We start from the raw sequence: 60,948 nt of genomic DNA on the forward strand, positions 1-60,948 counted from the left end.
AAGATGCTTTCCTACAGAGGTGAAGGCCAGGAGTTCTATTCCTGGCTACACCCAGTGTGTCCTTGGGCAAGGTACTTTATCATGATTGCTTTAGTCGACCCAGCTGTAAATGGATACCAGCAAATTGCTGGGGGTAGGGTATAAATGGTTTAAACTGGTCTTAAAAAGGGTCACTCAAAAAGCTCTACAGAGCTTATGTTCATTGTTTCACAAAGTGACGGTAAGTAAAATTTACCTTTACATTTTACCTTTACAAAAATGTGCATTTCATTTACCATTTGTACATTCAAGTTCCTGATAAGAATATTTACTAATCAGAACTTGATTTCCAAAGCAAGTGCAGTGATGTAAACATGGTAAAGCAAGTCAGACTTCCTTGAAAAACATTTTGTTCATAAACAGTGTGCTCTTGTTTTCTCTTTATGATTAATATGAACTGGGTTAATAATTGAGTATTACGTGCAAAGTATCCTAATTTGCTCAGTACCATAGCATGTATTGTGACATTTGTCAGATTTAATATACACATGTATGTTTAAGTCTACAGAACTTAATTACATTTAACTTTAATATAGATAGGAATATGGTCTTCAGTTTGATTTTGCGATAGTTTACCAACAAAAACATACCTTACAAGTGTGTTGACAATGCTTGACAGAAATTATGTGAACTTGGCAAACTACTGTTTTTCAATGACAGAAAAAAACAATTTAACAATGTGTTTTTGAAATTACATTACTTTAGAAATAACATGATTCTAAACTTTACTGTACCAATACTTAAAAGTTTTTCCATTATATTGAAAAATAAACTGGTGCCAACGATAATTTGAATTATGGTATGTACAGCAAATAGCCAACGCCAGTAAAGTGGTACATGATAAATACCACTACCTCTATTTAAGAATGAATTTATTCAATTATTGAATTAAATCTATTGAAGATATTTAAGTAAAATGCCTTGTAAAACAGAAATATCTTAATTTTGAATGGCTCTATGTTGTAACTGAACGGACCTGTCAGTAGTATGCATGTCGTATGATTTTTTCTTTTTGGCAGGCCGCGTTCCACCGGGAGACCTCACTTCTGTTGCCTCTTCTATTTCTACCCGGTTCAATTTAAAGTCCAGGACATCATGACTTAGGGCCTGGTATGTCCAAGTGTGATGCAGCATTGTTGCTATGTCAAGGTTTCTATCCAAGAGAACCAAGAGAGGACGTTGAAAACTGAACTGCCCTGCCTGAACACTGTCGGATGTAAAGAAACTGTTTCTAGCATCTCTAAGATTTTCACGCAACTTTTTGTCTAGCTTTTCTCCAACCATTTCAGCAGCATTTCCTCTAGGACATCGAATAATTGGCACAGTTCCTAACGTAACAAACACAGAAAATAAACTGTCAACTAATGTGTCCATAATTTGTTCCATTTCTGTATCTTTGACATCACCACGATTGATTGAATAGTATGATATACTCTCCCGATCTTGATGTCTTAATGTAAACATGTCATCTTCCAAAGAAATAAAGTTCAAATACTGATCAAAGACTTTCGAAACCTGTGGAACGCTGTTACTGTTTATGGCAGCACCGGCCAAATCTTCCAGTTTCTGTCTTGGGATAGCAGAGATGAAATTAAGGTAGTAGGACTCATACAATTGGTTCTGAAGGTCTCTACATATTCTCTGAACATTATCGTCTGTTGGCATAACGAAATACACAGCGGGAACATCTGGTATGGTGTCCCGGTCTGAGTGCAAATTCAGATGTAGTGTTACACCCATGTCGCGTAGCTCTTTCACGCCGAGCAAAGGCGATATGATGTCTTGGCCGAAGCGATCGTACACAAGAACCTTCCACTGTGGTTCAACATTGCTTGTTTTGTTTAAGGGTATATTAAAATTCAACATTCGCTTCAAAGAAGCGATTTGTTTTTCTCTCAACGAGGTCGCCATTTTGGTACAGCGACACCGGCTATGACGTGGCGATAATTACGTTGCGGAAGGGAGAACACTCATGCAAAAAAAACCTCAAGGGTATACAGTAGTAAATAATTTTGCTATATGTTCTATATAAAATTAGCAATCTTCTGAAAGCTGTAATACATAGCCAGGCCCATTTTGAAAAAGAATTACTAGCCAGCCTTATGTTCTTAAATGACCTAATATGAAATTAGGCGCTGCCTATCTGACGGGAAAACCTAGTCATACGGATTCTTTCTTTTTTCTGCATAAACAAAGAACTATAAAATACATTTATTTTATTGCTCTTTGGCATAAATTGTTCTTTCTAATATTTTCAGTTTTGACAGTAAAAAACAAAGACAAATATCAAACAGGGAATGCCACGCACCAAAAACGCAGCCTCCTCAGCCTGATGGTTTTGCTCTTGTTATAAAAATAACAAAGGAAAATGTTTTGAAATGTTTTGTTTAAATGAGCGTAGATCTAATCATTTCTTCAAATGTGTCAAGACTAGACAGACAATGGAAAATAGTGTTCATGAGTTAAAGATAATAGTGACATTTGGATGCACAGAATGTAGTCCCAAAATGCACCCATACAGGTACTGATGATAAACCCGGACAGAAAACGAGTTTTTTTCACCTGTAACTTTTTTTTTATTTCTGCAAATTATTATCAATGGTTGGTATCAAAATAATGCTTAACATCTGCTGAAAACTTTACATAATTCAAATTTATATTTAGTAAGCAAACTCACACGAAGTGAGGGCCTGAAAGGGGAATGTAAAATGGGGACTGTACAAACGTTGATAAATTCGACCACTTTGTCATTTACAAAATTTTCCTCATAGTATTATATGTGCTGCAACAGTCATTCTGGATCAAATAATGAAAAGTGACCCAATGTCAGGCCTTTATGTGTTGACAGTGAGCATGCGTAAAAAACACACTCTTCCCCAGTAGTTTTGGATAAATATTTTATTATACAGATGAATATATAAGTCATTTATTTATACAGAATGTTACCAATTTTGTTTTTGTTTACACCAGTTGGTGTTGTATTAGTGGTTGCTATTAGATGGTGTGTTCAATTGTATGAATAACCGATTGCAATCAAATAATTCCAAGGTGGTCGACTTTATCATCTGTCCGGGTTTATCATCAGTAAAAGTAGGCCACCAAATACATACGTACTTAGTTTTAAAACGACAAAAAAAAATCCCCAAAAAAAAACACAACAATTTACACATTAAGCCTGCGTAACATATCACGCTCAACCTCATGTTCTTCTGATATTCTTTTGTAGTATAGATACCGGAACTAATATAATCCTGCTATCCTAAACACTGACTATTTCAATTCTTTTAAATGTCATTATTGTCAAATGACACTATTTTATACATTTGAGAATGACAAACAACCATTTACATGTAAAATTTTTATTTCAAACTCATTCTAAAAAGTTCTTGACCAGAATTTTATCTATAACACAAACACTCTTGGTCGAAATTCAAGAAATCCAATTTAATTTACCTAACTCTTTACAGTCTGTGGCCATTTTTTGAATATAATTAAATTATAAGGTTAAATTCTTAGCTCGATAGGGATCGTAGTTGGGGCCTCTCAAGTTTATAGCCAATATTTTTCCAAGTGTAAAAATGAATTGATTTTTTGAAAGTAGTTGCAATATATGTGAAAGGCTGTGGAAGGGAGGGGAGATAAGCAATACCGACATATGCTTTTCCATGCCTTCGATTTTTTGTTCAAAATTTACAGACAGAACAGTGGTTATAAACTATACTATACACATTGTTGATTTCTGTTCCAATAATTGCAAAATAAAATGTGATAAATATCAACAACAAAAATAAAATTGGGCCTAAGCAAAAAAAAAGAAAAAAAAATATTTCAAGCATTTGACGAGATTCGAACACGGACCTCGCGCATGGAAAATATGTGCGCTAACCACTGGACCACGGTGAATTATAACACATGGAAGTGATAAAATTATGTATATAAATAAATTCTGTTAGGGCAGCGTGTCTAAATTCATTTACTTTGACATTTTTGAAATCATTGGCTTTTCTACATTAAAAAAGAATAAATAAACGATGATTTTCTTATTCAAACAGTGCTGTAATGTAGCCTACATTATTATTCAATATTGGAAACAAAAAGCGTGCCGCCATTCATAAATTCGTAACATGAAGAAACCCGAATAAACCGATTTCCACTGATACCGCGAATTTTCAACTCGTTAGAATAATTTGTTTTGATAATGCGGCGCCGGATCGTTCATATGCAATTTTATTTTATCAATGTCGTCCTGAAAATTATTTATTGCGCAAGCACGGCAGCAGTTCCGGGAATTATGGGTAAAAACAACAACAACGAAAACGGTGAAGGTATAGAACATATTCCCAAGTTGAACGGTATATAGGTTTACTTTGACATATACACGTACACATTATCTATAGACGGAAATACCTGCGGTTTTCCTGTATAAACCACAAAAGAACACCAAGAAAAGTAGAGGTCACAGGCCCGTAGCCAGAGGTAAAAAATAGGGTATTAGGGAGGCACTTTCTAGGTGGGTCCGGGGGCATGCTCCCACGGGGATGTTTTTAGGGGTTGGAAAAATGAAAAATAATGTCAGTCTATCCGTCTATAGCAAAGAGATGTGAAAAATAAATGTATTTTTCCTTGTCTATAGTTACACTGTATGCCATTTTATGTAGTAAATATGGAGGGACTGATAATGATCTTATATTGAACTATCAATTGGTGTCATCCTATGATCGGTCGTTCTGCGGCCTTTGTGTCTGGGTAGTGGACGAAGAAAATTCTTATCTCATTGTATAAGTGCACATTATACTCTACCCTACTACAAAAGCAGAGGTCAGGAATATTCAACGTATGGCGCCAATTGCACCAAAGGCCACCATTTTGATTGGGGGATCTGCACCTTGGCTGGTGGATAGAATCATGGTTCGATGTTTTTTATGCTTGATATTTGTTCAATGTTATGCTTTATATGTGCTACCCCTGTATTATGCAGCTTTTATTTTATTTATGCATGATCCTCTGTTTGTGTTGTGAGGAATCTGCTGATCAGTCCATCCCAATTTTGAACTGGGGAGATAATCATTCTTTTACAGGTTGTTATCGCACTCTTTTTCTCCTTTAATTGACCCTCAGATCTTATCCCCTTTTTATGGAAGCGTTTAGACCTATGTAAGATCAGCAGCTTTCACACAGTTTTTAATTTTTGCTTTTTATGTTGCTTAGTTCTTATGCTCTTAGAACCTAGTTCTTTTATTAGACAGATAATTGTGATATAGTAATATGTTTTTAGTTTGTGTATAGGCCTACTGATATTATTATAGTAACTATTAACTCTTCATATTCCTACCTTAGTATTATCTAACCTTTTAAAATTGTCATACATGCTACGTAATCTGTTGATGCAATGCTTTTTATGTTTATTTCATTTGCAAGTCAAAGCTCTTCAGAGCTTGTGTTTTCTGTGTAAAATGTTCCAGTGTTATTTATCCCCGACTTTTATAAATAAATATTACTTGACTTGACTTGACTTGACTTGACAACAATTTTTCATTTTTTTCCAGGGAGAGACCCCCTGACCCACTAAAGCAATGGAGGAACCCCTCCCGTACCTCAACATTTACACAAAAAAGGCATCATATGCTACAATTTCATACCTAGGCCTTTATTTGAAATTCCCCTAAAACGATAGGGGTACCCCCGCGCGTACATCGAAATTCAGACAAAAATGCATTAGAGGCAACCATAACATACCTATATTTAAAATTTTAAAATTGTTCCAGGCGGAGATACCCTTGACCCCCAACCCCATAAAATGATATGGGAATACCCCTCCCATAACTCAAAATTTAGACAAAAACTGTTATGCTACAACGATGGAGTAATAAATAGAACGGCAACGACTGTGCTCTAACTGTATTTAATGTGTAGTAGTCCCTTGCTAAAATTAAGTGAGACCTTGATAATTTAAAGCATGCGTTACATTATATAGGTGAAGGGCACACAACTCTTCCAGGCTTGCCGGATCAGGTTACTATATACATACTATTACAAAAACTACCACTTCATACCGATATTTAAAAAAAAATCCAGGAGAAACCCCCCCTGACCCCCCCCCCCCCCCCCCTCCCCACTAAAATGATGGGAGTACCGCCTCCAATACCCCACAATACAGACAAAAATGCACAAGAGGCCAACATTTCACACCAATATTTCAGACATTTCCACAGGGGTACCCCTGACCCCCTATCCCCGTTACACGAGCGGAGGGCCCCTTCCGTACCTACACCCACGCGGCGCTATGCACCTTAAATTCGTTCTAAAGTGGTATCCCCCACCCCCAATCAAATAATATTTCTGGACCCGCGTCTGATGTCGCTTCAAAAGCTCGCATGAGCTTATGTTGTACTTGTTTGCTATCTTGCTGACTTTAAATAAATCTTATCTTATCTTATTTTTGTCATAAATCAATCAAGAAATTATGACATCTTTCAAACATTTTATATGTTATACATTATCATCCCTAAAAATTGTATAATTTGGAACTTTTAAATATCAAAACTTTTTTGTAGACTATAACACAAAATTATGAAGATTTAACACATTAATTAGACAATAATAATTTACATTCGTGTTTTAATTTTGTAAGTTATGCTTTGTTAGTAAATGTTTAAAATAGTGCTTTATTAATATTAGTTTATACAGTATATTATGTCGGCCAATTGCTATACACGTAGGTATAATATTGTCTATTTAATGTTTACACATATCTAAAAAAAAATTTGTATCTGTATATATAATAAATATACAGTAAGTTTCAAAAATTAAATAACTGTTTATGGATATACTTCAAATTTGAGCGGTTTTTTTTTTATTTTTTTATTTTTTTTTTGTAAATTCTTGTTACTTTACTATGACTTTTAAAAGTGATAATATTTGTTAAAGAATTTATGGAGCATGTGATCATTGGTATGGTCGGTTGACAGTTGACTTGTTGTACCAATAAAAAGTGTGTGCCTCTCTCTCTCTATGTTTGATTTCCGTTAAACTCCCCTTTCGGTTATTATTACAGACGTACAGTCAGTGCAATAGAATTTGTTTTTTGACAAAAGAATTGAAAGTGAAATGTGAAAGTGGGAAAGTGAGACCGAAAACAGTTAAAAGTGTTAGATATACAGTCAAGTGTCTTAAAATCAAGTAAAAATCACACTCTGCTACAAATAATTGCATGTATGTTGCCATACTGCATGCCTGCTTGGAAGATTCACGCATGGACCGGGCAACAATTTTAGACTGGGGGTTGTTCCATAAGACGATCGAGAATACTTGGGAAAAAAGGAATTTATATAATTGGAAACTGTATGGATTTGTCTATAGGCGAGGGTGTGTGTGTGCACGACGAGTCAATCTCCCGGGTTTTTCAAAATAAGCTGGGAGAGGAATAGGCACTAATGAATGGAAATTTTGTAAAACATTATTAATTTTGCGTCAGTTCATCTGTTCTTCAAAGATCTTAAACCAAGAGAGTTTTGCATATCCTAGACACTGTCATATGTGGAAAAGTTGTTTTGTATCCATCTGCTTGCTCTTCTTTGTATCATTTATATTTTATTGATATTGAGGTTAGCTTGACCAGCCTGATGATGAGTAGTCTGTCTGAGACCTGACAAGAGTTTTGTATGCTTTTTATTTAAACCTTTTGTTTTTAGTTTGGATGTTACGTTTCATGAAACCAAGTGTTCTGTTTCTGTGTTCTGTTGTGCAGATTTTGTTAAATATGAGTGTTAAAAGAAAGGTCGTTTGATAGGTCGACTCAAAGATATTTTGCATTTGTTACGGTTTCAAGGATCTAGTCATGCATTATATATAATCATGTTGTATTGTATGTTTGTTTCGCGAGATGTTAAGAACCTGGCATTTTGGGTTGAAGAGCATTTCCCATTGATTTTCCCATCTCTGTAGGATGTCAAGATGATGTTGTAATCAGTAGTGTTATTAATAGGAAGATAGACAGCTTGTGTCATCACATCATATTATTTCAATTCTAACACTTTATTAAAATGTAATACTTGTTTGGCATTTTTCTTTGGGTGTTTGCTTGATTCGTAATTGATACATGCTCTTCACATTTCATTGAGCTTCTTTGGAAGCTCTTGCGTTTCCTTCCCGACTACTAGTATTTCGCAATGCTAGTAAAAATATATCATTTTGAATAAAATGTGAAGAAATTACAAATATATTTGAACGTCTGTTTACATCTTTATTTTGTTGAAGTCATATGAAAATATAGAGTGCATGTGCTTGAGTTAACACATTCAATATTACACAGTATGGTCAATGAAAGACTACGATTATCAATACAATGTATGCACATATTCTCGGAAATACATTCAATAAGACATACCTGTTATTGGTCGCAATTTTAAGAGATAATATCACTTTTAGCCTAAGCATTGGACCTTATTCAGACATTTCACTTTTAGTCTTTGCGCTAAATGAAATTGATTGCACATGCTGCAACGAGTTTAAAATAATTAAGTCCAACAGAAATTGCTTTGATATCAGCTTTATTTGCATATCAACATCAGTTATGAGTTGCTCACAGAGGTTGAAAACAAACAACATAAGTTATGTACTCTATAGATGGCGATCCAATTGACGATAATACTGAAAATTACAGTAAGATTATTGCCTCCGATTTTCTGATTCTAATAAGTCATTGATCTTTTCACCAAAGAAGTTAACACTCAAAAAAACAAAGACAAATATCAAACAGGGAATGCCACGTACCAAAATCGCAGCCTCCCCAAAACGAAACCTACAGCACGCAGACGTGCACACCACAAACACACACAAATACACATACACGTGCACACACACAAAGCCAACACACGAGGACAAAACGAACAAACAAAGGAACACACACATACACGCGCACACACACAAAGCCTACACAAGAGGACAAAACGAACAAACAAAGGAACACAGTGGGGCACCGCCTTGGAACGGTCAGTGGCAAAAACACTACTGGGGAGCTTAAACCGGTTTATGGTGCGCACCCAACCTCACTCTTACCCCCACCATGTTCCAAAGACACGGGACAGTGTAAATAAAAGTAATCCCCTCCAGGTGAATCTCTAACACACGTAATGGAAACAAAAAGGCATGGCATGTAAAACACAAAAAATGCTCGTGTATAAAATATAAAAAGCAAACCTTTAGAACCAAAAACGTATGTACTCAATGCCTTTTCAGAAGACAGAGCAACAAGAGAAACACCCTTAAGGGCCCGACGAAACAGGCCAGAAGACAGAGATCAAAACAGTTCAGTCCTGGTAGGATTTAAAAACTGCTTATCATAGAGTCCTCCCCCTCTTCCGTCAGACACAATCAAAGAGGGAAGCGTAGTGTCCAACTGTAAACGGGTTGAACACTAAACATGCGGTATGTCTCAAAACAGTTGGGTCGTAACCTCTTTTAATAAAACAACCGCGTAGTATGTTGCTTGGGTTAGTTCTATATTTTTCACTGATTTTATTTCATACTGGAGTATAAACTGGTGAACACAAGCTCTTGGGACAAAATCCCCCAGCACATTCATGCAGACGGTGGGGGACATAAAATTTTCAAACTAATTATCTTTCAAGATGTTGTTTAACAGCCTACAAATATGGATCTTGGCCGCATTGTTCCTTTCCCTTAAACTGAGGGAGAAATTATAGCAACGGAAGGCATCAACAACTCGGTTCTCTTGTTCCATACATTGTCCAAGTAGATTTAGCGCTGTTTCCCTGTGTCCAAGGTTGGGCTCATTGTCAATGGTCTTCGCAAGTTTAGAAAGAGCTCTTTGCTTGACTGCATGTGTTTCAAAGGTCTTGTATTGTAAGAAGTAGAGGTAAGGGAGCGAATCGATGGCAGCCCAGTCCATCCAGTGATTATCTTTTCCTCTGAAAGCTCTATCTTCTACTGTAGATCTAAACATTTCATATCTTAGTTCATGTGGAACACAGTTAATTTCACATGGCAAAAAGCTTAACAAAATGCTGTTGTATGCCTAATTGCTTCTTCATTATGATTAACACATATCATATTAAATGCTGCTTTTGAAGGTAGGTGTATGAATCGATGACAATCACAGATAGGTTCAACTACATCCAAATCATAATGTTGGTCAATGTTACCAAGAATATTTTCAGTTCTTTGTATATCTCTAACACAGTAGAGCATGGATGCCAATTTCAATTTGCCACAGGAAATATCAGAGTTTAAACCTAATAAGATCCAGGAAAAAGCTTTAGCGGATATACTGTTGTGCTGATAAATGTTATCGGATGCCAAAACAGAGCCTAGTGAGGTACAGAGCCGGGACAAAAGAAGACCACATGCTATTTTCTCAAATCCTTCTCTCTCATTGAATATTTTCACTAGTTTGAAACAGGTATTCTCTATTCTTTGCTTATCAATGTCACTGTTACCATATGGCAGGACTGAGAATATGTCTTGTAAAATTTTATGAAATGATAAAGCAGTATTCCTTAAAAGATTTCCGTAAATGGAGTTCTTGAAGGATTCAACATTTTGTAAAAGTCTATACGTTCCATTAAACTTCGCCCGAAGTCTAGCACCAAGAGCATCACAATCAATACAAAGTAAAGCTGCTCCATTGCTGAAAACGATATTCCCCAGCATATCAATAAGTTGATGTTTAATATCTGGTGAAATTCGGTTCAGGATTAAATTGTTTTAATGTACTATAAAATGAGGACAATTATCATTTAAAACACAGTTGTATAACCTGAACAAGCAAAATGTTAGACAAATAAGTAAATTGTTTTCTCTCCATTGATTGCTATTTGTGTTTGCAATGCAGTGAAAAAGAACTGTTTTACAAATGAAACTTGAAATGGCGTCTCCAAAATGTGGTTTAAAGTAAGTTTTCAATATCATCTTCATTAAAACGTAACATCGAATCTGGGTTATATTCATATTGTACATTAAACATCTTTCTGCTAAAGATGTTGATATTCTCCATTCCAATTCTTCATAATCACTGTCTTTGCTTCCAACACCAACAACAAAACAACCACTAGACTCACAGTATCTCTTCATGTTATCTGAAGGCCAATGACCAATACCTTGCCGGTCTAACCAATGTCTGGCTTGTTTTGGCCATGATATACAAGGAAAACCAGCAACCCTATCCAAATCAACCCATCCTGGCTGTCCTTCCTGTGAATGTGCTGGGCCATGTCTCACTTGCCCTTGTCTGGCAATGGCATGAATACAAGTATTCTTAAATAAAACTCTCTCTCTGTCTCTGAAGTAATGCTCATTAGGGACGCAGTTGTACGGAAGAGGAACATCATGTCTCAGAAGTTGGAGCCGACAATAGCCTGGTGCTACCGTCTCATCCTGAATCATCATGTAATTATTTTTAGCAGGTTCCCATTCTCTCCAGTCCTGAATTACATTGGAGTTATTTAAACTAAAAAGCCGGTCACTGTCGGAAAAAAGTCCTGGTGTCGTTGTGCCTTCTGATTGACTACCGAAGAAGTACATATCAGCATTTCTTTGTTGTAACTGAAATACTGTTCTTGCAGTAGATTCTCCTAGTAGTAATCCTCTTCTTCTCCTCAGGACAGTTTTCTCATCTACTCCAATATCTTTGAGCACTTCAGATAGTGTCAAGGACACATTGTTAACATAATTCGACATGTGAAACATTCTTTCTGAAATAAAGCAGTAGTATAAAGATAATCATGATAATGGCAGAACTTTACATCACAAGTAACAATAATAAAAATTACAAAGATATAGCATTACCCTTTCTCCATAAGTCAGAAACGCAGATTTACCAGATTGTATCTAACACTGAAATTAAATTATGCGTTAACGTATATCAACATTTACTGCCGAAAGATTTTCCATGAAAAGGAATTATAGTTTATTACTATAACGTTTTTAAGAAGTTAGAAATAAAAAGAATAGATTAGCATCAATACATAATGATCCACAATAAAAGGCATTGCTCAAGGCTGCCCTGTCATTTTTTTCACGTCTGAAACTGATAAAGAATGCGATGTCCAGCTTAATATTATAATGCTCTTCGCTTTAAGCCTTACACTGCTAAATTTCGACAATGAACTTGCCTGTCTTTCAATTTGGAGAGTACCATTAACTGTTAAAAGGGGTGCTTACAAAAAAGTTACTGACTGAATGGCGAACAGTGCAGATCATGATCAGACTGCACGGATGTGCAGGCTGATCACGATCTTCACTGGTCGCAAAGGCAGAATAAACCGTGTCCAGCATGGTAAGGGTTAAATACCATCACAGTCATACTTACCTACACATACAATCAGGCATTTTAGAGTGCATACATTACATGCTTGTCGTAATTCACTGTCGAATGTGCTCACCTTAAGTATGCATAGAAAGTTACTTACTATTAAACAGTATTTGTTTCTGATTTCATACCTGGAGCCTTTATATTGATTTATAGCTTTTATTTAATGGACTAAATTGCATGCATATTATACTGCGCAATTTATTACAGTTAAGTATCGCTCAGGCAATCATTTTTGTCTTTGATCGGCTATCCCGCCTACTGACTCGTTCGTGCATTACCTAAAGTAATGTTTGTGACCCTCTCTATGTAAAGAAAAATGTCGTCTCTGTAACTGTTTAAAGAAATCAAACATGTTCTATAAGGTATTTAACCCTTTTGACCCTTATAAAGTTCGGCTTTATTTCATTTACTTCTACATACCATTTTAACAGATTATGAACGAAATACCAATATTTTGTCTATTATAGAAGTTTTGAGCCGAAATACGGCGCCAAAGTCCTGAAAGAGGCCGAACAAAATTTAATCCCCTTTCACTTTCAACAACGTACAGTGACCAGTTAACTATTTGTTTCTATTGGCAACCTACGTATTTGCCAAACAAATGTTACGTTACCCTATATATATATTATACTATTATATATAATATTATTACCAAATATTCAAATTAACTGACTAAAGACTTTGAAATCTGTCTTTTGTATGATATGCGGACTATTGATAAGTAAAAAGAATAAACATTTTATTCATGAAGGTTTAAGCTCGAAAGGTTTTGAAGATTTATGACAATCAAAAAAGCAAATCATCTCCCTCCTCCCTGTCAAAGTTAAAATATAATGTATGTCAACGTTGGTGTAAATATAAAATGAATACACTGTTAATATTATACGAAATTAATAGTAAAATCAAGATCTTTCAAAACTTACCTTGTACAGTATGAAAAGTTTTCTTTTCTACTACAAAATAGTGACACTTATTTGCTTTCTTCGAAATTAAAGAAATGTACCATTTATTGCGTTGTTCTATATGGTATCATTTACTTAAACTATACTAAATATAACTTTGGATATCATTGATCAATTTTTCGAAAATTTTCAGTGCATTTTCTACACGAATGCGTACTGTACGTCACAAAATACCTGATGGTTCGTTATGCGTAGCAGCTATCGTTATGTACATGTTTCGATGTATTCGAATTAACAATGAAAATACTAAATTTATACGTACAAATTTTGTGTAAAATGTCACTTTGAATCAGACTACAATCAAATGCATGCATGAGGGATACGAGCTACAGAGTGCCTGAACACTTAAAAACTTAAGACATATATAAAAGTGTGCTTCTATCCTTATTTTATCTTTATACACTCGTGAAAAGGGCCATTGCGGAGGACGGTGTCCACTAAGTTGTCCTTTCTCCAACATGAGCACTTGAAAGTGGTTCAAATAAGCTTAAAGCTTTCATGGCATTCTGGCTAAAACAAATCAGTATAAATTAAACTAAGAGACGATGAATTGAATCCTTTCACAGATGCAAGGAAGCAACTTATGTGTAAAAGACAATAAAGAGAAACGTTGTTATAGAAAAACTGTTTTTGTACACGATTTATTCCTTTTTTCTAGTTTTCCTAAACTAAATACATCCAGGATATTTTGCTAAAAAGGAGTTTGTGTAATAACATGGTTGTCACAATGGAAACGGCAGTTTGTTTCAGAAAGGATATTCAGTTTTGACGGTTTACGCAATTCTGTATTTTGTGTAAAAATATAGACTTTATAAAATGGCATGCAAGAAAGGTCTCTTAGTTTAGTTAATTTTTTTTAGCCAGATTGTCATGAAAGCTTTAAGCTTATTTGAACCGCTCTTGAGTTCGCTTTCTGGAATTACCAGTACTGGTGTTATATGAGAAGGTGTTGTCCTGACCCAGTGGGGCTCGAACCCACGTCACCCGGGCTGAGCAGTTAGGTGCAGACATTATCCCCTATCATTGTTGCTCATTTCAGTAAGTTGGTAGAACATCTGCGATTATCCGAGCCTCTGCAAGTTTAATAGAGATTTTATTCAGTTTGTTTTAAAAATAAAATATGCCGATATGAAAAATTAAGCAACCAAAGACCTAGAACGGGGTCGGGTATTTCTGAACATGAAACTATTTACGAACAATTGTTTCCATCGCTTGTATCTATGACTGTTTAGTACATTGCAGAATAGTATCTTAGGTCGTCAAACCAACGTAACTTTTTTCTCCAAGTTATATTTGTTTTGGTGGGATCTACCAGTAAACACCTTTATTGTAATTTCCCCCACGTCTAAGGTAAGAACATTACGGATTTCCGTAATTTAAAGCGATTTATGGCTAATAGTTTAATGTCTTATTGTTGAAACTGTCTGTAGATTTCTCCCTGTTATATACACGTATAGACATAGGCACACATGTTGGAATATTCTAGAATGTACATATCGATCACACTTACAGACTGTACAGGTCTGTCCGGAAATGCCCCATCACAATGAACATGTGAGGACATACACGACCAAATGTATGCTAGAAGATCTATATATTATCGCTCAAAATTAATAAATCATGTCCAAGTATTCAAACAATGTAAGTCTGCATTACTTAATACGAGCGTTCATTATGTGTTAAAATAGGCCTGTATTAAGCATTTTACTCCTGTGCCTCTTACAGCTTTGGACACAAGTTGCTGCTTATAGTTACTTGATTCCTGTAATTCGTAGGTCAGTAGTGTTGTTGTAATCTGAGTTAATGAAAACTAAACAAAAGAGGTTCAGAAAAATAAGATATTGACTCCTCATCTCTTCCCAAATGACTATTGACCACTGCAATTGTTGGCCAATCATCACGCTGAATCTTGATTGATTTAGGAAACGAGCCAATAGTCCATTCTTCCGTTGTCCTGCCAACTAGTTGTCAAAACTGAAATATATTTCTCGCGTAATGTTAACACTTCTTGAAAGACTTGCAGGTCAATAGTCAAAACTACTAGCCCTCAGTCCTGAGGATCGCGGGCAAAAGTTTTGACTTCTGACCGACAAACCATTCAGTAAGCGTATATTTAAGTACTGATGATTTATTCTGCACAAATCAGTTAAAGTATATGGTATGTTCGTAACTTAGATGCAAGAAAATGGCGCAGTTAGTCATATTAAAGACTCACTACCACATACTGGTAACCACAATAAACTGGTTCAAGTGGTTGGCATTAATATGATATTGAATTGTGCTGCATTACTTTTTCGCACGTTTGTGTCATTTGTTTAGTATCAAATGAATAATGTACTAGTAATAATTTAAAGTATTCACATATGCATAATCTTTTTATCTTAAAAATATTAAATAAAAAGCTCGTTAGTATGCATAGCACTGTGATTTCAGAATGTTGGGAAATACCCAACGTTTGTGTTCGGTAGTGCCGATGCGTTCGGTAATGCCCGCAATCACACTTGCATTTCAAATTGTGGTAGGGTGACTTCGGCCGAGAACAAACACACTTTTTTCACAGCAAATAAATAAAAGCAGATTATTAGGCTAAGCATATTCCAATATTTGTTGCCTATGTCACATAATCGTCTAAGTACTTGGGTTTCCTAATTTCCCTTTTTGGTCGCGTATTCTCTAAGACAATTTCTTCAGGAACACTGTCTAATTCCGTACTACGTTTATCACTTTCATGATACTTCTTCACTTGTGACACATTCCTGTCAATAGTTACTCCAGACTTCTCAAGCGATACCTGGTTTCCTGTTTTTTCTCTTACGACATACGGTTCTTGTTCAAACCGTGGCGTGAGCTTTTTTTGTTCTTTTTGTTCAACGAGAACTTTGTCACCTTTTAAAATGTCACTTTATTTTACATTTCTGTTTGTATCTGCATACTCCTTCCCTATTTCTTTCTGGATCATGCTCTTTCTCGAAAGTCACATTTTTCAGTCTCACTGTCAACCAAATAATGTAACTTAGTATGAAGTTTCCTACGAAACATCAATTCAGCAGGACTTACTCATGTTACTGTGTTCGGCGTTGTTCTATACGCGAAAATAAACTCATTCAGGTGTTTTTTCCAATTCCCTCTTTCAGCTTGTAGAGTTTTAATTGCTTTCAATATTGTCCTATTCGTGCGTTCGACTTCCCCGTTGCTTTGAGCCCAATACGGTGTAATTGTTAAGTGCTCAATTGCATGTTCACGTAAGTAATCCTCTAATTCCTCAGACTTGCAATTTTGTGCATTATCAGACATTATTGATATTGGTAATCCATGCGTTACGAACATTTTGCCCAAACTTTAAATTATTTTACTTGAAGTTATGCTTTTCATAATATCCACCTCGAACCATCTACTGAAATAATCAACAACAACAAACACATAATCACCACTATTTGAAAATGGTCCCATAAGATCTATCGATAAGTGTTGCCAAGGTCCCTCTGACAGTTTTGTTCTCGGCACCGGTTCTGGCTTCTCCGGCTGACCTACTAATGACAACTATGACACTTTCACTTACGGATCTCTCTTCGCAGTTGCGTAGTCTCAGGATCACATAACGATACTTGTTCAATTTCTCGTGCAGTTAATGCTTCTGGTACGTCATTCAGAGCTATGAATTTGACATATTCCTCAGCAATGTCTGATACTTTCGACTTAGTGACGTTTTGCTGCGTCAGTCTACTCAAAGGATCAGCGATGTTGAATTTTCCCGGCTTATATTTCACATTGAAGTTGAAAGCCTGTAGTCTCAAAACCAAACGTTCTGTCCTTGGGGGCGGTTTAGATTTTGGACCGTATATAACCTCCAATGCACGAGATCGAACTCAAGACCTATTAGCCAAATACGAAACTTTCCACAACTCCAAACTAAACTCAGAGCTTCTTTTTCTGTCTGTGAATATTTTTGTTCAGTCTTTGTGAGTGTACAACTTGCGTATTGGATAATTCTTTGCTGACCATTCTGTTCCTGTATAAGCACAGCTCCAAGTGCCTTGGGTCCAGCATCTGCTATAACAGTTGTTTTCGCTTTGGGATCAAAGTACGCCAGTGTTTTTGCACTAGCTAATCTTCTTTTTAGCTTTTCAAAAGATTCCGTTCGCTCATTTGTCCATTGAAACCGTACTCCTTTCTTAGTCAACCTACGTAAGGGTTCTACAACGGAAGCTAAGTCAGGTATGAATCTGTGATTCCAATTAGCTAATCCAAGTAGACTTCTTACTTCTTGAACGTTTTGAGGTCTCCTTGCATTCAGAATAGCTTCTACTTTTGACTATTCTGGTCCTATTCCGTGTTTTGATAATACATGTCAGTGAAATACTAACTTATCTATACAAAACTTGCATTTCTCACAGTTCACAGTGAGCCCACGTTCACGTAACCTTTCAAAAACTGCGTTCAATCTTCGATCATGCGTAGCTTTGTCTGATGCATAAACTATGATGTCATCTGCAATATGTTTTACCCCTGCTAAGCCTTCCAGGACTTGTGAAATGATAAACTGGTAAATTTCCGGTGCTGAATTTATCCCAGACACGAGTCTTTTATAACGATATAGTCCCTTCGAAGTTACAAACGTTGTAATATATCTTGAACTTTCCTCTAACTCTACTTGATGGAACCCGTCTTTCAAATCAATTTTTGAGAAAATTGTCGCAGAGTTTATGTCAAGTATCACTTCATCAACGGCAGGTATAGGGTGTCTCTCTCTCTCTCTCTCAAGATTGCATGGTTCGCTTGACGCATATCAACGCATATCCTTACGTCATTGTTTCCCTTGGGCACGACAACTAATGGCGACACAAATGGTATAGGACCTGTTGTTTTTTCAATTATGTCCTTTGACTCTAAATCCTTAATTTTCTGTTCAACTTTTTCTCTTAAGCAGAATGGCAGTCTTCTTACTGGCTGAGCAACCGGCTCAACAATCTTATCAATATGTAATTTCAACTGAAAATTTTTCAATTTCCCAGTTCCTTGAAAGCGTTTTGGGTGTTTCCTTTTGAATTCTTCATTGCTTTCCACCGTATTTATATATTTATATTTGCACCGTTTTTTAACACTTTCAGCGCAGTCGCTGTACGATATCCTAACAAAGATCCACAAACAGTATCTGTCACCAGAAATTCTGCAGTTTTCCCGTCAACACATATTTCTGATTCAAATTTCCCTATCAAATTCAGAGGTGTACTTGCTCCGTACGCATAAACCTTCTTTCTACACTCCAGTAATTTAACTTTTATTCTAAGTTTCTTCCATGTTATCTTATAAATAACACTGCAGCTTGCCCCACTGTCGATAAGAAAATCTATCTGTGTCCCTTTAATTGTTCAAGGCAAGTATTCGAACTTATTTCCAAGTATGAACACATTTTCTTCTAAATCCGAACCTGATGACTCATCGAGGCTTTTTACTCTTTGTGTGATATTTTTAGATTTACTAGTTTTGCACATTTTTGCAAAATGTCCCATGTTTCCGCACTTGTGACAAACTTGATTTTTCCAACGTCACATTTCCGCGCCATGTGTCCTGTTCTTCCACAGCGATGACATTTTACACCTGTGTTACTCCTGTGCTGCTCAGAACGCGGCTTTTGGTCTCGAACCACATTTTTGTTTGGCCGCAACTTTATTTACCACGGGCGTAGATGATGGGTTTTCAATCTTCTCTGCGCGAGCACAAGCACCTTCATATGCCCTTGCCATGTCAAGCAATTTCGGCAACTTTAAATCTTCCACTGTTAAAAACTTACGACGCAACTCATGTGATCGACATTTGTCAACAATTTGGTCTCTTATCATGTCATATTTTATATCTCCATATTCACATGTTAATGCTAAATGTTTCAGTCTTGTTGAAATTTGTTCCACAGTTTTGGACTCTCTCTGGATTTCACAACGAAAAGTATGCCGTTCATAAGCTATGTTCCTTTTTTTTTTTTTTTTGGGGGGGGGGGGGGGGGGGGGGGGGTTAAAATAATCCGTCAATTACTCAACAGCTTTGTCATAATCCTTACCTTCCCCAGTTTCTGTTAATGTCCCAAATATTTCTTGTGTTTCTAGACCTGCGAGATGTAACAACAATGCTCGTTTTTGAGTGGTATCTGTTATACCCGAACCAACTGTGAAAAAATTAGATTGCTTCATCCAATTATCCCATCTTTGTGAAAGCGAAGTTTGGTCACCCGAAACATCAAACTGTTCAATTGGTGGAATGTAAATCGCTTTTGCCATTATAGTTATCCAAGCACTGACTTAGGAAATAAAATTATGACGCTCGAATTGAATCAATGTCTCTCTTCCACCCGAATTTAAACAAATATTTTCCTCGTCACCAATGTTAGATGTCACATGAAGACCAGTTCTAGCTTATATACATGTATTTATTAAGCATGTTTCATTTTATTGATGTTTTACAGTAAAACTGCTGTCATAGGTACTCATACTAGTGTGACTTTATATGCGCATTACAAGCAGGTAAACTGAAAAATACTTGAAGAAGTTGATACATATTGATACATGTGTCTGATTTTCTACCTCAAGTTATACAGGTATGAAAAACAAATGTTGTACGTGGTCAGTTTCTAGTTCTATTTTATGTTTTGTATTCCCCCAAGGATAGGGATTTTTTATCCATTATGAGTTCAGAACATAAGAATAGCTACATATTTGGTTCATTAACGGTATTTTTTTAAATTTATATTTGTTATCATGGACACGGATAATGTCGTATTATCCATAGACAGGTTTTCAATGCTATTCAGTTATTGTGCACATATTGCCTGAACAAAGGTTTGCATACAAAATAGTGTATATTTTTGCATAACTTGAAATATATGCACCTTGACAGAACATTATAAAACGTTTTCGTTTAGATGTCACTAAAATAATTAAAAGTCTAATAAATCAGTTTTACAGGAGCTGAAAAAAAATAAACACCGTCATATTTTCCAAAAAAAAAATACGAGGGGCGTTCAATAAATACCCGGAAAAGTGCTCTCATTTCTTTATTTCTAGTCTCATTTTGCTAAAATTTGAAAATATGACGGATATGAACATACTGAATGCAAATACCTAAATTACAGATTTCAGAACATGCACAATATTTTTTTGTCGTCTCCTAGGCAACGCCATCACCTCAAAAGCGGCCCAACGTCATTATGATGCTGTCGTATCACACTAAATTAATCAATACTACTCGTGATTACCATTGATTCAATGTTTATCACCACTAAATGCATTTTACACCTTCCTAAGAATAAATAAGTACTGTCCATATGATATTCCTGTCGTACTGAAGAAATTGGACACTGCACTGATGCCCTATCAAGGCGCTCTTTAATTTGTTAAATGTGACTGAACGTTATTTTTCATGTCTGTAACAAAAGTCGTCAGCAATATTCTCCTGACCACTTTTAAACGTCACGTCCCACTAATAGAATTTTGTTTTCTTCAGTGCATTGTCCTTTAAACTTTTTCAGGATAGCATTTGTCTCTTTCCTTGATTTTTGATTCAAAACACAGAATGTTATCTCACATCTCCGTTCAACACTGATTTTCAAGCGACGACCAACTCAATATGCCTGCCAAATATTTTAATGATGTCACATTTATAATTTGACGTTATTGGCGTAACGCTTACTTTTCATATCAATATTCACCCAATTTAAGAAAAGCTAGCTTGAAAAATAGGTAAGTGGCAAGTAATGTTTTAGCGCATGTAAAATAGAAAAAGAGACAAAATTGGGCCGGTTGACGTCACATGACGTTGCCATGGGGACTCGCATTTATTTATTATTTATCCAAAGACAACCTAATTTTAACATATCAACTCAGTATTCTCTAGTCTACATTTTGTAGCATTTTCATTTATTTTTGACGATACATAAAGAATTGAGAGCACTTTCCGGGTATTTATTGAACGCCCCTCGTATAATCATATTCGGTTTTAAATGTCAAAACTGAAAACAAATTGACATTATTACCCTGCTTGAACGTAAGAAAGGAGCCATATATAAACTATTTCTTCAAACCCGTTGTTTAATAGTTGACTTATAATCTATCTCATAATGGGATATGGTAGGTTGACAAAAATGTCGCCCCCATTTTTCGTTAGAGAAAGGGGCATTGATCCTGTGATGCGTGTATGTGGTCGCACGGTCACATTTCTTTTTTTTACAGCGGTGTCCCTTTTTAACGTGGTGAGAAATAATCAGTGAGAAGAACTCTAAGTGTGTTAGGGGTTACAATTTCTCAGATATCATTGTTAATGATCAGTGTGGAATGATCACAGCTCTGTCAGACTGAGTACATTTCACAGAACATTGATCATCTAGTAGCGTTCACGGCACTGTGAACTACATACTGGGTAGTATTCACGGTAATGTGAGTATTACTCACTGGGTGGTGTTCAAGGTACCGTGTGTATACTGCTCACTGAGTAGTGTTCACGGCATTGTGAGTACTGCACAATAAGTAGTGTTTACATTACCGAGAGTACTGCTCAGTGAGTAGTATTCACGGAACTGTGGGTACTGCTCATTGAGTAGTGTTCAATGCACCCTAAGAACTGCTCACTGAGTAGTGTTCACGGCACCGTGAATACTGCTCACTGAGTAGTATCGACAGTTCTGTGAGTACTGCTCACTGAGTAGTATTCACGGTGCTGCGAGTACTGCTCACTGAGTAGTGTTCACGGCACCGTGAGTACTTCTCACTGAGTAGTTTTCACGGCGCCATGAGTAATGCTCACTGAGTAGTGTTCACGGCACTGTGAGTCTTGATCACTGTGTAGTGTTCACGGCACTGTGAGTACTGCTCACTGAGTAGTGTTCACGGCACTGTGAGTACTGTTCACTGAATAGTGTTCATATAATTACCGTGAGTACTGCTCATGGAGTACTATTCACAGTACTGTGAGTAGGCTTCTGCTCACTGAATAGATCTAGTGTTCATGGTACTGTGAGTACTGCTCACTGAGTAGTGTTCAAGGTACTGTGAGTACTGCCCACTGAGTAGCATTCATGATACCTTGAGTATTGGTCACCTAGAATGAACTTAAGGACATGTTTTTGCAATACTAGATATTCTACTCTTGAAATCTGAAAATTGTCCAGAAATCATACGCTTAATATAGGCCTATAGATCTACTTTTGTCTAGATCTATCCAACATTTGAGTTTGTTGATTATTTGACCTTGTTTAATCTACTGTACATAATAATTTTAGCCAATTTATGTTAAAAAGATCGAGCTCTAGACTCATGATCTCTGAATCTGACACGCTTTACCAGAGTAGGCCTAGAGTCCTACTTGCGACTTTTACCTGTAGTGTCCATTAACGCAGTGACGGGAGAACACCCGTATACGTTTTTGTGTTCCGTTTTCACAACATCATTTATGCATGTCTTAACATATATTTGATGCCTCTTAAATACTTCCGAAATCCTAGCCTATCATCATAGGTGAGACAGTGTCTAGGAACTTTCGTAATCCTAGAATCGGAGGCTAGGATTACCACTGCCTTTAAAATATTCCCGCCATATCCTGAAATATCACGTGACATCACGGCTGAATAAAATCACATGATCTTCACGCGAGCTGAACATCACATGACTCTTTGTTATAAATCCAAGAGACGGTGATTTTCATTTAGAAAGAGCCAGGGAAATAGCAAAATGAAGGGTTTAGCAGTCATATTTGTAGGAGTTCTTATATCCATGTGCAATGGACTTGAAAGGTACTGTAATGTTTGATTTGATATGCATATTTTCAGAAATAGGGAAATGAACTGTCACAGTAGCCGGATGTACCGGTATGCTATTGTCAAATCGTGATTACTCAGTAACAGCAGTCATGATTGTGAGTTCATTATGTCTGTTTGCTTTTAATGAAACAGTGGTACACAAGGGATCAAGCTGATTTTGCAAACAGGTCCGTTGGTTCTTGAGCATGCACAATTTAACTTAAGCACTGATACAGGCAAAGCCCCCCTGTTCTCAATTTCTTTTAGAGGCAGCAGGTCTAGGAAAGTGGAGTATTTACAGATTATCTGTAAATTTACAGATAATCTATAAATTTACAGATTTTTCAATCTGTAAATTTACAGATCAAGTGTTTGAAAACTGCTAAAATTAGATTTAGACACAAAATCGCAGCTTGAAATTAATTGATTTACTTATGGTATGTATAAATAAAGGTCATTTGTGGGTTTCAGTCATTTCTGTTGACTTTGATTTTTCTGAAAATGCCAAAAAATCAAAGTCAACAAAAATGGCTGAAACCCACAAATGAACTTAATTTATGCATGCTGTAAATAAACGAATTAATTCCAAGCTGCGGTTTTGAGGATAAATGTTATTTCATCAGTTTTCAAACACTTGATCTGTAAATTTACAGATTGAAAAATCTGTAAATTTATAGATTATCTGTAAATTTACAGATAATCTGTAAATACTCCACTTTCCTAGACATGGGCAGTACTAGCCTCGAAGTAGGGTGGGAGACACTCAAAAGCATTTCATTGCCATGAGCAGGGTTGAAACCCCAGACCTGTGGATTGACTGTCAAGGATGTTAATTAGCATTTGACCAGCCGTCTAGGCTACTGGAGTCGCATTTTAATTTTAGTAGTTGTCATCTATTGACTGGTTCCATTTTTTGCTCATTTTATTCTTAAATGATCAGGGTTCTAGCCAGGCTATTATCGCCTGTCGCGTGCGACATGCCTTCAGGCTTTGAGTTGTATATTCGACATCCCTTATTTCCCCCGTCATCCCTTCATTGCCAAAGCGACATGTCTTAAACGCATTCCAATAAACACCGCGATTAATCCGATAGTGTATTCGAAAGTTGACCACGTGCTCACCCGATAGTTCAAGTAAAGCAATGTCAGTTAAGATATACGATAAACCAATGACAGCTTCCTATGTAGAAACGTGTGACGTAAATTTCATCGTAGCTCCGCCTTTAAATCCTTTGTGATGTTTACATGAAAGTGTTTTAAGATTGTTTTATGTAATCAGAAATAATGACCAATGACTTTCAACAATTATTGTCCGAACATTTTTCGCAATCAACGAAAGACAATGGAAGGTACTAAGTCAAAAATTGTGCAACACGTTAAAATGATTTTGAACAATTCTCGGTGTAATATTAATGTTTTTTGACATGTATGAAAAGTGTTTTCTCGGGTGGAATATCGAAAAGACAATGCCAGAATTAATGTTTCTGTTGTCACTTTCAAAATAGAACTTGTAGAGAAAAGTTTGAAATATTGTTGATCTATTACTTAATTATTGATGATGCCTGGAATAAACGTAAATCAGAGAGTGGGACATTGTTAAATATGAACTATTTCAAGAAGCTCTGGAAGGAGAACAATGTTAGTGACTCAGTAATAGAGGAGACAGTGCGATGTGAAAAGCGAGACGAATCTGTGAATGACATTCTTCCTGGACCAGGTACACCTGGGAAAACGGTCACAAATTCAGAATCCCAGCCACGCCGGATGGCCAAAGGAAATCAGGCATTGATCCAAAATGGAAACAAGCGTTTCCCTGGATGACAGTCTCAGAGAATGGTAATTTAAATCATTTTTAAGTAATCCCAAAAATACTGAACGGTCTATTGAATGTATCATAGCATATGTATCAAGCAATCAGTTAACATATTTGAAAAAAAATTCAAACTATCAGTTGTTAAACAAATTATAAGAAGCCCAAATTTTATATTTCAAATCTGATTCCTTTCGGCAAAAAATATTGGACATGCATACTTAGGAAATAGGGAGGAAAAGTTGATGACTAACTAGAAATTAAGTTGTCCTGGCTTTTACACACAGGGCTACAGTATGTTTTATGTGTTTGTGTCTTCTTTTTTTTTATACCCCAGAAGGGAGGCATATAGTTTTTGAACCGTCTGTCCGTCTGTCGGTCTGTCAGTCTGTCAGTCTGTCGGTCTGTCAGTCTGTCCGCAATTTTCGTGTCTGGTCCATATCTTTGTCATCGATTGATGGATTTTCAAATAACTTGGCATGAATGTGTACCACAGTAAGACGAAGTGTCGCGCGCAAGACCCAGGTCCGTAGCTCAAAGGTCAAGGTCACACTTAGACATTAAAGGATAGTGCATTGATGGGCGTGTCCGGTCCATATCTTTGTCATCGATGGATGGATTTTCAAATAACTTGGCATGAATGTGTACCACAGTAAGACGACGTGTCACGCGCAAGACCCAGGTCCGTAGCTCAAAGGTCAAGGTCACACTTAGACATTAAAGGATAGTGCATTGATGGGCGTGTCCGGTCCATATCTTTGTCATCGATGGATGGATTTTCAAATAACTTGGCATGAATGTGTACCACAGTAAGACGACGTGTCGCGCGCAAGACCCAGGTCCGTAGCTCAAAGGTCAAGGTCACACTTAGACATTAAAGGATAGTGCATTGATGGGCGTGTCCGGTCCATATCTTTGTCAACCATGGATGGATTTTCAAATAACTTGGCATGAATGTGTACCACAGTAAGATGATGTGTCGCGTGCAAGACCCAGGTCCGTAGCTCAAAGGTCAAGGTCACACTTAGACGTTAAAGGTCATTTTTCATGATAGTGCATTGATGGGCGTGTCCGGTCCATATCTTTGTCATTCATGCATGGATTTTAAAATAACTACGCATGAATGTGTGGCACAGTAAGACGACGTGTCGCGCGCAAGACCCAGCTCCGTAGGTCAAAGGTCCTAAACTCTAACATCGGCCATAACTACTCATTCAAAGTGCCATCGGGGGCATATGTCATCCTATGGAGACAGCTCTTGTTTTTACATATAAGTTCTTGAAATTCATTAAAAAAACATTTAGATCTCTTATCATAGCAGTGACGGATCCCTTTGGTTATGTAAATAACAAAATTGTTATAAATTCTTTACTTCAGGCCAAGGTATGTTGTGTTCAGTATGTGTAAAGCACCAGAGAAGGCCAAAGAAGTGTGTTCCTGGTAAAGCTGTGTGGGTTGATATTCCATGTACCTCAATAAGGCAATCATCTTTAGTATTTCATAAGGACTCAGACTCTCACAAGAAAGCATTGGTATTTGACGTTGCGGAAGCAAAAACAGGTGGTGGGATTGAGGCATGTTTTATGAGGGAAGAACATGTGAACCGTGAGGCAATGACAGCATCTATGACACTGCTTTACTTTCCGTGTAAGGAGGAAATTCCCCACACCACCAAACACAAACCTTTAGTTGATGTAGCTAAGACATTAGGAGTGGATGTTCTAAATAGTTTGGAGAAGGGGGATAACGCCAAGTACACAAAATTGATAAGTTTACGTTGTCATTCAGCAAATAAATTCCACATGTGCAGTGCTAAAATTGTGTTGTTTTATGTAAAATAAATAGTGAACATTTTCAGAAACTTATATAACTGGATAAATTTACATTGTCATTCAGCAAATAAACTCTAGAGGAATTTTTTATGACACATCACATTATCTCTATTTGTTCTTGTTGAGCATGTAAATGATGCTTATTAAACATTGAAAATAACACTGTGTTTTTCACTCTGAAATGCACCAGAATGAGTTGTAGTAATACAAAATTTTCTGGGGGTGGCCCCCCATACCCCCCCAGCAGGACGGGGGTACCCCTCCCGCACCCACCCCATTGTTGTCCACGCTCTTTTCAAAAATACCCTTCAGCAACATGCCTTCAGAATATCCTGGCTAGATCCCAGATGATGTTCAAAAGATACCATATCGTGTACCAAGTAAACACATGAATTAATTGTTTGATTGACTAATTGTCACTTATGTTTACCAGTCATTGAATTGGTAAATATCAGGAGAAAAATGCAAATCCTCATGCTATTCAGCAGTTCTGATATTCATGGTCAGTGATTCATGATGAATCATTAACAACTGAGCACATGACATGTGATGTGTCAACATCTTTTCTGCATTAGCTAGGTCTAGGCCATTTTTCATCATATTTTGATGCCACTAACACCGGAGAGTAGCAGCTGGCAGAATTGGGAAACCATCAGTTACCTAAAACTGGGAAAAATTGCTAATCGTATTTGCCAAATGTCATTGCAATTTGACATTAAATTTTATTAATTATATTCAACAGTAACTGTTGTCACCTAAATGCACACAAAAGATTACGAAATAGCATATAATTACATTCTAAAAGCAGCACAAAATACTAATAATCACTTGGGAATTTTAAGTTTAAGTTCTGAATTGGGGAAACACATATATATACTTGTTTGCTTTTTGAATGCAGCATGCCTTACTTTACTGGAGTTATCTATATATTGGAACAAAGTCATATAAATTAACTGAAATAACTTAAAGATTTGGCATAATATAGCCTTTTATATGGGTCATTCAAGAGAAGTTATGGTATATACCAGTGATTACATTAGTACAGTTAATGAGTTATGTTAGTACCAGTTTATTACAAAATTAACAGGACACTGAATTTACAAGTGAAAAGTACCAGACTCAGTATATGTAATCACTTTTAAGAAAAATGACGTCACCCATCTCACCTGCCTGTTTTGTTTCAGAATCAAATTGCACCGAATAAATTCTGTGAGACGGACCTTCCATGAAGCTGGAACTGCAATAGAATCTCTGAGACTCAAATATAACAGCTATCCTATAGATGGACCAGTTCCAGAACCACTGTCAAATTACCTTGATGTAAGTTTTTGTATATGTTACATATCTTTGTTACTTTGCGATTCATAGTCAGTAAAAAAAAGCCACCTCAGAGCTTAAATTGTATTGCATAGTCTCGGTGACTGATGAAGCAACCTTGGCACTTGTCAGAATGCTACTTTATGATCTATTCTATTCTAAACTATTCTTGGTGGGACAGGGGCGTAGGATAGGGAGACCTGAATTTCTATCTTCAGGACATGAACACACCCACCTACGTGTTCGCTGGTCAGCGCTGAGCGCTGATCGAATGCTTCACATCCTTTACAAGCCCTATTAAGAACATGATTAATTGCATATTTGCCTCAGTCTTGTTAAGCCTCTCACTAAGCTCTGTATCAGTTTTTTTTTGCTTAATCTCTGTAAAACTAAATCTAATATATCTATAGATTTTTTTTTTATTTGGAAATGTGAGATGACATTTTGATATATTTATTCAGAACATTGTTTTGTTTACTTACCGTAATATAATTAAAAGTTTACAATCATTTGGAATTTGAAGTTCATAATTGAGAAAAAACATTGTTTTATATCAAACAGATATACATGTGTGCTGCAGAAGGAATTTGAACCCACAAAACTTATAAATCGTAAAATGGGTAAAGTACTTCGCACCACCTAACCATGCGACCTCTTAGGCAGTTGTATTCATTTTAAGCATGTTTGCTTCAGTAGATAAATTATTAACCGCAATGATAAAATCCTGACATTGACTTACTTAAAGTTGCACAGACTTGTGAATTAGGCTATATCAAATTAATTAACTGTTTACGGACCACCATATCCTACAAACTTTTCTCTCAACCTTAAGAACTTGAAGACACAAACCCATGTGACAAAAGGATGTTTGCTTCATTGTTAGGATTACATGTTTGTACTTTTTTCGTCCTTAGTTATTTTTTTTTAAGTCAACTGCATTATAACACACGTGACAGTCTGCACACAGATGTTTGAAGAAATTTGTTTGGCCTAGTGAAAAGTACTTCAGTGACTACTTTGACATGATCATTCATGTGAAAGTCATGTTTCTTGTTATCACATATATCAGTATGACAAGTAGATGTAACAGATATCAAACTTTAGATATCAGAGATTACAGTCCTAGTTTTGGTATGTATCAATTCAGTAAGTGCACTTTGGTAAAATAATTATGTCAAAATTTGGATTTTTTTTAACAATGCAATTGATTTCCCTATACCGTTAAGTGACATCTGCCACCACAGATGTATTGTAGGAATAAAAACCCAAAACAACAAAACATGACTTGTTATTTTCATTGCCGGGTGATATTTTGTGACGGTAGTGATTAATGTACTGGTAGCGGAGGTCATCCATGTACTGATCTGATTTCAAAAATTCATGGTCAAATTCTTTTGATTTCTAAAAAGATTCTGCACATGCTGTAAGTCAGCGAAAGATTAGTGTTCTAGAATGTTTAAATCATGTGTGGACTGTACTAAATAAGACCTTGTGCAGACAGAACAGTCACATGATAAGTATTTATGACAATGGAAAGTAGGTCTTCATTCTTATCCACTACAAATAATCTCAACAGGGCTGGGTACCAGAGCAGAACAGTGTTACAGTACTTTTTTTCCCTTTGACAACAATTATCAGAAAATTTCTAGAACTTTTAGAATACTGTTTTGCATAGTCAAAGGAGAATGGCTCATGACTGCATCATCAGAAATTTTGTAAAATCTTGTTAATAGCACGTGATAATTTTTCTTTTAAAAATTGCCAAATAATTACATTGACAAGACTTTGAATTAGGTTATAGAAATACATTTCGCTTTATAAGAAATTGTGTTTAATAATCATTTTTAAGAGTACATTGAAATAACTATGGCCCTTATTTATATAATAATCAAGAAAGAAACACGTCTTAGCACAAAAAAATGTAATATCAGTTGATAAAATAAAGTATTTTGCTTTAATTTCTTTAAGTTTTTGCTCGAAATAAAATGGTTGTGCATGATTGATAATAAATTTTACTCTTGTCAGAGTTGAACAAAGTGTAGATAAAAGTCCATCAAAATTAAATCACATGTCACTTATCAAATTGTTATTTTACAAGAAGATAACTTGTGAATAACAATAAGGATTAAGTGTGCAAAGTCCTGTTCCATTGTCATGTTGTGACAGTCCATTGTTAGCCAAAAATCTGCCGTTTTTCAAGTGGCACTGATTCATACTGACTGTGTATAAGATGTCAGCAGCGAATCACACACAGATCGCTAGCATTGTAGTCTATTCTGCTAACCACTGCACACCCTAAATATATTACTTAATATAAAGTTTTTAAGCACTGTACAATCAGGTCATAGCGAGAGGCTAAATTTGACCAAGGCAATTGAGAAAAAGCATTGATTAGTGGATCTTCCTGGTAATTTGACATCGATGAGGGTAAGTGTGGGAAGGGGTTCACCCGCCTGTAAATGGGGGTTCGGGTGCCTCCCCCTAAAAAATTTAGAATAGGGTTATGTAATAATGCATACTGGTGTATTGTTTTTGAATAAAATTACTGTTAACATTGTTTCTGAGAAAAATCAACTAAGGCAATTGAGGCTGAAAACTCGTCTGAGGCATTAACCCTTAGCCTGCTAAATTTCTAAAATGGACTGGTCCATCATTCAATTTGGGTAATACCATTTATTATTCAAAGGGGTGTTCACTGAAAATTTACTAACTGAATAGCAAACAGTGCAGACCATGATCAGACTGCACGGATGTGCAGGCTGATCTTGGTCTGCACTGGTCGCAAAGGCAGAATCACTTGCCGCCAGCAGGCTAAAGGTTAAGGCAGAAAAACTGACCGAGGCAATTGCCTCAAGAGAGTAGCTATGGCCATGAAAATGTACCATTTATCCTGTGAAATCATTAATATTCATTGGGGACTAATTAAATCCTAAAGAACAAGAAATTTTTGTTCAAATACCAAGAAATGTCATGCACACAAAATTTAATTATTTCACAGTAGCTGATGAATGAATAGAGAGTAATCTGGCTTGTACTGGTTCTCTGTTTCAGGCGCAATACTATGGTGATATAACTATTGGTACCCCTGGTCAATCTTTCAAAGTTGTATTTGATACAGGATCTTCTAACCTCTGGGTACCATCCAAGAAGTGTAAACTCTCAGATATTGCATGTTGTAAGTATGAAATACAAAACTTTTGACATTATGTTGTTTTTTTTGTAGCAAGCCTGACCTTGATGTTTTTTAGCTAGCTAGAGCTAGTTTTGTACCTAGCCTGAGCTAAAATTTTGTAGCTAGCCTGACCTTGAAGCTTTGTAGCTAGCCTGGCCTTGGCCTGATTTTGAAGCTTTGCAGCTAGCCTGATCTTGATGGCTTGTAGCTGGCCTGAAGCTAGTCTGACCTGGAAGGCTTGTAACTAGCCTTGAGTTAAAATTTTATAGCTAGCCTGACCTTGAAGCTTTATAGATAGCCTTACCTTGAAAGCTTGTAGCTGGTCTGATTTTGAAGCTTTGTAGCTAGCTGATCTTGAAAGTTTGTAGCTGACATGATTTTAAAGCTTTGTAGCTAACCTGACCTTGAATGCATGTAGCTGGCATGATTTTAAAGCTTTGTAGCTAGCCTGATCTTGAAGGTTTGTAGCTGGCATGATTTTAAAGCTTTGCAGCTAGCCTGACCTTGAAGGCATGTAGTTGGCCTGATTTTGAAGCTTTGTAGCTATTCTAACATTGAAGGCTTGTAGCTAGCCTGACCTTGAAGCTTTGTAGCTAGCATGAGCTGAAAGTTTTATCGCTAGTCTGAGCTTAAAGTTTCGTCCTTGAAGCTTTCTAGCTAGCCTGACCTTGATGCTTGTACCTAGCCTAATTTTGAAGCTGGCTTGAGCTGAAAGTTTTATCACTAGGCCGAGCTGAAGGCTTTCAATGTGTGATGAAGTGATCATATTATGCTTGTCCATTTGTCTTAGAATCAAATGACTTCTTATTTGAAACATGCAATGATTTTCACCAACTTTGCCGTCAAGCTGAAAATAAGCTGTCTTCAGGAATTACATTTTAAATTTAACCTCCTTTACTAGTCTATATTCTTTTCATAGGCGATAACTCAGGAAGCTATTCAAATTTTGTTAATTGTTCACAAAACATACATAGAAAGTCAAAGCCTGGACAGAATTTTTATGCCCCCGAAGGGAGGCATATTAGTTTTCAACTGTCCGTCCGTCCGTTCGTTCGTTTGTTAGTTTGTCACAACGTTAACTTTTTGCATGAAGGCACTTTACTCGTGAACCACTGCACCCAGGACCTTCAAACTTCACATGCTGATAGTACTTATTGAGTACACCACCCCTACTGACTTTGGGATCACCAGGTCAAAGGTCAAGGTCACAGGGGCCAACGTTAACTTTTTGCATGAAGGCACTTTACTCGCGAACCACTGCACCCAGGACCTTCAAACTTCACGTGCTGATAGTACTTATTGAGTACACCAGCCCTACTGACTTTGGGGTCACCTGGTCAAAGGTCAAGGTCACAGGGGCCAACGTTAACTTTTTGCATGAAGGCACTTTACTCGCGAACCACTGCACCGAGGACCTTCAAACTTCACCTGCTAATAGAACTTATTGAGTACACCACCCCTACTGACTTTGGGGTCACCAGGTCAAAGGTCAAGGTCACAGGGGCCAATGTTAACTTTTGCATGAAGGCACTTTACTCACAAACCACTTCACCCAGGACCTTCAAACTTCACATGCTGATAGTTCTTATTGAGTACACCACCCCTACTGACTTTGGGGTCACCAGGTCAAAAGTCAAGGTCACAGGGGCCAACATAATCGTTTTGCATGAAGGCACTTTACTCGCAAACCACTGCACCCAGGACCTTCAAACTCCACCTGCTGATAGTACTTATTGAGTACACCACTCCTACTGACTTTGGGGTCACCAGGTCAAAGGTCAAGGTCACAGGGGTCAGCGTTAATTTTTTGCATGAAGGCACTTTTCTTGCGAACCACTTCACCCAGGACCTTCAAACTTTACATGCTGATAGAACTTTATAAGTACACCAACCCTACTGAAATTGGGGTCACCAGGTCAAACGTCAAGGTCACAGGGGCCAACGTTAACTTTTTGCATGAAGGCACTTTACATGGAAACCACTTCATTCAGGACCTTCAAACTTCATATGCTGATAGTACTTATTGAGTACACCACCCCTACTGACTTTGGGGTCACCAGGTCAAAGGTCAAGGTGCTGCGGGGGCATTTGTCACCATTAGTGACAGCTCTTGTTTGTTCTGTGATAGTAAAAGTGAAGATAAAGTTAGAATTTATTTTTAGAATTATTTCAGTTTGTAGCCAGACTACTGTGCTTCCTGCTTGATTTTCAGCTTATTTAAGTCAATCCTTATTTTACATTATGCATTGCTGTATTTTTGTTTTTTGGAGTTTTTACTATTGTGACCGGTCGTTGTCCGTCATCGTGCGTCATCCGTCAACATTTCCCTTGTTTACACTCTAAGAGGCCACAGTTGTCACCCAATATTTATGAAACTTGGTCAGAATGTTTGTCTTCATGATCTCTAGGTCAAGTTTGAAACTGGGTCATGTGGGGTCAAAAAATAGGTCAGTAGGAAGATTGAAGGAAAATCTTTTTAACACTCTAGAGTCCACAGTTTAAGTTTGAAAGTCATTAGAATTGGTCAGAATGTATGTCTTGATGACCTCTAGGTCAGGGTCGAATCTGGGTCATGTAGGATCAAAAACAAGGTCACCCAGTCAAATCAGAGGAAAAGCTTGTTAACATTAGAGGCCACATTTATGATCCTGTCTTGATGAGACTTGGTCAAAATGTTTATCTTGATGATTCCAAGGCCATGATAGAAACTGGGTCATGTGGGGTCAAAAACTAGGTCACCCTCTCAAATAAAAGGAAAGGCTTGTTGACACTAGAGGCCACATTTATGAACCTATCTTCATGAAAGTTGATCAGAATGTTTATCTTGATTGTCCCTAAGTCAAGTTTGAATCTTGGTCATGTGGGGTCATAAAACTAGGTCACGTGCTCAAATCACATGAAAAGCTTGTTAACACTCTAAAGGCCACATTTATGATCCTATCTTCATGAAACTTGGTCAGAATATTTATCTTGATGATCTCTACGCCATGTTCGAATCTGGGTCATGTGGGTCAAAAACTAGGTCACTCGGTCAAAACAAAGGAAAAGCCTGTTAACACTCTAGAGGCTGTAGGCCCTATTACTCAGGTGAGCAATCCAGGGTCATCATGACCCTCTCGTTTTAAATACTAACCCTGTGCAACTCTTGATTGTTTTTGAAATTTAAAGTATGTCTGTAACAGTGCTATACTTACTGTTCCAGTACTCCACAACAAATATGACAGTACAAAGTCCTCAACATACCATGCCAATGGAACAAAATTTGAAATCCGATATGGATCAGGCTCTCTGTCTGGCTTCCTGAGCACAGATACAGTCTCGGTAAGTTGTTATTTCTCAGGGTTTATGTAGGTAATATAAAGTATTTAGTTCATTGCAATTTTTTCCTCATCCTCTAAACGAGTTTTCATGTAAGGGACCATTGGTTATAGGGTAAAAATCGAGACCCCGTCTTTATAAGTGATCTGCCGAAAAGGCAAGGAAGTAAGGTAAGTACTTTGAAATCATTTGAGCCGCGCCATGAGAAAACCAACATAGTGGCTTTGTGACCAGCATGGATCCAGACCAGGATCCATGCTGTTCGCTTTCAAAGCCTATTGCAATCAGAGAAACTGTTAGCGAACAGCATGGATCCTGAACAGACTGCGCGGATGCGCAGGCTGGTCTGGATCCATGCTGGTCGCAAAGCCACTATGTTGGTTTTCCCATGGCGCGGCTCATTTTTCTGGGACTAAATTTTGTTGATTTCATAGTTGCATTAATCAACAAACTTATCAACAAGCAAGCAAATTTCTATTCATTTAGTGTTCAAGAGTTGAAATCCCTGTATCTACATCCCAAGGAAATTGTTATTTTGACCAAAACCATGATATTTCATGCCTGCAAATCTAAATTGAATTAAACCACATTCTGCCTAAGGCCCTTTACGACCAGTGCAGACCAAGATCAACCTGCACATTTGAATAATAAGTGGTACTGCCCAGATTTAATGATGGACCAGTCCATTTTAGAAATATAGCAGTGTAAAGGTTAAAGAAATTGTAATTGCAAGTATGATGATGTGTCTGTGGTACAAGTTGAATAAAATATCCTGTTCTATTCTATGTTAAATCAAATTTTGGTTTATTGTGGCATGAAAAGAGGAACATAATTAGATAAAATAAGTCACCATAAAACTCTTCTTTTTCAGATTGGTTCTATACAAATCACAGATCAGACATTTGCTGAAGCCACCGCAGAACCTGGTATTACATTTGTTGCTGCCAAATTTGACGGGATCCTGGGTATGGGATACAGTACAATCTCTGTTGATGGTGTCACACCTGTGTTTGATAATGCTGTCGCAGAAGGCAAAGTTCCAAAACCAGTATTCTCTTTCTGGCTCGACAGGTAAATAATTACTATATCTCAGGAAAAGATACAGAATTCTGTAAGAGATTCAAATAACTATTGTATAATCATTAATTTTCGTGGAGGATTTATTTTTAGGTCACCTGGTGAGGTGAGCTATTGTGATAATGCTGTGTCTATTGTCTGTGGTGCATCCATCCATCGTCAACACATTTTTTAAACAACATGTCCTCCAAACAGTGTGAAACCACTGAATGGATTTTGTTGAAACTTGGCCTGAATGTTCCTTTGGTGGTCTTCTACTAAAGTTGTTCAAGCGGTTCCGCTTGGTTGCACATAGGTGCAGCCAGAGCTAAATATACAAAAATCTTCGAACAACATGGTCACCTAAACTGCTGGTCCGATTTTTAGATTATTTCACACAAATTTTCCTTATGTAATCTTCTACCAAGATTGTTCAAATTACTCTGATTTGTCAGAAAACCATGGCAGCCAGGCTTCATGGTCACTTTTACCTATGTGTATAAAGTGGAAACTTTAAAAATCTGCTTATGTGAAACTGCAGGCCTGTTTTAAAATAATTTTACACAAATGGCCCATGTGTAACTCTCTACCAAGATTGTTCAAATTATTCTGATTCACTAAAAAGCATGGCCGCCAGAGGGCATGGTCGCTTTCCCTATATCTATATAGTGGAAACTGTAAAAATCTTCTTGTGTGAAACTGATGGCCGGATTTTAGAATAATTTCACACAAAAGGTCCTTGTGTGACCCTCAACCAAGATTGTTCAAATTATTTTGATTTGTCAAAAAAACATGGCCGCCAGAAGGTACTATAGTCGACATCGTACTTGCGACCACCTCTATTAAGCGATTTTTAGCTCGACTATTCATAGAATAGTAGAGCTATTGGACTCGCCCATGCGTCGGCGTCCGCGTCGGCGTCCGCGTCCGCGTCCCGATTTGGTTAAGTTTTTGTATGTAAGCTGGTATCTCAGCAACCACTTGTGGGAATGGATTGAAACTTCACACACTTATTCACTGTGATAAACTGACTTACATTGCACAGGTTCCATAACTCTGTTTTGCTTTTTACAAAATTATGCCCCTTTTTTGACTTAGAAATTTTGGTTAATGTTTTGTATGTAAGCTTGTATCTCAGTAACCACTTGTGGAATGGATTGAAACTTCACACACTTATTTACTGTGATAAACTGACTTACATTGCACAGGTTCCATAACTCTATTTGCTTTTTTACAAAATTATGCCCCTTTTTCGACTTAGAATTTTTTGGTTAAGGTTTTGTAATGTAAGCTGGTATCTCAGTACTCACTAATGGGAATGGATTGAAACTTCACACACTTGTTCACTGTCATGATCTGACATGCACAAAGCAGGTCCCATAACTTTATTTTGATTTTTTACAAAATTATGCCCCTTTTTCAACATAGAAATTTTTGGTTAAGTTTTTGTATGTAAGCTGGTATCTCAGTATCCACTAATGGGAAAGGATTGAAACTTCACACACTAGTTCACTTTCATGATATGACGTGCAGTGCAAAGGGTCAATAACTCAACTTGCATTTACAAAATATGCCCTTTTTCAACTAGGAGTTTTTGGTTAAATTCTTAATGTAAGCTGGTATCTCAGTACCCACTAATGGGAATGGATTGAAACTTCATACACTTGTCCACTGTCATGAGCTGATAAGCACTATGCAGGTTCCATAACCCTATTTTACTTTTTTACTAAATTATGCCCCTTTTTCGACTTTCTTATTCATTCAAGCGACAAGGCTGTTAAATAGTCGAGCGTTGCTGTCCTCCGACAGCTCTTGTTTTATTAAACGGCCAGTCAAAATCCCTCCCGAACGTTTTCAGTATATAAATTCATTCCATTAAACGACTTTTCTATTAAACAACTAGTGACCACATTAATGTAGTCCCGACAGGTAAAATATTCGACAAAAGTATCTAGTAAGCGACCGGGTACCAAAAATCTACCTGGCCTTTCTTCTTCTGTGTAATAAGCGAGTACGTTTTGCACGTGACTGAATGCAATTAACCTTTGTATCGGTCAACTGACAAACAATCTAGCCGTAATTTTCACGGTTTGTGGACTTGGAAAAGTGTTCACGATATTAAAACAGATTTTGAAACCATACATGTATGTTCATAATAAATACAGTTACATTAACAGTTAAAAATAACTTTCCTTTTCATTTGACTGAAATTCATTAAGAGACCATTCCATTAAGTGACCACTTCTTAGCAGTCCCTTGGGTGGTCTCTTAATACAATGTGGACTGTATATATAGTAGAAATTTTATTGTATAAAACTGTTAGCCCGATTTTAGAATAATTCCACACAAATGGTCTTTGCATGACCTCCTACAAAGATTCTTCAAATTATTCTGATTTGTCAAAAAACATGCCCAGACTGGTATTATATCACACATTAAATTATATAATATTCTAAATGTTTGTAAATTGTAAAGGTATTAAACAAAAAAGAATTGTATACAAAAATATTTTCCCTACCTACCCTACCAGCCTTTAAAGGCACGGTTTGTGGGAGCAACATAAAGTTATTAAGGTTAACCTTTATCTGTAAATGTTTTTAGGAACCCAGACAACCCAAAAGGTGGTGAACTTATTTTAGGAGGCAGTGACCCATCACTTTACACTGGAAACTTCTCATATGTGCCTGTAACAAGAAAGGGATACTGGCAGTTCAAAATGGACGGGTAAGTTCAAATCCAATGTTAGGATTGTCGCTTGTTTTATATGGTTTTAAGTAACACCAACACAGAAGAATTTCCAGCTTTTGATGGTAGAGCAAGACTCTGGTGTGACTCGAGGCATTATTGTAGACACATGTGAGTACATGTACCAGGGTAAAACAATTGATCGTCTGTAAGCTAGCTGGATGACTTCCTTACATGAAAGAATCTACACTACTAGGGAAGTGCTAAATCCACAGACTGTTGAGGGGCAATAATTAGAAGTCAGACCTTGACCACTAGGGCACTAGGCCCCTACTTGATTAGATATATATTTTATAAACTGCTAGTATGTTTGATTTATCTCTCTTTAAAATACTATCATGTAGAGAATATTAGGTTATTTTCTTTCTGAAATTAAGGTTATCCGGTAATTCAGAGAAAAGTTTATCCACCCAGAGGCTCTGATGAGGGGGATAAACTTAATTTCAGAAAGACAGTAACCCAATATTCTGCTTATCCTACAGCCAATAAAATTTGTTAGAAACGTTAAAAGCCGTCATCAAACCATTCCATATTGAGGTACACTAGGATGATTTAGACTGACTTTTAATTTTCACTTTGGCTGTTAAATTTTTTAACAATTGTCACATTCTTCACACTCTTGACCCAGTTTACACTGACTGAACAAGTACTTGAAAACATAGAAACTCATTTGTATTGACTGGATAAACCTCTAGTGACTGTGTAAATGTAAAGTTAATTCCGCAGGCAGATATCAACCTGATAAATGCATAGTGGTAGGATAAAATAGGGTTATTATAATAGTAGCTCTATCTGGGATGCTGTATTCGGCTTGAATGGATTTTGCCAGATTAGATCTCATGAGTCCTGCAAGGAAATCTTCAAGAGCCGAATATAAAGTCCCAGATCTAGCTACTTTTATAATGACCCTTTTATTAGCTTGACTTTTCAAAGAAAAATAGAGCTATTGCACTCACCCCGGTGTCGGCGACGAAAAAGTCAAATATCTCTATTACTATCAAAGCTATTGACTTGAAACTTAAAATAGTTATTTACAATCAAAGTCTCCTTCAGGAGAAACAATCCCCATAACTCTGATTTCAATTTTGACAGAGTTATGCCCCGTTTTTTGGTTAAAGTTTTTATTGGCAAAGCTCTAATTCAAGTACTGAGAAAAGCACTGAGAAAAGTAGGGCGCACTGCCTTACGGACAGCTCTTCTTGTTATATACCTTCCACCTATTTGTTTGTTTTTTTTTGTTATCGAATGAAATCTTCAATGTTTCGATGTTAAAGTAGAACTGAATAAAGTTTTTATGTGCGCAATTTATAGACCTGTGTCAGGTCATGCATATTAAATGAAAGTAGTCCGGCAACATACAATACAAAAGTCATAAGGTACAATACAGAATTTTTTCTGCCTGTTCATATTAACTTGTGAAATACAAGACGTATTTTTGACAGCCTTTATATAGGTATATTATAAAGAACCTAGCTAGTGAAGAAATAACGTAAACTAAATGGAAAATTCTCTGATTCCAAAATATATTTGAATTTGATTTGGTCACTCAGCGGATAAAACAAAGAACTTTTTTTAGACTTAGTTTTAAATATTGATAAATATGGGCCCGTAATGTTTTATTGCAAAGAACTTGAATATTTGATATTTATTTCAGTATCACAGTTGGATCAAGCACTTACTGTGACGGAGGTTGTCAAGCTATCGCTGACACTGGTACCTCACTTCTTGCAGGACCCACTGAAGAAATCGCTAAACTTAACAAACAGATAGGCGCTACACCAATTGTTGGTGGAGAGGTGAGTTTCTTGAGAAAAATCTAGAGATTGTAATACTAAGATGTTGCTTTTGATCTAAGTTATAATATAGAAAATCATATTACCTTGCTCAAGTTAGTAAACACACAGTCTCAGTAGCCTAGTGGTAGTATACCGGCTTCAAGTGCCTGATACCGTGGGTTCGATCCATGGCCATGTCATACCAAAGACGTGAAAAATGATACTAGTAGCTTCCTTGCTAGGCGCTCAGCATTAAGAGGATAGTACTAGGACTGGTCAGCCCAGTGTCACATTGCATTGCACTCACTGCTACTAGAAGACACCGTCATTTGTATGACTAAAGAATTGTTGAAAAAGACGTTAAACCGGAACAAACACAGTAACTGTTACTGTTTGATTCAGCAAATCTGTAACAGGGTTTCTGGAATTGTGGGTTTATTTTGTAAGATCCAGGTATCAGTTTTTGAAATATCTTTTTATCAGCTTTATATCCAAAAATGTACCTTTTTCATTTTAAAAATCAACAAAATCTTGGTTTGGAATTTTTTTTTAGATATTTTAATTTTTCTGTTGACGTGTTGAGATGTTGTACTGATCCAATAACATCAAAATCGCTGAACCATAGTGTTCAAAAAAGTGTGCAATCCAGTTTTAAAGACGAGTCATTTTACCGCCACCTGTCAAAGTGCTTTTTTCCAGTTACTTGATCACATTAATATTTATTGAATTTCAAGCGGAAAGACAGTGGATCACAGACGTTTGATTATGCTCCTTTCAAATTTAAATACTTGCAAAGTATGCAAGGCCTTTATTTAGCAAAAATTGGCATGTTCATTTTATAAATTCTGATATGTGAATACCTAGTACAAAAATGTGAGAGACATTATTTACTTGGTTTAAATCCTTCTTCTGAAATTCATTTAGTTTACTTATTAACCATCCTTCTGTAGTATGCTGCTTTCTCCTTGATTCGAGCCTCTTAGATCTTTTAGGGGTGTGCATATTTTTGTTAACCTGTTCAATTAAATAATTTTTGTTTGTTGTAACAAAAATATTTGCATTTAACAATGGACATTAAGAATTACAATGTTATCATCTTTTATATGTACTTTTTTGCATGAGACTGAAAAAGGTCAAACTCCACATCATTTTAAAACTTTCTCATCGATTCGAGCCCTTTGTTTGGTAGGTCAATAAGTGTTAATGTTTGCACAGTATTTCCATAAAGCAAATTTCTATCAACATGATCAAGATTGAATTCTTGTTCACTCGTTACAACAGTCGAAATATGCTCAGGATACTTTTAATTTGAAATTTGGGCTCACAGTATTACCCACTGTGTAATTTCCTTTTGAAATAAGCAGTTTTTGATGCAAAATATTAAAACAGCTAATTTTTCAGTGGTTTCATGACTAATATTTTCCAAGGCATTTTAATATGTAAATGACACAAGTTTCTGATGGAAGAACATGCTACATGGGCATGAATCTTACTAAAACACAAGGGCTCGAATCAATGAGAAAGTTCGAATCGACGAGAAACAGGCATATAGAAGCATTACGAAGATACTGCTAAACAAGCCAAAATGGTCGGGCTTCAGACAAAAATAGTGGTAGCCCACTGGGCTACCAATAAATTTGCAGATTTCTGAAACCCAGTTGGACAGATAAATTCAAAATTACTTCGGAACTTGGAATATAAATCTGAAATGTTCCTATTACCATATAAAAGATATTATGCTTCGTCAAAGTAAAATGTAAATGAAATCTAGAAATCAAATAGACTATTCAATATTTTCAGCTTAGTTACTTTTCTACTGTAACACTGTTTCTAGAAACAGTTGATTAAAGCTCAGCTTGGATAAAGATTTCAAGACATGTTTTGGAGAATATACAGGTCTTGAAAAAGTAAAAAAAAGTACTCAAAAAGTCCTTGAAAAGTACTTGAATTTTGTCTCAGATGTTCTGTATGATCCATGGGTAAGATAGCTTGTATGATATAAGCAGGAAGTTATTTTTTTGTCAAGAAATACATTTTTAGTCCACATGCTTGAAATATGCTAGTTAGGCAGGATCTGGTTGAAATCTGTATCTCAAAGTCCAAGGGAGTGAGCACTTAATTTACTTTGTGATTTTGAAATTTGATTTAAAATGATTCTTTGCGCATGAGTTTTCCAGACTTGAAAATGTTTTCAGAATTTTGAGATAAGTTCAAGTTCAGATATTGAGTTTTAACTGTATATGAAGGAATACAAAAGATGTAGCATTAGAGGTAAAGCATTTTGGGGTACCACAAGAGATGACTATTTATGCATTGATTCTAATACATTTGGATAAAAAAACCAGTTGTTGTCCTGTTGTAACCATATTCTTTACCATTGACCTTTTCATCACATGATTTGATGATTTCAGTATATGATTGACTGCGACCAGGTTGCCAAGCTGCCATCAGTTGTGTTCACCTTGAATGGCAGAGGTTTCTCTCTATCAGGAGCTGATTATGTCCTAAAGGTAAACATTGTACACACCATAAACCGTATCTAATTTTTCAGTATTTTCACACATTTTGATAATTTCAGTATATAGTTGACTGCGGCTCGATCGACAGTCTACCTCTGGTTGTATTCACGTTGAATGGCAAAGAATTCACTCTGACAGGAGCTGAATATGTCCTTAAAGTAACTGATTATCTTTAACCCATAATAACTGATTGCTGTAGATTGGGTAATTTTCATGTCAGTTTTATTTCGCGAATTGATAGACAAAAGCCATGTTGACAGTAATTCTATACTATTGATGATGATGCGATACTGTTGACAATAATGCTGTTTTATATATAAGAGTGTTTTAACTTGGCACCTCTATCTGTTTACCCTGCCCGGTTAGCTCAGTAGGTAGAGCGTTGGTCTACGGATCTCAGGGTCGTGAGTTCGATCCTCGGGCGGGGCGTATGTTCTCCGTGACTATTTGATAAAAGACATTGTGTCTGAAATCATTAGTCCTCCACCTCTGATTCATGTGGGGAAGTTGGCAGTTACTTGCAAAGAACAGGTTTGTACTGGTACAGAATCCAGGAACACCGGTTAGGTTAACTGCCCGCCGTTACATGACTGAAATAGTGTTGAAAAACGGCGTTAAACCCAAAACAAACAAACAAAATCTATCTGTTTACAAATGAAAAGCGAAAATAATATTGTTGTGAAAATTACCCAATTCTGCAGTAAAGCATAAATCCTATTTCACAAATGCCATTTCCACACAAATATTAAGTATTCCTGCACATACGGTCACCCAGTTGGGTAATTATAAAACTATCGTGTGTGACAAAAGGGAATGTGATAAAGAGTTTTTCAATAAACCACCAATATGTCTGTATTTTATCACTGATAAAGAGCACTCGTGCAGAGATTATTTTTAGAGTCATTGGATGTTCATTGTCTGCTAGAAGGCTGTCCAAAATCTTTTTTAATAACATCTGCTCTTTAGCTACTGAGCCATTTTCAGCCATATTTCTCAAGAATGTCTGTTGAGTTGTCCAATTTCAGATTCCTTCAAATCTAGTTCATCCACAAAATTGTGGTTGCTATGGCAACTAAACGGAAAAACTACAAAAATCTCCTCAGAATCTGCTGGCCTGCTTTCAAAATAATTTCACTGACATGTCCTTTTGGTGACCATTTTCCAGATGCCATCAAGATGTCTTGAATTGTCCAAAAACATGATTACCAGCTTAAAGGGAGATTATTCCCTTTATGGAAATCTAAGAAAATAATTCTGCTTGAAAGGCCAGGTTTCAAAAATTTGGCAAAAATATTTCTTGGGTATGTCTCTACCTTAAGTGTAACCTATTTGAGCTGTAAAACTCAGATGAGCGATCTAGGGTCATCATAGCCATCTGGTTTTCAGGAGTATGTTTCTTTTGAATGTTTTTGAAAAAAGAAGGGTCCAGTTAATTTATCAACCTCGGGTATTTTCTGGCAATGCTTATTTTATACATTTCAAGAAATATTAAACTGTTCACAAAATGATCCTGTTTCACCATTGCACTTAGTTATGTACTCATTATCCCTCACCCCTACAGATAAAGCAAATGGGCCAAACAATTTGCCTGAGTGGATTCATTGGCCTTGACGTCCCAAAACCACTAGGGCCGCTGTGGATTCTTGGGGATGTCTTCATTGGAAAGTACTACACAGAATTTGACCAGCAAAACAATCGTGTTGGATTTGCCACGTCAGTACAGAACGCTACAGAATCTCTGCCAGAGGTGCCATTGTATAGGTTGCAGCCGGCTAAACTTGTCAGACAGGACAAGAAAATATCTGTGATCATGAATTAAAAGGATTTTGAGATTCAAAAGTTGATATATCAGTGTTTTAATCCAGCATTGGAAATAAGTGCTACAGTTTTCATTATGACAATTCAAAGTAACCAAAAAAAAAAAAAAGAAACATCCAGTTTATTGTAAAAGCCTGAAAAAGTAATTTTTGTCACATTTGTTATCCAAGTATAAGTTTATTAAGAATATTATTATTGATTTTGAATTATGACAGGCATTATATTTAAATATGAATTTTTTTAAGAAATTGAATATGTTTTAACCCTGGAAAATTCTCGTGATTTCTTGATACATCAGCTAGTTCTTTTAGATATGAATTCATTGATATTATCTTTTTGAAGATTGGTTGAATGAATAGAAATTAAATTCATTTGTTAGGGTTTAAGTGAGTTTAATAATGCAACCTTAAAATCTAAAAAAAAAAGTAGTCCACAACTCCTATTAGAACATGGAGTGAAGATGGATTTTGTTCATTTCATACATTAAATATAGTTTAGTAACTTTTTATTAGTTTACAAGTTTTTCTGCTTGCTTAAAAAGTCATTGCACTTCAGCAAATATCTATTCTTTTTGCTCCAGTAAGTGCATTTTGTTAGTTGGAGACCGTTGTATTTCCCCGATTTTTAATTTAGTCCTTTGGTAGGTTGATAGACATTAGAAGCAATTACCACAGACACCAAACAATTGTTATGTTAAATTTTTCATTGGTAAGTTATTATGTTTTCAAGTATTTTCAACAGTTCTAAATTGATTATTATTGACCCATTAGTAATGATATTACTGTAATAACTAATAACAATTATAAATTGCTCAATCAAAATGTGATATTTTTAGATATAAGCGATTTACTGTAAATCAGTGAATTTCATGGGTTAGAAATTTTGTGGCTAGGGTCAAAATGGCTATTTAGTAGTAGAATTTTGAATATATAATTTGGGAATTTTACTGTTTTTGGGGGGGATTTTTTATTTTCACTCAACCATGAAAATTATATAGGTTAGTTTACTTGATGCGGCTGGCACGTTATGATGTCATCTTGTGACATCATTTCCTGAAAGTTTGACGTCTTAGGTTTTGTCAAACCCTGGTTTTTTATTGTCAAGCTCGCTTGCGGAAGTGAAGACATAGTCGTCCAAGGCTGTTCAGTGTATGTGTGTACGTCTGTCTGAATTTGTTTGTCTGAACCATAACTTTGACATGCATGGAGCAGTGTTAACCTCAGTGAGACGGAGTGTCATGCCCAAACCCCAGGTTCCTATATCAAAGGTCAAGGTCACAGTTGGAGGTCAAAGGTCATGTCAGATCTTGTCCAGCCCATAACTTTGACATGCATAGAGTAATCTTGTTTATATTTGGCATAAATGTTTAACTTAATGAGACGGTGTGTCATGTGCAAGCCCCAGGTCGCTATCTCAAAGGTCAAGGTCAGAGTTAGGGGTCAGATGGTCTCGACATATTGCATGTGGGCATCTAGTTTCTTAAAAAGAATTTGTTCCTTTTTCTTATTGCAAAAGGTACAATAATCTGAGGCCAGAAATAATTGTTTGCTTTAATTTCTGCAAAACGAAATGTGTTTAATCAGGAAAAAGTATAAAACATGTGAAACAGGTACTTTCGATCATGGTTGTACTTGACTTGATAACATTTTTTCTCACCATCATTCCATATATAACGTTCATATAATTGTAGCTGTTGTTCAGATAAATGTTGTTGCTTAGCAATAAAGGCTGTGTTTATGTTATTTAGCAGATAAATTTTGATGTACATTATTTTTGTTTTATACTGTCAGAGCGGGACAATCTCCTATGAAGTGGTCTCCCCTATCTTGTGCAGTAATCTCCCCTTACAATAAAAGGTCTCTGTCATCAAGTTTTTTGATTGATGTATTGTTTAATTTAAAGAGCTTAAAATTGAAATTGTTCCGAGTATTTTTAGAATACATCAGACTAGTGTGAACTTAGTACCCAGTAAATAAGAAAAACATATTTGAATTTCTTTGCAGTGGTCATGTGATTACAGCAGTGATTAAAATGCACTATTGTGGGAGATGATTGCACAGTGGGGAAAGTTTGTCATTCAGACTGTATTTCATTTTGATAGAGCCACTGTATTAACTGAGTTATCATACTTGAAAATAGTAACAGAAAGACTTAAAATCGAAATTATTATTTTTTGTGTCTCAAAAAGTTATGACTGTTTTTCCTTTATATTGGAAAACGCATGCTTTTTTAAGGTGTTTCCTCCTCAGATTTCAAATTCTAAAAATTTATATATATTTTTGAGTTCTGATAAAAACTGTAACCAAGTATATTTTAATATGCACTCTTTTTATCCTTGTATAGAAGTTTTCTACAGTTTAAGAGTAAGAAAGTGATATTTTGTGTTTATCTTTTCTGTTCTGAAAAATATATGAAGTTTCTTGGATGAAATGTGTTATAACACAAATGCAACTTTGTTTTTACTACTTTTCCTCCTTACCCTTGAACTTCCCAACAAATATTGCACATTTTGATTACCGTTACATCACAAAACTTCTCCTGCACATAAATCCAACTCATATTCAGAAGAGCTTACCAGTACCTATCAGTATGACTTAATTTTGAAATATTTGCATTCTTAATTTAGTTGTTAGGAAACATGTTTGATAAACCTGTTCTTAAAGGATTAGGAAAATGTTGGCAGAAATTCAATTTAAGCTTTGAAGTTATTTGACTTTGATATTGAATTTCCTTGTATTTATAAATTAAATGTATTTCGTTTTGAAAGTTCTAAATCAGAAATCAGAATCTAATATCAAAGTTTTATATTAATGTTCTCTTCATTCACAGATTCTCATAACCCATAGCCCTTTCATAATGATTACTTTACTACATAGGGGCCTCTGTCACAGACTTAGTGTTTATTGTATTTAGTTCAGGGTTGTCAATCTTATTCAGGCTATTGAACAGATTCATATTTACACTACCTTTCTATGTGTAGATACGTAATAACTATGTAATAAAAAGGTTATCTTTGCATCAGGAAATATGCACTTGTTCTTTAGCGGAAGAATATAGCACTCCTAAAGTCGCGCAACGTTTCCGCTGCAGAACTTGTGCATATTTGTTGATACAAAGCCAATCACCTATAAATATGTGGAAGCCATCTACCAGAATTGTTCTACCCGTGCCTGAAATAATGCACTTTAAGGGGTACCTGGAGTCTTCCATGATAAAAGCTGGAAAGTGGCCATTTGACCTTAAACTGTTGGTGTGACTCAACAAAACAAAATCTTTACCACCAAGTTGCTCGCACACATGGCAATGGTTTCAATTAAAACTTGGTAATGCCTAAGCTTGTAGATAGGTACCATTTCTAATTATGTGAAACTGGTCAGCTTACAAGTAACATGTAATGGTTGTTTTTAGTTAAAAATATGTCTGCAAGTATTGCTCCAAATTTTTGTGCCCCCAAAATGTATGGGAGAGAGGGCAGAATTAATAGATCTCACACAGCCAGACCAGAGTTATGGACCTTGACTTGGTGGAAAATACAAATAAAATGCTTTAAAATTTGTTTTGCATATATCTTGAAAAATATTTCACTTAAAGAGTCATGAAACCATGTCCTATGGACACAAATCTAGTTCAAGTCTGTGCTATTGTTTCACATTGATGATCACCATTCAACATGCTGAAACTACGTTTTTTTCTGTCAGTTTCAGGATTTTTACATTTTAAATGTAGGAATCATTTAGCTTATCATTAAAAACTGTCTGGTCTCTAATGCAGTTAGAAAAGCCAGTTTGAATCACTTTTATAAAATGTTGAACAACAATGTTACTTGGTGGGGAAAAGAAACATTGCCAGAAAAGGGGCAACTGTGGCTGTCTGCATCTAAGCTGGAATTTCTTTGTTTTTGTAACTGACTTTTTAATAATTTTGAGAATTCTTTATTCATTTTACCGGAAAAGTTTTTGTTGGTTTGTCAGTTTGAATGGAATCCTTTGATTGTAAAGTTGTGTAAGAAAATAGCTTGATCTCCTGTAGATGAACTGACCGAAATCTGTGATGTAAATATTGGTGTTAATCTCAGCCTGGGAGAGAAATATGACCTTTGAGAAAATAATTGATTGAATTGAAGTTTAATCAAACCACGAAATGTGAAGAAAATTTGTTTTGCGTGTTGGATCAACCACTAGACCAACGATCCAGTTTTGGTCTTGGTTAAATATCGTTTACGAGTTATTTTAATGAAGCTTGTTTGAGCCTTACAACCACTCACCACCGGGTTGAAAACCTTGATCGGGTGTAGAATTCTGACATGACAACTGGCTTTCTAGTGGCCGATGGTTCTGTCCTGGTGCCTGCCCATGCCTGAAATACTTGAAGGGACTCCTGGGGTCTACCTCCACCATGAAAAGTTTGAAAGTAACCTTATGCCATGATCGTGTCGATGGAAAATTACACCCAACCATTAAAACAAGAGCTGTCACAGGAGACAGCACGCTTGACTATTTCGATGCTGGATAGTGAAACTGGGCACATCTGAGGAAGCCTGAGCTGCTAGAGTGTTTAATGACTACAATAAGAATGAAGACATGAAATATTGCTGCAAGAGTGATTTTTGCACCTTGTGTCGTATGATGTGGAATAACAACTTCAAGTTTGAATCAAACCCATTTAGTAATAACTGAGATATAGTGTAAATGCAAAGTCTAAGAAAATGGGGGGTGTAATTCATGAAATATTGGTACCAGAGTTCTGGACCTTATGTCATGATGTGGGTGGTAAGGTGCAACAACTTTTTGAAGTTTAAATCAAATCCATATAGTAATAACTGAGATAGAGTGAAAGTGCATCAAAACTTTAACCTGAAATTCTAATTAAAAATCATGAAATACTGGTGTGAGAGTTATGGCTGTAGTGTAGATGTGGGTGATGATGAAGAATAAATATTTTAAGTTTGAAACAAATCCATCAAGTAATTAAAGAGATAAAGTGAAAGTGCATCAAAACTTTAACCAAAATGCGGACGCAGAAGGATGCCGACGCCAGGTCAAGTAGGACAGCTCTCCATACTTTGTATAGTCAAGCTAATAACAGATCCTTACAAACTCAGGCTGCTCCAAAAAGAAAAACTGATTAAAATTTCATCAGAAACTTAGAGCAGTGAAAACGTGCCATGTGAAAAACGAGATGAAACTCCAACTCAAAACATGAAATTTATATGTGGAAAACGTCCATAATGAATGAAATGCACCTTCGTTTTAATACAATTAAAACTCTATTAAACTATATATTTATTTGTACGGTAAATTTTCATTGATTTAATAGATGTGTCAATCAGTAAAATCAAATGGCAGCTGAAAAATTTTTTTTTTTTTTTTTTTTTTTTTTTATTCTTGATTCTGAGATCCATAAATGCAATGTTCTCATGTAAAACAATTTAATCCAAGAGTATGCAACTTTACACCAATGTTTTCTCAGTATACAATGAGCTAAAGATATATTTTCTGTGACAGGTAACGCAGCAAGGCCAGACACAGTGTATCAGCGGATTCCTTGGAATCAACATCCCTCCACCAGCTGGACCATTATGGATTCTGGGAGACGTTTTCATTGGTCAGTTCTACACAGAATTTGACCAGGTCAACAGTCAAGTAGGCTTTGCAACATCAGTACAGCCAAGCAGAAATTGAAAAGGACTTGCAAAACAAAATTGAAGGGTTAAATATGTGTGCATAATGTTGGATGAAATATATTAAATTTTCTATCTACTCAACACACCAGTTTTGTATTTACTGATATCATTATTTTCCAAAATGACACATATGATACAGACTTCTTCTGGTACCAGTTATCAGATTTTTTTGGCAGTTGACAAGTTTGAGATGGGAATGTTGATTGTACAACTTGTTTTTTTAAAATATAAATGTACTGAAATGCCAAAATTCTCACATTCTCGAAAGATGTACAAGTATACATAGGAAATGACTGTCCAAACAATAAATTCTTAACTGATATGAGCACTGTCTGAAGGTCATCTATATCCCACAAAGCATGTTCATTAATTACAAAGAGCTGCACTCCAATTTCTCTAGCTTCCTGTTTAATACAAATTTGTCAAATTTTGTAACATTTCTTCTGAAAGTGTCAACATTACTTCACACACATGGAAAAGTATTACACAAAAAGGGCCATAATTCAATCTACCGGTAAATTCAATATAGAGTTACGAGACTTTATGTGCAGTTCCTCCTTAAAATACTGCCATTCATATTGTGTAAAGTTTTACAGAATTTCCTCTAGAGCTGGGATGGGACAGCAAGCACTAAAAAATGTAAATGATTTTCATATTAAGCTGATGGTGAAGGAATTGCATGCAATGAACTGAAAGCATCGTTGAATAAAAGTTTTCTGGAATACAGATAGGTCATATCCATACTGTTTAAAAACGTGAAGAGGATGAGTACTGAATGCATGCTGTACAAACAAATGAAACAAGCCTTGGTAGTGAACCATCCAACAAAATATGTTTGAAATCAAGCAGGTAGTCTAGAGGATAGGGACAATTCAAAGTACTAGGAGAAAAAACAAATTTCATATTAATTTTGAAATTCCAAAGGCTCATAACTCTGCTAAAAACCTTGAACATGTATCACTAGGATTGGTACTGATCAAGCTTTTAAACTTTGTTGATAATATCTGCTTATAAACTTGAATTTGAATACCGTATTTCACCTAAGTCTTGGGACACCCTAAATCTTGGGACACCCCTAAAATGTGGAAAAATAATTATTTTTCTTGACCCTAAGTTTTTGGACATGTATTTTCTCAGCGTATTTTTCGTCCCTAAGTGTTGGGGCTAAGGTTTGTACTGATTCAAGATGTAACCCAAATACCGTTATTATACATTGTATGGTGTTGTATCGATCAAAATATCAAATAATTATAAGAACCAAAGACTATTTTTTTTTAACATTTTCGTGTCGTGTTTTACTAGTAAAGTGTTTTTTTTACCATACCTGTTAAGTGTTGTATTTTTTTTTTGCTGCAGCCAGGAAGTCCATTTTCCGTTACTTGTTTATTTTTATTTACCACTGACTGGAATTTACCCGCGAATCGTACAGATATCAAAACGCCATGCTGGTAATTTTCCATTCCACGAGCACGTGCGACCTACCGTAATGTCTAACTTACAACGCCGTTACTTTTGTTAATCGACACGTATACAAAAAACGCGCGTCACGCATTCATTTTTTGATTTTATCGCTTCAGATTTTCAACACCGATTGGAAGTAATATAGTTTGAATTCTATAACGATTTTAAAAAGGTATCGACAGAAATGTTGGCAAAATTCTATAAAAACGGTCGAATTTTCATAAAATTACTTGCAAAATTTCAAACAACGCGATCCTAAATACTTATTTCTTTCTAAAAGTAAATAAATGATACAAACTATGGGCATAAAATTCAGACTTTTGACCAGAAAGTACAAAAACAGAATAGAAAAATCTTAAATAATGAAAAGGCGACAGCAATTTAAAAATATGAAGTAAAACGATTTTTGGCAAACAGATTTCTGTTACGTGAACTCGTGAACGTAAATAGAAAATGCGGTTAAAAAACAAAAACAATAATGATGTTGTTGCGTATTTTTAATAAGTTTTGAATGAATCTTTGTACATGTACATGTATTTTTTGACACGACACTTTATAAATAAGATATTCTTCTCAAACCATTTTGTAATTTCCTTGGGGGCAAATAGGTCACAGAGTAAGATATCCGCTATTATAGTTTGACACGTTTACCTGTCAGTTTTTACGGGATATTGCACATTCGCTTTAACAAATTAAAAAGAAGCTTTTTTTTTTATTGATTGTTACAACACTAGATCTACTTCTCAGCACTTAAGAACCGAGGCGGTACGATCAAACAGTGATGTGCAACATGGCGCGAAAACATGACGTAATGCCATGAAAATCTCGGGGAAACTATACCGCTTTGATCTCCACTTCTAATGTCATGATACCGACACACTTCTTTTAGCTCTTTGAGGGGTGTTAATCGATGATGAAAACAAGGCCAATTACTTTGTTTATCAACAGAATAATTACCCATAATCGTTGTTGTTTTTTTCCGCTTTCAACACGGGTGGGTGGGGGGATGTTACCCGATGACGATTATTGTGTTCATATTTTTGGGACACTTTTCAAAATAATTATTTTTCGGGAAATAAGTCTTGGGACAGTGAAAAAAATAATTATTTTATGCTGTCCCAAGACTTGGGTAAAATACGGTACATCAAATTATGTAGAACCAAACAAGAAGACTCCTAAAATGATACTCAAAGGACTGTAACTTTGCCAAAAATCACTCTTAATAAATGCCAAAGATGTGAGAATCCACTTGTCTTGGTAATGAAGTTTGGTTAAAAACTATATGAGGTTTGGAGGAGTGGTCATGATAAACTTTGTGACAGACGGACAAACAGACATGACAAAATCAATGTATCTCCCCAAATAAGTGAAAACATTTTAAAACAATACACTAGATTTGATGGAAATCTGAGACTGATAGTTCAAGAGTCTTCTTAATTACAAACACCGACAAGGGTGGGTCTGTGCTACTATAACTCATAACAAGAGCTGTCCGTAAGACAGCATGCTTGACTTTTGTCAATGCTTGACTCTGAATTAGAGCTTTGCCAGTAAAAACTTTATAGAACTTTAACCAAAAAATTCTAATTTAAAAAGGGGCATAACTCTGTCAAAATTCAAATCAGAGTTATGGGGATTGTTTCTCCTGATGTAGACTTTGATAGTAAATAACTATTCCAAGTTTCAGGTCAATAGCTTTGATAGTAACAAGAGGTATTTGACCGTATCAAAAACTTAAACCAACCGCGACGCTGACGCGAGTGCAATAGCTCTTCTTTTTCTTTGAAAAGTCCAGCTAATTAACTAGTACAACACTATATAAAAGACATAATAGCTTATGATTTTATCCAGTTTAATTGGCAGATAGTGTACAGGGTTGAATGAGTTAACATGCAAAATTGTAACAAAGTTTTACTCCAGACACAACTACTGAAAATTGTTCAATAGTACATAATCCTGAAATAAATTACCAGTTCCTACTTTGTGCTAAATGACCGATCTATATTCAATGCAAGTATTATGTGCTATTAAGTAAAAAAAAAAAACCCACCTTTTGAAAACTAATTTCTTAAGTATTGTAATAAAACCCTTACTGAATGGCTTGCAGGTCAATAGTCAAAACTAATGGGTCATGCTAGCAATAGTTTTGACTATTGACCGGCAAGCTATGGCAACAGATTTTACTAAAAACCAGCAAGGCATTCAATATATATGTGAATACTATAATGATTAAACATTCAACTGTTTTTCATAAATATCCAACTTGTTCATACAGCTTCAATTCCATTTTCTATTGGTACCGAACAAAACTAGATGTGTACTTCTAGAACTTAAAATGTCAAGTTTTAATTCCTATCATACCATCCATATTATTCTTCATGCGGAAAACATACACAAAATCTATATCTGAGGTAAATTATGTGTACAAGGCTGGCTGTTGTAATCTCACATTTCTGTCTTCATTTTTAGCATGATCTTTTAACATGTCCATTACCGAGTTATCATATTCGGATGGGGTTGGTTTATTTCCTGAAATTGATAAAATGAGAAAATTTGTGTCAATAGCCACTCTTTCCAGAATCCAGTATTGTCGTCCATTCTAACATGATTTGATTTATTCCTCTATTTAACAAAGATGACTGAAACTGACTCTTAAAAATACAGCCTTTCATTTCAAGTAAATCGAGTATTTCTTTCATGGCCCCTGTTTATTTCAAATGTCCCCAACTTTTTGCTCCATGGGGCCCTTTGACCCCACTTAAAAAATTTCTGGAATGAACACTGAAACTGTTTGTTACTATGCGACACACGCTGTTGTCAAAATTATTACATTTATTTGTAGTATCAGCCATCATACAGGAGTGCTTGAAAAGAAAAGCACACAAAACTGATATTTTGGAGAATATCTTCAAAAATTTAGATAATAACCTTTGATGTCATATTAGAATTGACAAAATGTATCTCAAAAACTGATTTGCTCTTGAATAAAATCATTGTTTATCATTCAGGTGCAAATTATTATATAATTCAAGCTACACCCTCGTGAAATAATTCCTGTGCACACGAACTCCAAACAATGCTTTTATTCAATGACAAATCAAGGATAAATCATTTCTCATGTATTTCAATACTAAAAATTCAGTAATGCAGCATGTATGATCAACAATTTCTAATCCGATAAGGAAATGAAAAATCCAAAATAGTTACTGTGAAATCATTAATATTCGTGGGGGACTAATTTTCGTGGATTTCGTGGTTGAGTCAATACACGAAATTTAATCCCAACGAACAAGTAAAATTCCCACTCATTTTATATTCAAAAAATGAAATCCACAAATTCATATCCCCACGAAATTGCCGTTTTGACCAAAACCACGAAATTTCATGCCCACGAAATTAAATGATTTTACAGTATGTACCAAATGTAAGTGCAGAAGCAGTCCTCCAGCAGTTAGATGCTAAACTACAAAGCAAAGCGTTGCGACTTTGATACCTACTACACATTGAAATTACTTACACCTCAGTCCTGTCACACTAAAGAACCATAGAAGCTACAATGTACTAGAAGTGTAGCATCTTGTGCATCTGGCACTGTCATTCAACTAAAAACACTCACATTCTCCAGGAGCAGTCACCCAAACAGATAAACTATAAATGAGCCACGCCATGAGAAAACCAACATAGTGCATTTACAACCAGCATGGATCCAGACAGCCTGGGCACCCGCACAGTCTGGTCGGGATCCATGCTGTTTGCTAACGGTTTCTCTAATTGCAACAGGCTTTGAAAGCGAACAGCATGGATCCTGACCAGTCTGCGCTGATGCATGCTGGTCGCTAATGCACTATGTTGGTTTACCCATGGTGTGGCTCAAATAAACTTATATACACACAACAAAGTTATACTGACCTATCATCCAGTAATAAATCTCCCAGTCATTTGTTGGTTTGTTAATCAGACTGTCGTACATTGCTAACTGATCGTCTGTTAATTTGTCCAAATACAGGGATGCAAAAGTACTGCAAGAGAAAACATACTGTAACAGAAATTAACAGGAAAGCTATAAACACATATATTCCAGACACTGGCAGAAAAAATCCTTACCAGACCTGACCCTTTGGAGAATATTACACTTGATATGCAGTTAAACCTTTATTTAGCAGCCACTTGCCTTGAGCAATCAATTGGTTAACTTCTCAAATTGATTTTTTGTTCTAATTTCAACTAGTCTTAAGCATATACAGTTGAAACTGTCTAAGCGGTCAACTGTATTAACCTGAGCCACTTGTCATTAGCAGCCAATTAGCTGACTTACCAGAATGACTTTTTGTTCTTATTTCAACTTGTATATAATAATAAACAGCCACCTGTGTTTGTAACAGCCAAACTGTGTCGCTCTCTTGCCTGGCTGCTTGACACAGGTTTGACTGTACTAATAGTTACCTCAGTAACAAGCCATTTTCCGTCATTCCTCTTTTTCGACTCTGATACAACAGCCGTGCCTTTTTATCATGTATAGATTCATTACTGCCTCTGTCTACATATTCAGGTATTGGAGGTGTATGGTCTGGCGGATCAACAATCCTGTCTGATAAAAGTCTGTGTGAAATTCCATTCACTTTAGTAGCACTCTACAAAAGAAGGATACGAAATGACAGAAAACAGTGTGCAAAACTAGTGTAAAGTAAGGTTTAATATTCTTATCCAGATTATTTCAGAACTATAAATCAATATGTATCATGAAAATCAGAATATAGATAGAATCGTATGATAAATTACACAATGCTATATGAGTAAACCCACTCTATATATAGTTAGTAAGTAAATATTTAAGTATCTACCCAATGCTGGAAACTACAGGTTTCTATCATTAAGTTCACATCACAGGTAGAGTATATGACCGATGGATCATAACCCCTTTGAACTATATAATGTTACAACAATCAAACCTCTTTGGGAAGAGTGAACCAAACCCTATGCATTGTGTAAAACGAAACAGGTTCTTTTTATTTCATTGGGTAAGTTCACATCGAAGCTCTAGGGTAGAGTAGAGACCGATGTGATCAATAACCCACTTGAACGGTGTAAGTAAGTACACCAATCATACCCTCCCTGTTGAAGAGCTGAACTCTGCAAACCCTATGGCGAGGTAGGGTTTACTGGTTCCTTGCTTTTCATCACAGCGCTCAATGTGCAGGGAAAAAAAGTTTTACATATTTCCAGCGCCCAATTTTTGATTGGGGCGGGAGTAAGTATCATAAATTTACACAACAGCCTACCCTTCCTAGAGCTTCGATGTGAACTTACCCATTATTCTTATACAAGTTATTACCGGTATTCAAAAATACCTCAGATTGGAAAATACTTAACAAAGTATTCTAAGAATAATTTGTTTAAGTACTGCAAAAAGCAGAAATTTTCCGTGTGATTAATTTTCGCTATATTCACGAGATCCTTCACCTCACGAATATTAATCCTCGCATATATTGACCATTAGTACAATGCAAATCAAGCAAATCTTGTCATTACATAAACCTTCCATATAATATTAAATGGAAATGGCCATATTTACAAAAACTGGTTATTATATGTTTAGTGTTCCTGTAATAACTATAGGATAGTGTAATTTTAAGACAAACAGAACAAACTACATAACTGTTAAATTTAGAACGATACAATAACTTTTGTGTTGGCAGTGTGTTTAATTAAACAAACATTGACATTTCTGCCCCTGGATATAGATTACATGTAAAGCCATGTTTGTTTATATATAGAGTCCTTGAGGTTTACAGGTAATTAGAGGTGTTAAAACATACATACAATTAAATAGCGATTAACCTTTACGGTATAGACAGTCTTGAGATAACTCTTTATGTGTAACTTTTATGTACACCCGACTTACTAAAAAGCCGAAACAAGCAGATTAACTTTTTTTACTATTTGGCGAATATAAAACCTTGCGAACATACTCAATATTTCAAATTCGCAAAATTTTGACCTAGCGAAAAAATGTGCTTTTACAGTAACACCCCTGACTATATATCGAGGGCTGAGCGCGAAACTATTGTATCTTGTTCTTTATTTATATACAGTTACAATAGTTTCGCGCTCAGCCCACGATATTCCAAGGCTTTTAACCTGATTTTGAATATTTGATATATTTCACTTTTAACTGTAAAATCATATTATGATATTGGACACATGGTAGACTGGCTCATTTCACTACATTAAATCATAAAAGATGTAAAAAGATATATCATAGTCTAGGAGCTAGTCTACAGTATAAGGTGTGGATGATGGGGACATCCTATGTAGTTGCTTTGCCCTATTGAGTGAATATAAATGAAATGCAACTATTCAACTGTAATCTTCCCATTTCTGGCCTAAAAGCAAGATTTATTTTACAAGGAAAATATCATAAGAAGATGAAATTATGCCTGGAATACCCTGTTGCTAAGTCTGGGTATTAAAAAATATTATTTTACTGTATACAGCGGATTTTAGGGTATAGTGGATAGGTTGATGAATTTTGTATTTAGGCTTGAATTATTATATAAATTTTCATATCATTCTTTTACTGGCACGCAGACCAACATTCTGGCAAACATTTTAAATGTTTGATTGTTGTGTTATTTTTTATAGGTCATCAAATGAAAATCGAAGCTATCCTTTACTGATTAAATCAGTGTGTATGTAAAAAACATCTGTGAATGAAAACTATTTGATAGAAATTTAAAAAGCTAAATGTTTTTGAAAAGGGAATACATTATCATTCTGATTTATAGTAAAAAAAATATTGGGAAGTTTGTTTAGATGTGGATTTTAAACTAATATTTGGAAACAATGACCAAAGCTATCAGCGCACAATGTCATGTAAACAATAGCAGGGAGAGAAAAAAACATGAATTTCTATTAAAAGCTGAATGTTTTGAAAAGAATAGCTGTTTTCTCTCTGATATACAGAAAAAACTACTATATTTCATGTCTTTAAATTGGAATTCAGGAAAAATTAGTTAGCTATCCGCTATACCCTAAAGCACTGTATATATGAGAATATCTAAAAGGAAGTGTCTAGGGGTAAGGATTCGTACCTCTAGAATCTGATTCTAGAGGTATGGATCCATACCTATAGACAACCCTGTTAGGGGTTTTCTAGGGGTACGGACCTCCGATTTTCTAGAGGTTAAGGGTCATTTACATTTCAAATTTTGTTGAAAATGAAATTAAAAAAAAAAACCTTAGCCACTGCCTTAAAGATAAGACTTCATCAGAATTCACCTTAAACTTAGATCTAATTGGTTTACAGATAAGAACGTTCACCAGATTTGTTACATTTTCTTTCGAAACATAAATAACCGAGGAACACCAAATAAATCATGAGGATTCGAACTGGCAGAAAAAAAAGATATAAAGTTTCAACAAAATAATGTTAAATAAATTGGGTAAAACTATTTTTAATGATAATTAACCCTTGAAGTATTTATGTTTTCCACACATTTGGCAGCCGTTACGAGATACAAGGGACGTTTTACAAACAGTTTTTTTTACTTAATGTTAGTTATTAAACAATCAGTTCCGTGCCTATTATCATTTTATCTTGTTAAATAACAAAATAAATAGGTGCATATTATTATGCTTAATTTATTATTTTTCTGCTGAATCTCAAATAGAATTCTTTTAAAGGTTACAAGCACTCATTTATCTGTTATCAACAGTTTATTTTACAACAAACTAATCGGCACGGAACAGTGTATTCATTTGGAGTTCCTCGGTTATTTAGGTTTTGAAAGAGAAGGTAAACAATCGGGTGAACGCTCCAGGTATCTGTAAACCATTTAGATCCAAGTTTTATGTGAACACTTGTTAAGTCTTATTTTTTATTTCATTTTCAACAAAATTTGAGATATATATAACCCTAAATCTCTAGAAAAAGGAGGTCCGTACCCCTAGAAAACCCCTAACAGGCTTGTCTAGAGGTACAGATCCGTACCCCTAGACACTTCCTATCTAAAAACTTGTCATTGATTACATGTGTTTCCCGTTACTAACTCAGAAACTCTAGTTCTGAATGACAAGGCATGAGCTTCTAAAGGTTTCCCGGTTCCGAGCCCTGCCTCAGTCAAATTATTATTATTATGTCAGACTGTCCGAGAACGGGTTGAGTAACAAAGAACAATTACACATAAAGAAAACGAAAATGAACACACTGAAAACGCCAGAATGGTGAATAAGTTACAAATGCATACCAAAAAAGTGGAAGAAAAACATCTACAGCGCTGTGGTAATTGACGAAAGATTAAACTCAGTGACATTTTTGACATTTATGTAATAGACCTGTAAGAGTGCTCTACCTTACCTACATGTATATATTTAGGTATGTAAGCACTAAATTCATCCAGTCTGCAGAAATGTTAGTCTGTTACACTGATATCTGTCTAGCAATACAGGTTAATATGTCGTATAAACGAGAGGAAGAGTCTACAGAAAAGTTTCCTTCTGTTGTCAATGAACAAGTTGTTTGTACTTTCCAAAATATTTTTTATCAATGCAGAAACTAGATTATGTTAAAAAATTGAAGATCAAGTCTTCGTTATTCATCCAGCATCATATAGTTGCCAAAAAAAAATATATATAAAAAAATTGTGTACTAGCTATACATTTTATGTGTAACTATATAGTGTGAAAATATCTGTTTATGTATATCTAGTGTCAAAATCGTAGAAATAAAGTTGAATTTTAATACGCTATGTTATTAATTCCATTTTTTCCTTCTAAAAAGTGTCTCTTGTGTCAAAAATGTATTATAATGAAATATTTTACGGGTTCAAGCATTGAATACATATGTATTTAAGGGGTTACTATATAAAGTGACATTAATCCCTTTGTCAGCTGCTTTGCAAATTAAAGTAATGTGCATCAGCCTGCCACTCCCAAACTGCCTCGATAGCATACTGTATATAGGTCGTATGTTTAATCTCAAGCTGCCTCAAAGACTTAGAAAATGTTACCAGTAGCTCCCTTGCTTGGTGCTCAGAATTAAAGGGGAAATTGGCTTCTCTTCTCTCATACCCTTATTGCGATGGATTCCATCAGGAATAAGATGTCGAAAGGGATTAATATAAGTTGTAGAACCTGCTAAAGAGTGTAGGACAAAATCCAACAGGACAAAACCCCCCACCCCCTCCCCTGCTCAAATTGACAAAAAAAGGATAAATATTGCGCAAAAAAACTTCTTTGATTTTGTGTGAATAAAAGCTCTAAAACTGAAAACAGATAAATATGATATTTTTTAACAACATATATATATATATATATATATATATATATATA

General features: G+C 35.8%; 5 protein-coding genes across 7 annotated transcripts in view; 2 read left to right on the top strand and 3 right to left on the bottom strand.

Annotated features, from left to right (window-relative positions):
• Positions 1–1,976, bottom strand: part of LOC123535615 (sec1 family domain-containing protein 1-like) — a 7,556-nt gene extending 5,580 nt beyond the window's left edge. The window contains exon 1 of the mRNA XM_045318333.2: positions 1,016–1,976. Within this exon, the coding sequence (XP_045174268.1) occupies positions 1,016–1,950 (935 nt within the window). The 5' untranslated portion in view covers positions 1,951–1,976. The remainder of the gene's footprint in view (positions 1–1,015) is intronic.
• Positions 1,977–9,549: 7,573 nt separating this feature from the next.
• LOC128550388 (uncharacterized) lies at positions 9,550–13,423 on the bottom strand. The gene is made up of 2 exons (XM_053529343.1): positions 13,294–13,423; positions 9,550–11,750 (listed from the first exon to the last, which is right to left on the bottom strand). The coding sequence occupies exon 2, from the start codon at positions 11,743–11,745 to the stop codon at positions 10,765–10,767; it is 981 nt and encodes a 326-aa protein (XP_053385318.1). The 5' UTR covers positions 11,746–11,750; positions 13,294–13,423; the 3' UTR covers positions 9,550–10,764.
• Positions 13,424–22,948: 9,525 nt separating this feature from the next.
• On the top strand, positions 22,949–50,238 carry LOC123537379 (lysosomal aspartic protease-like). 3 transcript variants are annotated; one of them, XM_045321077.2, is made up of 9 exons: positions 22,949–23,107; positions 27,939–28,074; positions 31,123–31,246; positions 34,446–34,564; positions 35,433–35,632; positions 38,219–38,341; positions 40,017–40,158; positions 42,549–42,647; positions 49,979–50,238. In XM_045321077.2, the coding sequence occupies exons 1-9, from the start codon at positions 23,046–23,048 to the stop codon at positions 50,153–50,155; spliced, it is 1,182 nt and encodes a 393-aa protein (XP_045177012.2). In that variant the 5' UTR covers positions 22,949–23,045; the 3' UTR covers positions 50,156–50,238. The 3 variants fall into 3 exon arrangements, with proteins under 3 accessions (XP_045177012.2, XP_045177011.2, XP_045177010.2); XM_045321076.2 differs by lacking the exon at positions 42,549–42,647 and adding an exon at positions 42,716–42,814; XM_045321075.2 differs by lacking the exon at positions 49,979–50,238 and adding an exon at positions 44,218–46,684.
• Positions 23,849–26,942, top strand: LOC128550389 (uncharacterized). Its single transcript, XM_053529344.1, has 2 exons — positions 23,849–24,948; positions 26,300–26,942. Exons 1-2 carry the CDS (start codon positions 24,930–24,932, stop codon positions 26,761–26,763), a joined length of 483 nt encoding a protein of 160 aa, XP_053385319.1. The 5' UTR covers positions 23,849–24,929; the 3' UTR covers positions 26,764–26,942.
• Positions 50,239–53,503: 3,265 nt separating the features above from the next.
• On the bottom strand, positions 53,504–60,003 carry LOC123536915 (succinate dehydrogenase assembly factor 2, mitochondrial-like). Its single transcript, XM_045320419.2, has 4 exons — positions 59,865–60,003; positions 56,062–56,249; positions 55,528–55,637; positions 53,504–54,147 (listed from the first exon to the last, which is right to left on the bottom strand). The coding sequence occupies exons 1-4, from the start codon at positions 59,937–59,939 to the stop codon at positions 54,035–54,037; spliced, it is 486 nt and encodes a 161-aa protein (XP_045176354.1). The 5' UTR covers positions 59,940–60,003; the 3' UTR covers positions 53,504–54,034.
• Positions 60,004–60,948: the final 945 nt, after the last annotated feature.

This window comes from Mercenaria mercenaria, chromosome 17 (assembly GCF_021730395.1).
Source record: "Mercenaria mercenaria strain notata chromosome 17, MADL_Memer_1, whole genome shotgun sequence".
NCBI lineage: Eukaryota > Metazoa > Mollusca > Bivalvia > Venerida > Veneridae > Mercenaria > Mercenaria mercenaria.

Excerpts from the sequence above, each read along its gene's own strand:
- LOC128550388 (XM_053529343.1), bottom strand. The coding sequence starts at position 11,745 with ATGTTTCACATGTCGAATTATGTTAACAATGTGTCCTTGACACTATCT.
- LOC123537379 (XM_045321075.2), top strand. The coding sequence starts at position 23,046 with ATGAAGGGTTTAGCAGTCATATTTGTAGGAGTTCTTATATCCATGTGC. Across the intron at positions 40,159-42,548 it reads CACCAATTGTTGGTGGAGAG|TATATGATTGACTGCGACCA; the intron begins GTGAGTTTCTTG and ends TGATGATTTCAG. Across the intron at positions 42,648-44,217 it reads GAGCTGATTATGTCCTAAAG|ATAAAGCAAATGGGCCAAAC; the intron begins GTAAACATTGTA and ends TCACCCCTACAG.
- LOC123536915 (XM_045320419.2), bottom strand. The coding sequence starts at position 59,939 with ATGTCAAAAATGTCACTGAGTTTAATCTTTCGTCAATTACCACAGCGC. Across the intron at positions 55,638-56,061 it reads GAAAATGGCTTGTTACTGAG|TACTTTTGCATCCCTGTATT; the intron begins GTAACTATTAGT and ends TTTCTCTTGCAG. Across the intron at positions 54,148-55,527 it reads GATTTATTACTGGATGATAG|GAAATAAACCAACCCCATCC; the intron begins GTCAGTATAACT and ends TATCAATTTCAG.